Genomic DNA, 69,365 nt, shown 5'->3' on the forward strand with positions numbered 1-69,365 from the left:
GAAGGTTTGGGAAGGAAGGGAAGGTTTGGGAAGGTTTGGGAAGGGAAGGGAAGGGAAGGTTTGGGAAGGTTTGGGAAGGGAAGGGAAGGGAAGGGAAGGGAAGGTTTGGGAAGGGAAGGTTTGGGAAGGGAAGGGAAGGTTTGGGAAGGTTTGGGAAGGGAAGGTTTGGGAAGGTTTGGGAAGGTTTGGGAAGGTTTGGGAAGGTTTGGAAGGGAAGGTTTGGGAAGGTTTGGGAAGGGAAGGGAAGGGAAGGGAAGGGAAGGTTTGGGAAGGGAAGGGAAGGGAAGGGAAGGGAAGGGAAGGGAAGGGAAGGTTTGGGAAGGTTTGGGAAGGGAAGGGAAGGGAAGGGAAGGGAAGGGAAGGGAAGGGAAGGGAAGGGAAGGGAAGGGAAGGGAAGGGAAGGGAAGGGAAGGGAAGGGAAGGGAAGGGAAGGGAAGGGAAGGGAAGGGAAGGGAAGGGAAGGGAAGGGAAGGTTTGGGAAGGGAAGGGAAGGGAAGGGAAGGGAAGGTTTGGGAAGGGAAGGTTTGGGAAGGGAAGGTTTGGGAAGGGAAGGTTTGGGAAGGGAAGGGAAGGGAAGGTTTGGGAAGGAAGGTTTGGGAAGGGAAGGGAAGGTTTGGGAAGGGAAGGGAAGGGAAGGTTTGGAAGGTTTGGGAAGGGAAGGGAAGGGAAGGGAAGGGAAGGTTTGGGAAGGTTTGGGAAGGTTTGGGAAGGGAAGGGAAGGGAAGGTTTGGGAAGGGAAGGGAAGGTTTGGGAAGGGAAGGTTTGGGAAGGGAAGGTTTGGGAAGGGAAGGTTTGGGAAGGGAAGGTTTGGGAAGGGAAGGGAAGGGAAGGTTTGGGAAGGGAAGGGAAGGGAAGGGAAGGGAAGGGAAGGTTTGGGAAGGGAAGGGAAGGTTTGGGAAGGGAAGGGAAGGGAAGGGAAGGGAAGGGAAGGGAAGGGAAGGGAAGGGAAGGAAGGGAAGGGAAGGGAAGGAAGGGAAGGGAAGGGAAGGGAAGGGAAGGGAAGGGAAGGGAAGGGAAGGGAAGGAAGGGAAGGGAAGGGAAGGGAAGGGAAGGTTTGGGAAGGGAAGGTTTGGGAAGGGAAGGTTGGGAAGGGAAGGGAAGGGAAGGGAAGGGAAGGGAAGGGAAGGGAAGGGAAGGGAAGGGAAGGGAAGGGAAGGGAAGGGAAGGGAAGGGAAGGGAAGGGAAGGGAAGGGAAGGAAGGGAAGGGAAGGGAAGGGAAGGGAAGGAAGGGAAGGGAAGGGAAGGGAAGGTTTGGGAAGGGAAGGGAGGGGAAGGGAAGGTTTGGGAAGGGAAGGTTTGGGAAGGGAAGGTTTGGGAAGGGAAGGGAAGGTTTGGGAAGGGAAGGTTTGGGAAGGGAAGGTTTGGGAAGGGAAGGGAAGGTTTGGGAAGGGAAGGGAAGGTTTGGGAAGGTTTGGGAAGGTTTGGGAAGGGAAGGGAAGGTTTGGGAAGGTTTGGGAAGGTTTGGGAAGGGAAGGTTTGGGAAGGGAAGGTTTGGGAAGGGAAGGTTTGGGAAGGGAAGGTTTGGGAAGGGAAGGGAAGGGAAGGTTTGGGAAGGGAAGGTTTGGGAAGGGAAGGGAAGGTTTGGGAAGGTTTGGGAAGGGAAGGAAGGGAAGGTTTGGGAAGGTTTGGGAAGGGAAGGGAAGGGAAGGGAAGGGAAGGTTTGGGAAGGGAAGGGAAGGGAAGGGAAGGGAAGGGAAGGGAAGGGAAGGGAAGGGAAGGGAAGGGAAGGGAAGGGAAGGGAAGGGAAGGGAAGGGAAGGGAAGGGAAGGGAAGGGAAGGGAAGGTTTGGGAAGGGAAGGTTTGGGAAGGGAAGGGAAGGGAAGGGAAGGGAAGGGAAGGGAAGGGAAGGGAAGGAAGGGAAGGGAAGGGAAGGGAAGGGAAGGGAAGGGAAGGGAAGGGAAGGGAAGGGAAGGGAAGGGAAGGGAAGGAAGGGAAGGGAAGGTTTGGGAAGGGAAGGTTTGGGAAGGGAAGGTTTGGGAAGGGAAGGTTTGGGAAGGGAAGGGAAGGTTTGGGAAGGGAAGGTTTGGGAAGGGAAGGTTTGGGAAGGGAAGGGAAGGTTTGGGAAGGGAAGGGAAGGTTTGGGAAGGTTTGGGAAGGTTTGGGAAGGGAAGGGAAGGTTTGGGAAGGTTTGGGAAGGTTTGGGAAGGAAGGTTTGGGAAGGGAAGGTTTGGGAAGGGAAGGTTTGGGAAGGGAAGGTTTGGGAAGGGAAGGGAAGGGAAGGTTTGGGAAGGGAAGGTTTGGGAAGGGAAGGGAAGGTTTGGGAAGGTTTGGGAAGGGAAGGGAAGGGAAGGTTTGGGAAGGTTTGGGAAGGAAGGGAAGGGAAGGGAAGGGAAGGTTTGGGAAGGGAAGGTTTGGGAAGGGAAGGGAAGGTTTGGGAAGGTTTGGGAAGGGAAGGTTTGGGAAGGTTTGGGAAGGTTTGGGAAGGTTTGGGAAGGTTTGGGAAGGTTTGGGAAGGGAAGGTTTGGGAAGGTTTGGGAAGGTTTGGGAAGGTTTAGGAAGGTTTGGGAAGGGAAGGGAAGGGAAGGTTTGGGAAGGGAAGGTTTGGGAAGGTTTGGGAAGGTTTGGGAAGGTTTGGGAAGGGAAGGGAAGGTTTGGGAAGGGAAGGTTTGGGAAGGGAAGGGAAGGGAAGGGAAGGGAAGGAAGGAAGGGAAGGGAAGGGAAGGGAAGGGAAGGGAAGGGAAGGGAAGGGAAGGGAAGGGAAGGGAAGGGAAGGGAAGGGAAGGGAAGGAAGGGAAGGGAAGGGAAGGGAAGGTTTGGGAAGGGAAGGGAAGGGAAGGGAAGGTTTGGGAAGGGAAGGTTTGGGAAGGGAAGGTTTGGGAAGGTTTGGGAAGGGAAGGAAGGTTTGGGAAGGGAAGGGAAGGAAGGTTTGGAAGGTTTGGAAGGTTTGGGAAGGTTTGGAAGGTTTGGGAAGGGAAGGTTTGGGAAGGGAAGGGAAGGGAAGGGAAGGGAAGGGAAGGGAAGGGAAGGGAAGGGAAGGGAAGGGAAGGGAAGGAAGGGGAAGGGAAGGGAAGGGAAGGGAAGGGAAGGGAAGGTTTGGGAAGGGAAGGGAAGGGAAGGGAAGGGAAGGGAAGGGAAGGGAAGGGAAGGGAAGGGAAGGTTGGGAAGGGAAGGGAAGGGAAGGGAAGGGAAGGTCTTGGGAAGGAAGGTTTGGGAAGGGAAGGTTTGGGAAGGAAGGTTTGGAAGGGAAGGTTTGGGAAGGGAAGGTTTGGGAAGGGAAGGGAAGGGAAGGGAAGGGAAGGGAAGGAAGGGAAGGGAAGGGAAGGAAGGGAAGGGAAGGGAAGGGAAGGGAAGGGAAGGGAAGGGAAGGAAGGGAAGGGAAGGGAAGGGAAGGGAAGGTTTGGGAAGGGAAGGGAAGGGAAGGGAAGGGAAGGTTTGGGAAGGGAAGGAAGGGAAGGGAAGGGAAGGGAAGGGAAGGGAAGGGAAGGAAGGGAAGGTGGAAGGTTTGGAAGGTTTGGGAAGGGAAGGGAAGGGAAGGGAAGGGAAGGGAAGGGAAGGGAAGGGAAGGGAAGGGAAGGGAAGGGAAGGGAAGGGAAGGGAAGGAAGGGAAGGGAAGGGAAGGAATGGGAAGGAAGGTTTGGAAGGGAAGGTCTTGGAAGGGAAGTTTGGAAGGAGGTTTGGAAGGTCTTGGAAGGGAAGGTTTGGGAAGGGAAGGGAAGGTTTGGGAAGGGAAGGGAAGGTTTGGGAAGGGAAGGGAAGGAAGGGAAGGGAAGGGAAGGTTTGGAAGGGAAGGGAAGGGAAGGGAAGGTTTGGGAAGGTTCTGGGAAGTCTTGGGAAGGGAAGGGAAGGGAAGGAAGGAAGGGAAGGGAAGGGAAGGAAGGGAAGGAAGGGAAGGAAGGAAGGGAAGGGAAGGGAAGGGAAGGGAAGGAGGAAGGGAAGGGAAGGGAAGGGAAGGTTTGGGAAGGGAAGGGAAGGGAAGGGAAGGTTTGGGAAGGGAAGGTTTGGGAAGGGAAGGGAAGGGAAGGAAGGTTTGGGAAGGGAAGGTTTGGGAAGGGAAGGTTTGGAAGGGAAGGGAAGGGAAGGGAAGGGAAGGGAAGGGAAGGGAAGGGAAGGGAAGGGAAGGGAAGGGAAGGGAAGGGAAGGGAAGGGAAGGGAAGGGAAGGGAAGGGAAGGGAAGGGAAGGGAAGGGAAGGGAAGGGAAGGGAAGGGAAGGTTTGGGAAGGGAAGGTTTGGGAAGGGAAGGGAAGGTTTGGGAAGGTTTGGGAAGGGAAGGGAAGGGAAGGTTTGGGAAGGTTTGGGAAGGTTTGGGAAGGGAAGGTTTGGGAAGGGAAGGTTTGGGAAGGTTTGGGAAGGTTTGGGAAGGTTTGGGAAGGTTTGGGAAGGGAAGGGAAGGGAAGGAAGGGAAGGGAAGGGAAGGGAAGGGAAGGGAAGGGAAGGGAAGGGAAGGGAAGGGAAGGGAAGGGAAGGGAAGGGAAGGGAAGGGAAGGGAAGGGAAGGGAAGGGAAGGGAAGGGAAGGTTTGGGAAGGGAAGGGAAGGTTTGGGAAGGGAAGGGAAGGTTTGGGAAGGGAAGGGAAGGGAAGGGAAGGGAAGGGAAGGGAAGGGAAGGGAAGGGAAGGGAAGGGAAGGGAAGGGAAGGGAAGGAAGGGAAGGGAAGGGAAGGGAAGGGAAGGGAAGGTTTGGGAAGGTTTGGGAAGGGAAGGGAAGGAAGGGAAGGGAAGGGAAGGGAAGGGAAGGGAAGGAAGGTTTGGGAAGGAAGGGAAGGGAAGGGAAGGGAAGGGAAGGGAAGGGAAGGGAAGGGAAGGGAAGGGAAGGGAAGGGAAAGGAAGGGAAGGTTTGGGAAGGGAAGGGAAGGGAAGGGAAGGGAAGGTTTGGGAAGGGAAGGGAAGGTTTGGGAAGGTTTGGGAAGGTTTGGGAAGGGAAGGTAAGGGAAGGTTTGGGAAGGTTTGGGAAGGGAAGGTTTGGAAGGGAAGGTTTGGGAAGGGAAGGTTTGGGAAGGGAAGGTTTGGGAAGGTTTGGGAAGGTTTGGGAAGGTTTGGGAAGGTTTGGGAAGGGAAGGGAAGGGAAGGGAAGGGAAGGGAAGGGAAGGGAAGGGAAGGGAAGGGAAGGGAAGGAAGGGAAGGGAAGGGAAGGGAAGGGAAGGGAAGGGAAGGGAAGGGAAGGGAAGGTTTGGGAAGGGAAGGTTTGGGAAGGGAAGGTTTGGGAAGGGAAGGGAAGGGAAGGGAAGGGAAGGTTTGGGAAGGGAAGGGAAGGTTTGGGAAGGGAAGGGAAGGTTTGGGAAGGGAAGGTTTGGGAAGGGAAGGGAAGGGAAGGGAAGGGAAGGGAAGGAAGGGAAGGGAAGGGAAGGGAAGGGAAGGGAAGGTTTGGGAAGGTTTGGGAAGGTTTGGGAAGGGAAGGGAAGGGAAGGGAAGGGAAGGGAAGGAAGGGAAGGGAAGGGAAGGGAAGGGAAGGGAAGGGAAGGAAGGGAAGGGAAGGGGAAGGGAAGGGAAGGGAAGGGAAGGGAAGGTTTGGGAAGGTTTGGGAAGGGAAGGGAAGGGAAGGGAAGGGAAGGGAAGGGAAGGGAAGGAAGGGAAGGGAAGGGAAGGGAAGGGAAGGGAAGGGAAGGGAAGGGAAGGGAAGGGAAGGGAAGGGAAGGGAAGGGAAGGGAAGGGAAGGGAAGGTTTGGAAGGGAAGGGAAGGGAAGGTTTGGGAAGGGAAGGGAAGGGAAGGGAAGGGAAGGTTTGGGAAGGGAAGGGAAGGTTTGGGAAGGTTTGGGAAGGTTTGGGAAGGTTTGGGAAGGGAAGGGAAGGGAAGGGAAGGAAGGGAAGGGAAGGGAAGGGAAGGGAAGGGAAGGGAAGGGAAGGGAAGGGAAGGGAAGGGAAGGGAAGGGAAGGTTTGGGAAGGTTTGGAAGGGAAGGTTTGGGAAGGGAAGGTTTGGGAAGGGAAGGTTTGGGAAGGGAAGGTTTGGGAAGGGAAGGTTTGGGAAGGGAAGGTTTGGGAAGGTCTTGGGAAGGTTTGGGAAGGGAAGGGAAGGGAAGGGAAGGTTTGGGAAGGGAAGGGAAGGGAAGGGAAGGGAAGGGAAGGGAAGGGAAGGGAAGGGAAGGGAAGGGAAGGGAAGGGAAGGGAAGGGAAGGGAAGGGAAGGGAAGGGAAGGGAAGGGAAGGGAAGGGAAGGGAAGGGAAGGGAAGGGAAGGGAAGGGAAGGTTTGGGAAGGGAAGGGAAGGTTTGGGAAGGGAAGGTTTGGGAAGGGAAGGGAAGGTTTGGGACAGGGAAGGTTTGGGAAGGGAAGGGAAGGTTTGGGAAGGTTTGGGAAGGTTTGGGAAGGTTTGGGAAGGTTTGGGAAGGGAAGGGAAGGTTTGGGAAGGGAAGGGGAAGGTTTGGGAAGGGAAGGTAAGGGAAGGTTTGGGAAGGTTTGGGAAGGGAAGGTTTGGGAAGGGAAGGTTTGGGAAGGGAAGGTTTGGGAAGGGAAGGTTTGGGAAGGGAAGGTTTGGGAAGGGAAGGGAAGGGAAGGGAAGGTTTGGGAAGGAAGGGAAGGGAAGGGAAGGGAAGGTTTGGGAAGGGAAGGTTTGGGAAGGGAAGGGAAGGGAAGGGAAGGGAAGGGAAGGGAAGGGAAGGGAAGGGAAGGGAAGGGAAGGGAAGGGAAGGGAAGGGAAGGGAAGGGAAGGGAAGGGAAGGGAAGGGAAGGGAAGGGAAGGTTTGGGAAGGGAAGGGAAGGTTTGGGAAGGGAAGGGAAGGGAAGGGAAGGGAAGGGAAGGGAAGGGAAGGGAAGGGAAGGTTTGGGAAGGGAAGGGAAGGGAAGGGAAGGGAAGGGAAGGGAAGGGAAGGGAAGGGAAGGGAAGGGAAGGGAAGGGAAGGGAAGGGAAGGGAAGGGAAGGGAAGGGAAGGGAAGGGAAGGGAAGGGAAGGGAAGGTTTGGGAAGGGAAGGGAAGGGAAGGGAAGGGAAGGGAAGGGAAGGTTCTGGATCCCTTTCCCCACCCACGATGTGGGGGAGCCCATTTCTAGTTCCATCTCCATCTGAAGAACCGTTCCAACGTCTTGAGGGATGGGGAAAGGGAACTCCATCGTTAGGGGTCTCTCAGGCCCCGAGCCTGGAGGGGAGAGGTGCCCCCCTCCCCCCCCGCAGGTGGCCCCAGGGCTGGTACAGAGACAGCACACCGGGGGTGGAGAGGAGGCAAGAGAGTGTTTATTGTTGGGGATGTTACATTATAGGGTTAGGAGGATTCACAGAGTAACCAATTACAGGTTGCAGGAAGGGGTTAACAACCCAATAGGAAGGGGTTAAAAGGGGGCCAATGAGAACACCTCAGGATATATTCTTGCATGGGATAACACTTGTTGTTTGGAAGAAGAAACACGTGTTTGCAAAGAGACCACTAAAAGCCATTTTAAGACATGTTTAAACAACAGTTTTCCCATATAATGCAGGTTTAGTGCCACAGAAGAGAAGGTTTGGGAAGGTTTGGGAAGGTTTGGGAAGGTTTGGGAAGGTTTGGGAAGGTTTGGGAAGGGAAGGTTTGGGAAGGTTTGGGAAGGGAAGGTAAGGTTTGGGAAGGGAAGGTTTGGGAAGGTTTGGGAAGGGAAGGTTTGGGAAGGGAAGGTTTGGGAAGGGAAGGGAAGGGAAGGTTTGGGAAGGGAAGGTTTGGGAAGGGAAGGGAAGGGAAGGGAAGGGAAGGTTTGGGAAGGGAAGGGAATGGAAGGGAAGGGAAGGGAAGGGAAGGGAAGGGAAGGGAAGGGAAGGGAAGGGAAGGGAAGGGAAGGGAAGGGAAGGGAAGGGAAGGGAAGGGAAGGGAAGGGAAGGGAAGGGAAGGGAAGGGAAGGTTTGGGAAGGTTTGGGAAGGGAAGGGAAGGTTTGGGAAGGGAAGGGAAGGTTTGGGAAGGGAAGGGAAGGGAAGGGAAGGGAAGGGAAGGGAAGGGAAGGGAAGGGAAGGGAAGGGAAGGGAAGGGAAGGGAAGGGAAGGGAAGGGAAGGGAAGGGAAGGTTTGGGAAGGGAAGGGAAGGGAAGGGAAGGTTTGGGAAGGGAAGGGAAGGGAAGGGAAGGTTTGGGAAGGGAAGGTTTGGGAAGGGAAGGTTTGGGAAGGGAAGGTTTGGGAAGGGAAGGTTTGGGAAGGGAAGGGAAGGGAAGGTTTGGGAAGGTTTGGGAAGGGAAGGGAAGGGAAGGTTTGGGAAGGTTTGGGAAGGGAAGGGAAGGGAAGGGAAGGGAAGGGAAGGGAAGGGAAGGGAAGGGAAGGGAAGGGAAGGGAAGGGAAGGTTTGGGAAGGGAAGGTTTGGGAAGGGAAGGGAAGGGAAGGGAAGGGAAGGGAAGGGAAGGGAAGGGAAGGGAAGGGAAGGGAAGGGAAGGGAAGGGAAGGTTTGGGAAGGGAAGGGAAGGTTTGGGAAGGGAAGGGAAGGTTTGGGAAGGGAAGGTTTGGGAAGGAAGGTTTGGGAAGGGAAGGTTTGGGAAGGGAAGGTTTGGGAAGGGAAGGTTTGGGAAGGTTTGGGAAGGGAAGGGAAGGTTTGGGAAGGGAAGGTTTGGGAAGGGAAGGTTTGGGAAGGGAAGGTTTGGGAAGGGAAGGTTTGGGAAGGGAAGGGAAGGGAAGGGAAGGTTTGGGAAGGGAAGGTTTGGGAAGGGAAGGTTTGGGAAGGGAAGGTTTGGGAAGGTTTGGGAAGGTTTGGGAAGGGAAGGGAAGGGAAGGGAAGGGAAGGGAAGGGAAGGGAAGGGAAGGGAAGGTTTGGGAAGGGAAGGTTTGGGAAGGGAAGGTTTGGGAAGGGAAGGGAAGGGAAGGGAAGGTTTGGGAAGGGAAGGGAAGGTTTGGGAAGGGAAGGTTTGGGAAGGGAAGGTTTGGGAAGGGAAGGTTTGGGAAGGGAAGGTTTGGGAAGGGAAGGTTTGGGAAGGGAAGGTTTGGGAAGGGAAGGTTTGGGAAGGTTTTGGGAAGGGAAGGTTTGGGAAGGTTTGGGAAGGGAAGGGAAGGGAAGGTTTGGGAAGGGAAGGGAAGGGAAGGGAAGGTTTGGGAAGGGAAGGGAAGGGAAGGTTTGGGAAGGGAAGGGAAGGGAAGGGAAGGTTTGGGAAGGGAAGGTTTGGGAAGGGAAGGTTTGGGAAGGGAAGGTTTGGGAAGGTTTGGGAAGGTTTGGGAAGGTTTGGGAAGGTTTGGGAAGGTTTGGGAAGGGAAGGGAAGGGAAGGTTTGGGAAGGGAAGGGAAGGGAAGGTTTGGGAAGGGAAGGGAAGGAGGAAGGGAAGGGAAGGGAAGGGAAGGGAAGGGAAGGGAAGGGAAGGGAAGGGAAGGGAAGGGAAGGGAAGGGAAGGTTTGGGAAGGGAAGGGAAGGGAAGGTTTTGGAAGGGAAGGGAAGGGAAGGGAAGGGAAGGTTTGGGAAGGGAAGGGAAGGTTTGGGAAGGTTTGGGAAGGTTTGGGAAGGGAAGGGAAGGGAAGGGAAGGGAAGGTTTGGGAAGGGAAGGGAAGGGAAGGGAAGGGAAGGGAAGGGAAGGGAAGGGAAGGGAAGGGAAGGGAAGGGAAGGGAAGGGAAGGGAAGGGAAGGGAAGGGAAGGTTTGGGAAGGTTTGGGAAGGGAAGGTTTGGGAAGGGAAGGTTTGGGAAGGGAAGGTTTGGGAAGGGAAGGTTTGGGAAGGGAAGGTTTGGGAAGGGAAGGTTTGGGAAGGTTTGGGAAGGTTTGGGAAGGGAAGGGAAGGGAAGGGAAGGTTTGGGAAGGGAAGGGAAGGAAGGAAGGGAAGGGAAGGGAAGGGAAGGGAAGGGAAGGAAGGGAAGGGAAGGGAAGGGAAGGGAAGGGAAGGGAAGGGAAGGGAAGGGAAGGTTTGGGAAGGTTTGGGAAGGTTTGGGAAGGGAAGGGAAGGGAAGGTTTGGGAAGGGAAGGGAAGGTTTGGGAAGGGAAGGTTTGGGAAGGGAAGGGAAGGTTTGGGAAGGGAAGGTTTGGGAAGGGAAGGGAAGGTTTGGGAAGGTTTGGGAAGGTTTGGGAAGGTTTGGGAAGGTTTGGGAAGGGAAGGGAAGGTTTGGGAAGGGAAGGGAAGGTTTGGGAAGGGAAGGTAAGGGAAGGTTTGGGAAGGTTTGGGAAGGGAAGGTTTGGGAAGGGAAGGTTTGGGAAGGGAAGGTTTGGGAAGGGAAGGTTTGGGAAGGGAAGGTTTGGGAAGGGAAGGGAAGGGAAGGGAAGGTTTGGGAAGGGAAGGGAAGGGAAGGGAAGGGAAGGGAAGGGAAGGTTTGGGAAGGGAAGGGAAGGGAAGGGAAGGGAAGGGAAGGGAAGGGAAGGGAAGGGAAGGGAAGGGAAGGGAAGGGAAGGGAAGGGAAGGGAAGGGAAGGGAAGGGAAGGGAAGGGAAGGGAAGGGAAGGTTTGGGAAGGGAAGGGAAGGTTTGGGAAGGGAAGGGAAGGGAAGGGAAGGGAAGGGAAGGTTTGGGAAGGGAAGGGAAGGGAAGGGAAGGGAAGGGAAGGGAAGGGAAGGGAAGGGAAGGGAAGGGAAGGGAAGGGAAGGGAAGGGAAGGGAAGGGAAGGTTCTGGATCCCTTTCCCCACCCACGATGTGGGGGAGCCCATTTCTAGTTCCATCTCCATCTGAAGAACCGTTCCAACGTCTTGAGGGATGGGGAAAGGGAACTCCATCGTTAGGGGTCTCTCAGGCCCCGAGCCTGGAGGGGAGAGGTGCCCCCCTCCCCCCCCGCAGGTGGCCCCAGGGCTGGTACAGAGACAGCACACCGGGGGTGGAGAGGAGGCAAGAGAGTGTTTATTGTTGGGGATGTTACATTTATAGGGTTAGGAGGATTCACAGAGTAACCAATTACAGGTTGCAGGAAGGGGTTAACAACCAATAGGAAGGGGTTAAAAGGGGGCCAATGAGAACACCTCAGGATATATTCTTGCATGGGATAACACTTGTTGTTTGGAAGAAGAAACACGTGTTTGCAAAGAGACCACTAAAAGCCATTTTAAGACATGTTTAAACAACAGTTTTCCCATATAATGCAGGTTTAGTGCCACAGAAGAGAAGGTTTGGGAAGGTTTGGGAAGGTTTGGGAAGGTTTGGGAAGGTTTGGGAAGGTTTGGGAAGGGAAGGTTTGGGAAGGTTTGGGAAGGGAAGGTAAGGTTTGGGAAGGGAAGGTTTGGGAAGGTTTGGGAAGGGAAGGTTTGGGAAGGGAAGGTTTGGGAAGGGAAGGGAAGGGAAGGTTTGGGAAGGGAAGGTTTGGGAAGGGAAGGGAAGGGAAGGGAAGGGAAGGGAAGGGAAGGGAAGGGAAGGGAAGGGAAGGGAAGGGAAGGGAAGGGAAGGGAAGGGAAGGTTTGGGAAGGGAAGGGAAGGGAAGGGAAGGGAAGGGAAGGGAAGGGAAGGGAAGGGAAGGGAAGGGAAGGGAAGGGAAGGGAAGGGAAGGGAAGGGAAGGGAAGGGAAGGGAAGGGAAGGTTTGGGAAGGGAAGGGAAGGGAAGGGAAGGGAAGGGAAGGGAAGGGAAGGGAAGGGAAGGGAAGGTTCTGGATCCCTTTCCCCACCCACGATGTGGGGGAGCCCATTTCTAGTTCCATCTCCATCTGAAGAACCGTTCCAACGTCTTGAGGGATGGGGAAAGGGAACTCCATCGTTAGGGGTCTCTCAGGCCCCGAGCCTGGAGGGGAGAGGTGCCCCCCTCCCCCCCCGCAGGTGGCCCCAGGGCTGGTACAGAGACAGCACACCGGGGGTGGAGAGGAGGCAAGAGAGTGTTTATTGTTGGGGATGTTACATTTATAGGGTTAGGAGGATTCACAGAGTAACCAATTACAGGTTGCAGGAAGGGGTTAACAACCAATAGGAAGGGGTTAAAAGGGGGCCAATGAGAACACCTCAGGATATATTCTTGCATGGGATAACACTTGTTGTTTGGAAGAAGAAACACGTGTTTGCAAAGAGACCACTAAAAGCCATTTTAAGACATGTTTAAACAACAGTTTTCCCATATAATGCAGGTTTAGTGCCACAGAAGAGAAGGTTTGGGAAGGTTTGGGAAGGTTTGGGAAGGTTTGGGAAGGTTTGGGAAGGTTTGGGAAGGGAAGGTTTGGGAAGGTTTGGGAAGGGAAGGTAAGGTTTGGGAAGGGAAGGTTTGGGAAGGTTTGGGAAGGGAAGGTTTGGGAAGGGAAGGTTTGGGAAGGGAAGGGAAGGGAAGGTTTGGGAAGGGAAGGTTTGGGAAGGGAAGGGAAGGGAAGGGAAGGGAAGGGAAGGTTTGGGAAGGGAAGGGAAGGGAAGGGAAGGGAAGGGAAGGGAAGGGAAGGGAAGGGAAGGGAAGGGAAGGGAAGGGAAGGGAAGGGAAGGAAGGGAAGGGAAGGGAAGGGAAGGGAAGGGAAGGGAAGGGAAGGGAAGGGAAGGTTTGGGAAGGGAAGGGAAGGGAAGGTTTGGGAAGGGAAGGGAAGGTTTGGGAAGGTTTGGGAAGGGAAGGGAAGGGAAGGGAAGGGAAGGGAAGGGAAGGGAAGGGAAGGGAAGGGAAGGGAAGGGAAGGGAAGGGAAGGGAAGGGAAGGGAAGGGAAGGGAAGGGAAGGGAAGGGAAGGGAAGGGAAGGTTTGGGAAGGGAAGGGAAGGGAAGGGAAGGTTTGGGAAGGGAAGGGAAGGGAAGGGAAGGTTTGGGAAGGGAAGGTTTGGGAAGGGAAGGTTTGGGAAGGGAAGGTTTGGGAAGGGAAGGTTTGGGAAGGGAAGGGAAGGGAAGGTTTGGGAAGGTTTGGGAAGGGAAGGGAAGGGAAGGTTTGGGAAGGTTTGGGAAGGGAAGGGAAGGGAAGGGAAGGGAAGGGAAGGGAAGGGAAGGGAAGGGAAGGGAAGGGAAGGTTTGGGAAGGTTTGGGAAGGGAAGGTTTGGGAAGGGAAGGTTTGGGAAGGGAAGGTTTGGGAAGGGAAGGTTTGGGAAGGGAAGGTTTGGGAAGGGAAGGTTTGGGAAGGGAAGGGAAGGGAAGGTTTGGGAAGGTTTGGGAAGGGAAGGGAAGGGAAGGTTTGGGAAGGTTTGGGAAGGGAAGGGAAGGTTTGGGAAGGGAAGGGAAGGTTTGGGAAGGGAAGGTTTGGGAAGGGAAGGTTTGGGAAGGGAAGGTTTGGGAAGGGAAGGTTTGGGAAGGGAAGGTTTGGGAAGGGAAGGTTTGGGAAGGTTTGGGAAGGGAAGGTTTGGGAAGGGAAGGTTTGGGAAGGGAAGGTTTGGGAAGGGAAGGTTTGGGAAGGGAAGGTTTGGGAAGGGAAGGGAAGGGAAGGGAAGGTTTGGGAAGGGAAGGTTTGGGAAGGGAAGGTTTGGGAAGGGAAGGTTTGGGAAGGTTTGGGAAGGTTTGGGAAGGTTTGGGAAGGGAAGGGAAGGGAAGGGAAGGGAAGGGAAGGGAAGGTTTGGGAAGGGAAGGTTTGGGAAGGGAAGGTTTGGGAAGGGAAGGGAAGGGAAGGGAAGGTTTGGGAAGGGAAGGGAAGGTTTGGGAAGGGAAGGTTTGGGAAGGGAAGGTTTGGGAAGGGAAGGTTTGGGAAGGGAAGGTTTGGGAAGGGAAGGTTTGGGAAGGTTTGGGAAGGGAAGGTTTGGGAAGGTTTGGGAAGGGAAGGGAAGGGAAGGTTTGGGAAGGGAAGGTTTGGGAAGGGAAGGTTTGGGAAGGGAAGGGAAGGGAAGGGAAGGTTTGGGAAGGGAAGGGAAGGGAAGGTTTGGGAAGGGAAGGGAAGGGAAGGGAAGGTTTGGGAAGGGAAGGTTTGGGAAGGGAAGGTTTGGGAAGGGAAGGTTTGGGAATGTTTGGGAAGGTTTGGGAAGGTTTGGGAAGGTTTGGGAAGGTTTGGGAAGGTTTGGGAAGGGAAGGGAAGGGAAGGTTTGGGAAGGGAAGGGAAGGGAAGGTTTGGGAAGGGAAGGGAAGGGAAGGGAAGGGAAGGGAAGGTTTGGGAAGGGAAGGGAAGGGAAGGGAAGGGAAGGGAAGGGAAGGGAAGGTTTGGGAAGGGAAGGGAAGGGAAGGGAAGGGAAGGGAAGGGAAGGGAAGGAAGGGAAGGGAAGGGAAGGGAAGGGAAGGGAAGGGAAGGTTTGGGAAGGGAAGGGAAGGGAAGGTTTGGGAAGGGAAGGGAAGGGAAGGGAAGGGAAGGGAAGGGAAGGGAAGGAAGGGAAGGGAAGGAAGGGAAGGGAAGGGGGAAGGGAAGGGAAGGAAGGGAAGGGAAGGGAAGGAAGGGAAGGGAAGGGAAGGGAAGGGAAGGGAAGGGAAGGGAAGGGAAGGGAAGGAAGGTTTGGGAAGGGAAGGGAAGGGAAGGGAAGGTTTGGGAAGGGAAGGGAAGGTTTGGAAGGGAAGGGAAGGTTTGGGAAGGGAAGGTTTGGGAAGGGAAGGGAAGGTTTGGGAAGGGAAGGTTTGGGAAGGGAAGGGAAGGGAAGGGAAGGTTTGGGAAGGGAAGGTTTGGGAAGGGAAGGGATGGGAAGGGAAGGTTTGGGAAGGGAAGGTTTGGGAAGGGAAGGTTTGGGAAGGGAAGGTTGGGAGGGAAGGTTGGAAGGAGTTTGGGAAGGGAAGGTTTGGGAAGGGAAGGTTTGGGAGGGAAGGGAAGGGAAGGAAGGGAAGGTTTGGGAAGGGAAGGTTTGGGAAGGGAAGGAAGGTTTGGGAAGGGAAGGTTTGGGAAGGGAAGGTTTGGGAAGGGAAGGGAAGGTTTGGGAAGGGAAGGGAAGGGAAGGGAAGGGAAGGGAAGGGAAGGGAAGGGAAGGGAAGGGAAGGGAAGGGAAGGGAAGGGAAGGGAAGGGAAGGGAAGGAAGGGAAGGGAAGGGAAGGGAAGGGAAGGGAAGGGAAGGGAAGGGAAGGGAAGGGAAGGGAAGGGAAGGGAAGGGAAGGTTTGGGAAGGGAAGGGAGGTTTGGGAAGGGAAGGGAAGGTTTGGGAAGGGAAGGGAAGGTTTGGGAAGGGAAGGGAAGGGAAGGTTTGGGAAGGGAAGGGAAGGGAAGGGTAGGTTTGGGAAGGGAAGTTTGGGAAGGTTTGGGAAGGTTTGGGAAGGTTTGGAAAGGTTTGGGAAGGTTTGGAAGGGAAGGAAGGGAAGGAAGGGAAGGTTTGGGAAGGGAAGGGAAGGGAAGGTTTGGGAAGGGAAGGTTTGGGAAGGGAAGGTTTGGGAAGGTTTGGGAAGGGAAGGGAAGGTTTGGGAAGGGAAGGTTTGGGAAGGGAAGGTTTGGGAGGGAAGGAAGGGAAGGGAAGGGAAGGGAAGGGAAGGGAAGGGAAGGGAAGGGAAGGGAAGGGAAGGGAAGGGAAGGGAAGGGAAGGGAAGGGAAGGGAAGGGAAGGGAAGGGAAGGGAAGGGAAGGGAAGGGAGCTGCAGTCTCACCACCTTCCCACAGTTTTGCTGTCCCAATAACACTTTTTCTTGGACTAATGGTGTTTCATCATGTGGGGGAAAGACACATGGTTGTTAAACTCTTTAATAATACAAATCTCAACTGATGTTCTCTTTCTGACAGTTAAATATTTTTATTTCAGGAATAACAGGTTTGTTCTGTCTTTCATGATAAATAAAGGTTTTAGTTTTCTTATTTCATCTGCAAGTTTTAGCTTTAAACATGGAAAATATCAATGTGAAATTCAGGCTTTCTAGTAAAATAAATATTTTAAAACAACAGATTAAAATTTAAGGTATTTAATAATCTTGAGGCATTTAAATCTTCCTCGTGTGATTAGTAAATGGTGATCCATTTACTGATATAGGAAGAATTGATGATAAAAGAACTAAGAATTCCAAAGGATATTTAAATTAATAATCACAGCTCCTAAATTAAGAGCAGACTGTCTGAATCTGGAGCTATGAAAACCTACCAAATTTTCTATGCCAAACAATGAAAAAGTCTGAATATTTTACCACTCTGAATGGAAACAATGAGTGTTATTACCAGATGAATATTCAATTAAAAGCTGTGCATGTTCTTGACCATTCTAAATCCTTTGGAAAAGAGACATACTGCTGTCTCTGCTGTTAATATAATGTTCTTCATGTTGAAATTTGATTAGTTGCAGCAGAGTAAAAGATTCATCCCAACATATGGGAAAGAGAAATAAGTTACAGTACCTGCAGTGATTCAAATCATAGAATCATAGAATTGATTGGGTTGGAAAAGACCTCCGAGATCATCGAGTCCAACCCTTAGTCCAAATCCAGTCCATTTACTAGATCATGGCACTCAGTGCCACGTTCAATGTTCTATTGATAACATGGCACAGCAAAAACAACCTTTTTAATGGAAGGACAGTTTCTCTTCCAGCTTCATTGAGAAGAAGTTTTCATAATGAAGGTTATCTTGACCAACATTTTCCTCCTCCATCCAAGGCTCTGAAGGAGGAGAAGCTCTGAGGAATTAAATTATTGGAAGAACAGTTCTTTATTCTTGCCAGTTCTGCCAATAGCTCCTTTTGTAAAGAACAAATATGTCAGGAGAAACATTATTGACCCAGACAAAGTGATGCCCTGTGTTTAAGAGAACAGAGGCAAGGTCACTGTTTTGAACTGTTTTGAACTAAGTATAAAATAGATTATCTGTTTCCCCACCTCCTTCCTTTTTAATGCCTCTTTCCCCTCCCTGAGACCTTGTTTTGTGCCTGAGTCAGCGCCAGGCCCGGGTCAGCCCCAGCTGGGCAGGCTCTGTCATTCTCCTGAAGCAACACATTTCTATTTCTACTAATAGGGTGTTTTCCACCTAGGAAAAAAAATCCATGTGCTTGATTAATTCTGCTTCTGTGCCCCACGCTCTGTCTTGCCATTGAGTTGCTTTGTGATCACCAGTTAGGTGATGGAGAGATGTTCCCTGCAAAGCTGGAGCATGCAGGCAGTGCCATAGCCTGGCTTTCCCACTCACACCTGTGGGCTAAATATGTGCAAGTACCCCTGAACCCCAGCAGCAGCTTCTGACTCCAAGGGAGCCAAATCAGGGGTGACATGAGGCCTGAAGGAGGACGCCACGGAAGTCACCTGGAAGAAGGTGTTCTATGTTATGTGGAAATAGTAGAGAGGCAAGACAGGGAGTGTCTGTGAGATGAGACGGAATGAAAGCCTGATACCTCTGGTCAAGGCAGAGTTGAAGTCTGCTGCACCACCAGTAACCCAGTGCTGTTTGCTGGGGCAAAGCTTTGATATAAAGTAGAATGAGCCTTGTCCAGATGAGTGGATGAACTGGTGCAGGCTGTCTCCCTCAGAAAGAAGCTCTTTTCCAGCAGGGTGGTCTCCTTGGCTGCTTTCAGTGCAGTCTCTCGGGGCGTGTCAGCAGCATTGTAAAGCAAAGAAGGATTTGCAATGCGCAGTTTGCTGTAGGATCATGCAGAAGTAGCACTAGAAATCAGAGCTACGGAGTACAACAAAGCAGCGGTGACTGCTGAGAGAGAGAAATATGGAAAGCAAATAAAAAAGAAGTTTAAGGCTGTTATTATGGACTTTTGTGCCCTGCATCCTCTAATTAGGCTCAGTAATTGCTGACTGTCCTCTGCTCATGCAGTAATACACTCCTGACAGCCTCCACAGAGATCTTGGTTTGCCCCTATTTTGCATGTGCAACTCTTAGGTCTGGGCCATGCACCCTGATTATTTCTCTTTTAATCTTTGCAAGAAGTGGGATGTCTAAGGCACCTGCAAAGACAACATGATAGGATTCCAAATTGTCCACCTCTGCAAGTAATAAACTAACATAACTTCAGAACAGGCATTACTGGCTGTTGCAGAGCTCATGGGCAGATGTTTGTTCCCACTAGTGCAGAGGAACCACTGGACCCAACAGTTCCTTTCACCACAGCAGGTGTGCGTGTAAGCACTCAGTTCCAGTTTAGCTGAAAGGAATGGGTTGGCCCCTGATGAAAACAATCATGCACAAGACTGGGATGAGTACTCCCTAACTCTTAAACACAGTGGGGGGCCCTGTATGGCTAATGATTTCTGAAAGGGTTCTCTTTCACTAGTCCTTAAATGTCAGAAGTGGAATGAAAAACGTTTGACAGTAGAATCTTGTCAGAGAAAAAGCTCAGAGCGGGAAGGGAGGTTTCACCATTGCCTGTCCTGGTTGGCCAATATCAGAACACACAGTTAATAGTTATTATTATTGTTACATAGGTTGGTTGATATTGGCTTTGTTTTTATGAATTAAAACATTCATTGTATTCCTTGCTTCTTTCAGTGCTGTCAGTACTACTTACTCATAGAGACAAATAAGTGTTTTCCAGGGATATTTTGGAAATTTTGGTCATCTTCCATATTTAAGCCAAAAACTCCTAATGTATTTGCTTTGCAGTTCATTTGCAACTTAGAGCTTCTGGGCTAGAGACCTTAAAGACAATGTCATGAGTTATTTGGTGAAAGTGAAGTTTGAAGAGATGGTACTTTCCCTCTGGGTCAGCTGGGACCTGAGCATGCTCTGTTCAGGTTAAGCATCATATTGAAGGTCTCTCCATGCTTAGCACATTTTTTAAGAAATATGGGCATGTGAGGTGTGGTGCTCAGACAAATTCACAGCTTGAGTGAGTTTGTTTTATTACTTAAAAAAATGTCTCTGTCCTACCAGCTAGCTTTGTTACAAACTACAGAGATGAAAACCTAGTGAGGAATGAATTATAAGAAGTCATAATTATTCTTCATGTTTGGAAAACAAGCCCCTATTAGTGTTCATGCAGAGGTTTGGAATTGTTTGCATTGGTTCCAAAGCAGCATGGAACTCTTTTTGTCCTATGGGTAATGGAAAACAGTTTGCCTGATACATTACTGTGAAGTCAAGTGGGGAATTGGCCTTTCCCACGCCAGACCATATGTTCCTAACCTAAAAGCTGAAATTATTTCTGGATCTCTGTGTTCCAGGTGATTTGTAGTGCTAGGATTCATCTTTTTCATTTAGTGAAACATGCTGTTTGACTTCACCTTGGTCAGTTATTACAGGCTAGTTTGCAATGTGGCAGCTCTCTGGAGACCCGGCTTGTAGCTACTCATTGGCCTAGAAGAAAGGATTTAATGATTTTCTACTTCCTCTGTGTTTGGTTTTAGGGTGTAGATATTTTATAAATGTGAGTCAAACTATTTACTGGTGACATTTTACAAATTTTCACTCTGTTTAATCTCTGAGTAATGTTTTTACGTTTGTATATGTTGTGGCCTTTGGCATTCCAGACTAACATGTCTCAAGGATGTCTTAGAGCATTTTATCTTTAAAAGGATTCTATCGTTATTTTTTAATTTCTTTGTACAAAAATTGTGCCAGTCCCTAAAATAAGCCCTATCCTTCCCAGCTACCCACACCAGAGGTACAGAAGTACAGCAGGACGAGAAGAGGGCTCAGAGGTAGGGTGCTCCATGGGGCTCTGGATGGGTGCCAGCCAACGAGCAAAGTGAATTGTGCAGCTTCTGTTCGGGTGCCAACAGAACCCAATTATGTGAGCAGATAGATCTCAGTGCTTTATAAAGCTGATGAAGTGACTTTATCCCTGCTGTACAGCTCTGTAAGCCAACTCACAGAAGTAAAGTAAAATGTCCAGACTGAGAGGTTGGGTCTGTAACTGTGGTGGAAATGGTACAGATTTATAGACCTTTTGCTGTAATCACAATTGCCTGTGTTGAAAGAGGGAGTGTTCCCTTCCAACACCTGGCTGTGTCACATGGAGAAAGGCGGATGCAGGAAAACCAGAATCTTGAAGAGCAGCCTGGGATTCCTCTGAAACTTGTACAGTTCTGGTCACACGTGTATTGATCTCTGGAAATAGTGTCACAATGGGGAAAATCCCTGTAGTAAGCTCCAAAGCCTGTACCTTAAATTAACACTGCTCTAAATCTCAGTTCATATTTGGGTTTATTTCAACTTTTTCTTTAGAGTTGAGTTTTGGCATTAATTTTCTTTAACTTTCTTCACCTGGTAGTTTTGGTTATGGAAATTTTTGTTTGGAAGAATGACTTTTGTTCATATAGGAAATGTCAGTGATTCCAGCAGGGTTAGTAAAGGTTTCGTGAATTTTTCCTTCTCAGCATATCACACAGTATAAAAGCAGCATCCATGTTCATGTAAACATGTCTGAATTTTCTTTCAGATGATGTCAATCCTAATGAACACCATCATTTTTGAAGACTGCCAATGGTCTGTGTCAAGATCACTGCTTGGACTTATGCTTCTCAATGAGAAAGTAAGTGTTTAACAAATTCCACCAGATTTGCTCTTCATGTGCCAGAATAGTTAAAACATGGAAGAGAGTTGCCTGTTGCCCTTCAAATCACCCATCTCTTACCTTGGGACTCTTGCTCCATTATGCTCACATTAGGAGTGGAGAGTAGGTTTCAGCTCATGCACTGTGTAAGTATCTTATAGATTAGTTCACACAGGTTGAGTGGCTTAATTTTGATGAAAAATCCTCTCAAACTTTTACCCCAACTTTTACACCCAGTCTTGGGTCATGCACGTATACGATGAACCTTTTTCTAATGAATGTCTTCACGTTTCCAGAATCAAGCAGGCATAGAAGTTATGAAAGCTCATTGGGCTTTTAGATAGAAAGATGAAACAAGAATGCTGTGAAAATCACATGAGAAAAATTGTTTCCTAGAAAAATAGTTAACCAATTTCTTTCTCTGAAAGGTTTCCCAGGAACAACTAGCTTTGGGGGGTATTATCTGAGCACAAGCGCTTAAGTGCTGGCATTGATTGCAATTTGGATTGTGTGCATCTGTGGCAGATTCTGAAAACCAGGAAATACTCTGCAATTTGCCCTTTCAATACAATCTGAAGCTATGAATTTGGATATACCCATCATGTTTCCCTGGTGACTTAATAGAGACAATATTGTCTGAAAAGGAAGCCATCTGAGTAAATGCACGCGTGTTGATCTAAATGTGTGCATTTTGTGTGGCGAGCTGTCGTTTCTGAAGATATTGACCTGTTGTCTGTGCCTTTCTGCAGAGCTGGGTCTAACTTTATTCTGAATTGCTTTATTTCCTGGGCAGTCACAAGCCTCAGTGTATTACTGCTTTGGAGAATGAATTGTCTGTACAATAAGAGGGTGCTGGAAAAAATCAGACACTAAGATTAGCAGCAACCGCATACATTAAAATTCACACTGAAATCCCAGCCATGGGAGGAAACTAATAGAAGAAGAAAATACATCAAGAAAAGAAGCACTGTCTCATCATTCACCTGTGCTGAAGGATCCAATTTTAGCCATATCCAACAGCACTGTCATTCATCTTCTTGGTGTGTTATTGTGATTTAAATCCAAGCTCTATAAGAGAGAGCAGTTCTTTTAAAATGATTGAGAGGGAATAAGGGCAAATTCAGTGTTTAGGAAAACTTTATGGCATCACAATATTATACTTTACAGATGGAAGCAATATTTCCTACTTTGGAAGGAAAACTAATCATTTTCTATCTGCTCTGAGTCACTGCATCATTATAAAAGTGGGAAATAAGTAGTTTTGTGCATTCCCAATCTTGTTCAAGACGACACTTTTGTTTATATAATGCTTCTGATTTATAGCGTTTAAGGATTAGCCTGACTACATATTAATTATGTGGTTTTGATACTTCAATATAAGAAGAAATTAAATATTTCACTTGAAGATAAAACCATAGAGCTGTAAATCATAAGGAATAAATTTGTGACTGGTAGAATACTCTTTTTACTGAAATTAGACTAGTTCTAATGATTGTGGGGTTTGCTTAGCAGACATGGATATGTACAAGCACTTGTACTTACGAACAAGTCTTACATTTCTTTTGCAAGGGTGGAGAACAAGAAACAGGATTTACAATATTTGTATTACCCCTATTGCATCAAGGTTATTTATTTCATGTTCAGAAAAAGTAGGACACGTACTTACATATAGCTGTAAAAGTCATCTTTGCTTGGCTCATTTCAGTGCGCTGCTGATTTATTTATTGGGTTCCTTTATTTCAGGTAGGGTCTCTGTCTCTACAGTTCCTGAGATAGCAAGAACACAGTTACCATGTTTTACTGCTTGTTCTCTTCTCCTTTTGTTTTAATGAGATCTTCTTTGCCTATAATTCATTTCAAAGGGAATGTATTGCGTTTACTTAGTGACTCAGAAGAACTGGCATTGATACATGCTTGCACCAGTAGGGTTAGTCAGGCCAAAATGGGAATTGTACCCAGGGTCCCCCCTAACATAGCACTGAGTCAGTGAGACAGCAGCAGCTCAGCATCACTGGGGTGGTTGCACGTGGCTCCTGACATTGTTTCCTTACTGAAGTGCAACAGCAGATTTAATTTAAATGCTGGGGCAAGAGTTTGGCAGGAAAAGCTGTATCCTGATAATGCATTGTCTCCCTCTTGCTGTTGTCCTTCAACCAAAGCACACAGGCATTCGCCTGCATGGGCAGAGGTGTGTTGTTTAAGGCCTTGAGCAGCCTAGTGTAGCAGAAGGTGTCCCTGCCCAACCCCAGAGGGGTTGGAACTAGATGATCAATGGTTCTGTGATTGCAGAGAGGCCTCAGAATCTTTAATGCTTCTTAACTGAAGGATGGTCAACTTAGATTATATATAAGGAAAACATTTTTTACACTGAGGGTGGTAAAACACTGACACAGGTTGCCCAGAGATGTTCCATCTGTGAAAACATTCAAGGTCAGGCTGGACAAGGCTTTGGGTAACCTGATCTCGTTGAAAATGTCCCTGCTCACTGCAGGGGGTTGAACTCAGTGACTTTTAAAGGTCCCTTCCAACCCAAACTCTCTCATAATTCTAAACCCCAGGGCTCAGAACAGCTCCATGGTGTTGATACATGGATGTCATGGGATGTTGTGTTCAGGAATGGTAGGCAGAGATGTTATTCCTTGCTGTTGCCTGAGGATACTGTTGATGCTTTCTATTGTAGGGTTGACTGAAGTTCCTGGAACAGACACTGGACAAGGTCTCAGGGTTGTGGCCTTCAAGTAGCCTGAACTTTGCATTTGTCACTGTGAGACAGGGCTTTGGTGTTGGGCACAGGTCCTTTGCACCTGCTCCCAGAAGATGTTCCGTTTTGGTTTAGGACTCCTAAGTGGTTTAGGACCCAACTGTGTGATCAGCTCCTGCCTCTGCTTCCAGCACTGTTGCATTGGCAGCAAAGACAGTAACATGGAACAGGGTGCTTCTGGTTTGAGAGGAACTGTGCTGAGGGCACAGAATTTGCCAAGGAAACATTAAAGCAAACACTTCCCATAATCCTGTAGAATTGTCATGGCTTATCCTTAGTGTTACAGTTTTACTACATTTTCTTTTACTATCCCACATTTTTGCATGTGTACAGAAGAGCTGTAATTTTGATGGTAATGGTGTGTGTTTATTTTGAGATTTGTTTAAGGTTTAAATAGGTTTACACCTGTTAAAGGTTTTTAAAAAAATCTGGCAAACAAATCTCAGACTTTCGTGCTTTCTAACACTCTTCAAGTTACATTAACTTCAAAGGTCTACTAAATTTTGCATACTAACTGATTTTCAGCCTACCTTCAAAAAGCTCTCTTTTTATACACCTGGAATTTGTGGAATACGGGCAATATTCCTCTAGACTGCAATATCAGACTGCTCAGAAACCTTGCCAGGTATGTGGGCACAGGTTTATCAGAGTGGTTCCTTCTCCTCTGCATAATTGTAAGTGCTTATCCCAGGGATGTGCTTACGCCCAAGGCCATCAGGCTCCGACTGACACGGCCAATGTAATAAAGACTGAACAGGGTTATATGACTTGGCTTGGCTGTAGTAGCAAGGTAGTGGAGCACTAGAGGTCCCCTCCTGTTCCGTATTTCTAACATAAACCAACATTCTTCTAAGGTAATACAAAGTTCTGCTTTAAGTAGTCCATAGATCTGTCAGAATATAATGGGAATAGTACTACAGAAAGGATAGAGATGATGGAGCTTCTCGAGAGCACACAGCAAAGAGCCCAAATTTGCACCATTCTGAAAAGACCTGAAAAGTGCTCAAGGATATTCCTGCTGCCTCTCTCTCGAGGCTTTCTGAGTTGGAACTGGTTAGGGGCCAACGCCCACTGCTGATCCCACTCCACTGCAGTCCTGCTGTCCAGCCGGAGCGGGTCGGGGCTCGGCGCCTGGCCCCCGGCTGGGTCAGAGCCCTGCCTGCTGCTGGCCAGGCTCCTCACCCAGAGGGCAACAACAGACTCACTCACAGCTACACCAGGTGAGTAACTTCGGGGTCAAATTTCCAAACCTCATTTTTAATATTCTCTGCTTTGCTACTGCAGTACTCCAGTGACCTTAGGGCCACCTTGCTGAGCACTCTGACAGCAAACGTGGAGTCCTGGACCAGAGCTTCAGGAGCCTGGTGGAAGGAGTTGAGCAAAATCTTTCAGCAAAGAACAGAGAAGGGTAAGTTCATAACACATATTCAAGCTGAAAAAAATAAGACAAATGGAAACTTTGCCTGGAAAAAATGGTAACATAGGAAGTATTCCAGGTCACCTTAAACTGCAGTTCCTTTTGAAAGAAAAAATAATACCCTCTCGAAGAATTCATCCCCAAACTTAACAGAGCCCAGTCATTTGGTAATTATGTGTTTTCCTGGTCAGAAATGCATTTCTTAATTTAATCCCAAAGTCAAGCTTTGCCAGACTGCAGCTGCTGTGCTTGGAACAAACTGCCTCATTTCAGCAGGTGAACCCCAGAGCTTCCCTTTTCCCACTGAAACCCCTCTGATAAAACCCTTGTTTCAGCCTCCAACACTGCCATTGCTCTGACAGAGCCTTTTCTTGCTGGGGTTGGGATCAAACAACTGCTTGGGAAGTGGTAGAATGAGAAGGGATCCGGGGGCCCACTTACACATTGTAGATAAATGAGGCAAGGACTATCTTTTTTTCTTAATATAAATCACAAATTCAGCTGATCTTGACCTCATTTGAAAAACAGAATAGAAGCCTTCACAAAAGAAATGGCAAGTTTATCTGCACTTCATGATCACACTCACTTTTTTTTTTCCCTAGCTAGCTGTATTTTCTCTTCCATGTGCATTATTCAACCAAAGCAGACCTTGAGAAAGAATAGAAAGACAGCCTGAGTCCAGACTGGAACTTCCTGGAAAGCTTCAAACAAACTGGAAAGGGGCTTGGAGAGAAGTGATGGTTAAAACCATTTAGTGATTTTATTTCTCTGATTTCTTCTCTGTTTGTTAGTGGGAAGATTGTGTTGGAATTTTTTAAATATCAAATAGTTTTTCAGTAGTTATGGTCTCCATAATTTCTTTCCTATTAAATTCTGGTACTAAAGGTGTATGGTCTGGCTGTGGATGATAGCCAGAGAAGGGGGAATTTGGAAGGAAACTCAGAGAAGCACAGAGATCACATTGAGGGCACTAATGAATCAGACAGACTTTGTGTAACTTGTACCACAGATCGGCAAAAGACCTGGGGGAAAGGCAGAGGTCCACTGGGAAGAAGGAGAAACCTGCTAAAACAAAGGAGAACTGAGCTGACAGTGGTGAGCTGTGTTATTTAGTCTCACCTTAAAGCTGGAAATGACCAGGGGATTAATTTGACTGAATGGTCCTTCAGGATTTAAATTTTAAAAAACTATTAAAAACTGAGTAAAATTCATTGTTATAACTTGATAGTTTCTTAGTTCGGTATCTATATTTATTGAAGGCAAGAAGAGAATGAGAGGACATGGCCTCAAGTTACACCAAAGGAGATTCAGACATAAGGATATTAAGAGAAAATTCTTCACAGAAAGGCTTGTCAAGCATTGGAACAAGCAGTCCAGGATAGTGGTGGAGTCACCATCCCCCAAAGTGTTCAAAAGCTGTGTAGCTGTGGCACTTAAGGGCATGGTGTACTGATGAATATGATGCTGCTTTGTTGGATTTGGCGACCTTAAAGGGCTTTTCCAACCTTACCAATTCCATGATTCTACAAAGTCCTTAAGATAACATCGTTTTCTGAGGACGTACTTCGATGTGTGTTTTCTCTGAGCTGCCTTATTCTGAGCAGTGCAGGCCTGCAGGACAGGACAGGGATCATGGATGATCCAGCCAAGGCTGGGGGGAGCTGGGTGGGGAATCAGATCTGCTGCCTGTGCTCGCCCTGCTCAGGGCACAGACAGAGGCTGCCATGGCTCCAGCTGCCAGAAAATACTGGATTTGGCAAATGCTAGGCTCAAATACCCCTGCATTTAAATGGGAGAGCTCTCGGAGAGCCCTTCAGAGAGCTCTCGGATAGGCAGTGGGGTGGAAGCTGCCTGAGAGCTTCTGTGGAAGTGCAGGTAGGGAGGGATGGTGTGAGGGGCAGAGGGATAACTGGGCTGAAGAAGTAGCTCATCTGTCTCAGCTCCACCCACCTGGGTAACCTGGGGAGATCTCTGGGCCATCACTGCCCCCACAAGCAGTGAGGTGACACGATGGCTCTCTGGTCTCAGCTCTGGGTTTGTAACCCCTCTCAGAGTTATTATTATCAGACTCCTTTTAACTGCAATTGTTTGAAGCTGAGCAGAAATCAATTTCCATTAGTAAGGAAATAAGCACAAATGTAGAAAATTATGAATAGAATAAAGAATAAAGTGATAATTGCATCCTGTACCTCCACACACAGCAAGCCCCAGTTCACCACGCTGCTGCCAGACATCCCCATGCAGTGAAGGCAGGCAGGATTATTGCCCCTGATCCCACAAAGAGATCTTTGCTGAGATCCCATCAGTTTTGCAGGCACCTGTCCCCACAGTCCCGTGCAGGAAGGAGCCCTCAGGAGCCATTCTTGGGGAGACTTTATTAGCTTCGCTGTTGTGAACCAGCAGAGTCTGACACAATCACAGCAAAGAGCATGGAGGCAACAGACAAAGAACATTTGAGAAACTCTAAATGCAGAGTGCAGATTTGTCTGGTACTTTAAATCATTTTTGTGTGGTTTTGGTATTGTTTTGGTGGTTTTTTTTTTTAAAAGAATCACAGAATGGTTTGGGTTGGAAGGCACCTTAGAGATCACCTCATTCCAACCCCCTTGCCATGGGCAGGACCACCTTCCACTAGACCAAACACATAGATGGGATGTGATAAATGGCAATTAAACTGTTCATTTCAGGTGAGCAATAGACCAAGGGAGTAGTTGCTATTTGGGCTGCCATGCAGGCTGTGTGAGTTGTCCTTCAGCCTCAGATGTGATGCCACTGGACGGACTACCCCTGCAAGTGGTAAAGTGTTGTGGGGCACTTTTGTGTGCTTGTTCTGTGCCAGATGAGTGGTGGTGCCACATTTCACCAAGCCAGGCTGAAGTCTGACACCTCTCCTGGGGGAAGAAGGTGGGTCTGGCCAGGGAGAGCCTGGCCTTGATGACCATCTGGACACATCCCAAAGAGCCCTTTGCTGGAGGCTGGGGAGGAAGTTGTTGCAGTCGTTTCCCATCTGACTTCTAAAATGTGTCACAAGTCAGTAGGCTGAGTTTATAACACTGCCCATACTGATATTCTCCTTGTTATTTTATAGAACTGGTTTCTGAGGGCACCTAGTGATTCTGTTTGCGAGTCTTCCTCTAGTTTTCTTTCAATTTAATATACATTATAGTTATTATTTTTACCAGTTCTTGCAGTGTATCTCTGACTCTCAGGTCTCCTTTAACCAAATGTTTGGGGTTCTTTTTTTCCCAGGCTCACATGTTGGTTGTGGCCAAAGCTTTGCGCAGAGAAAGGGCCTCTGATCCTGGGGGTCTGAATATGAAGAGTTGACAAGGACTTTGGAAACAGAGCATGGGCTAATAAACCAACTCTGAAAGTTCTGAGACCCTGTTATGCTCTTGGAGCAATTTTTGACCCTTGTGAAAACTTTTTTTAAGATGTCTTCTGCCTTTTTGTGTCTCTGGCCTAAATGAAAGAATTTATAATAGTGACAACAGTGAAAAACCAGCCTTAGTTTGAAGAATGTTTTCAGCCTTTCTTATCAAAATTTATAATCTTGTTATTTTATCTTTATGAAACAGTGTAGAAACAATACTTAATCAAAGAACAAAATAAATATGCATTCTTTCTAAACTTGTATCAGTTAATGATTCTCAGTTCTGCATGTAATAGCAAGTAATACCTCATCAGGTAAAACCTCCAAGCTCACTCTTGAAGACATATTTGTTTGAAAATGAGATGAAAGCTTTATATGACATCTTTTTGAAACAATAAAATTACTATTTTTTACAAAATGTTATATATTTCTTTTCAGCACAGATGGTTAATGACAATGTGGACAACAAAGCAGAAGACTAAAAATGAGCAGGAAAATTAAGAATGTTACACAGAGTAAAATAAGAGTTGATGGAGTGAGTCTCAGTGAAGTACTGATGATATTTAAATTTCACAAGTACACATTTTCCAGGTCTTTGGAAACAGGGGGGTGGGGGGAAGCACAGAAGAAAATAAAGTTGTTAAAACACTTTAAAAAGAATGAATTCTATCCACCACTACAAAAAAAAGGAAAGCAGATAGTTACAGAGACCTGTGGTGGGGAGCGTGGGGTGTCCTGCCATGACAGGAGGGGCTGTGCCAGATGAGGAGATGCAAAATGAATTGAAGGAAGATCTAACAAAAATTAGAACTGCTTAAGCAGTAAGTCAATTAATTTTCAATGTGGAAAAGCTATTATGTGCAATTACAAACTTGGATTGGGATTGGGTTGGGTTTTTTCGTTATTTACCTAAGAAAAAAAATTTCACCTGTTTTTCATGCTGGCTGATATTTGTGAATTTATTAATATTTCACCACTGTTTAGATAAGAATGGAAATTATTAATTGTGACCAACAGGGAGGAAAAGTTCATACCTGTGTTCCTTACAGGGTTTTTTCCAGTTTTTTTCTTTGCAACTGTTACTTTTCTGCACATTTTAGTTTTAGGAACTACAGCTGCAAGGAGGGCGTTTTCTTCAGCACTTTGCTGTTTGCATTTAAACTCAGCTCAAGAAAGTATTTCATGTGCAACCAAAGCATCTGATTTCCAGGGGTGCTGAGCCCCTGAGAAGTAATGAATGGAGGTCACTGGAGAGGTGCAGGTTTGGGGTGTTGATGCTGTGTGCCAAGACATGTGATGTGTCACCATCTCAAACACCTGTGGGTTAGTACAGGTGACTTTCCATTTTGGTCCTGAAAGGAAACAGGCACCTGTGCTGCTCAGCTGGGTTTTAAAAGCTGCAGAACTGATCTCCCACAGCCTTGGGGAGGAGCCCTGGCAGTGCTGCCTCCTGTGACAGCTCTGAGGGGAAAGCCCTGCCGTGGCCTCGCAGCTCCCTGCGTTGGCAGTAAAGGCTCAGGTGAATGGCAGTGGGTTCTGTGCCTGCACTGTGTTTGGTACCTGGGGACACGCCACGGCCGTGTGCTCCCAAACCAGCCCCTTTTCTGGGTAAACTGGCCGCTTTGCCAAGAGCTGAAGCTTGGCAGACCGAAAGGGAGAGGACAGTGCCCCAGAACTCGTGGCCAAGCTTCAGGCTTTGCTCTAATACCAGCTGCAGACTCCCCAGAGCACTCAGACGTGTCTCTGAAACATCCCTTCTGACGCATTCCCTGTTTACAGGTGAGGCCCCAAACAGTGTCTTCTAAACTGGGCAAATTGGAGATGCATATTTAAAGAGCATTTTCACCTTGGTTAACAATTGACAACAAGAACATATTTAGAGTAGCTGGTTGTATAAGTACACTTGCTTTTAGGTTAGGAAAGGGAGAGCAGAGCAGATAGAGAGGTTTATGGCTCCAGGCTCTTTGTTAAGAGTTTACTCTCAGCTTTTTTAAGGGGCCCGGTCGCAGTGGGGGCAGCCCAGGTTTTCCCTCGTGTTTAAAAAGCATGTGCAATGCCTTACACAGTTTTTGAAAAGACATAATTACCTTAAGGGCTTTGGAATTTTTTTCTCCTTTAAAAAAAGTGGAAACAATGGAATGGGAAATGTCAAAGGGAGATACTGCTCAGAGCCAAAGCAATTTCCTTGCAAGGAACCAACGTGATAATGCAAATGGCTGGGGACTGTAAAATAGGGCTGATTCTCCAAGCCCAAGTGCATTTTATATCCTCAGAGTGAAAAGCACCAACTGCTGAGGCTGAGGTGAGTGTCTGTCCCTCTGTGAGCAAGAGCAAACCACCCCAGAGCTTCCTATGGGCCGGGCAAGCCAGGGCAGCACTGGGACAAGCACTGTTTGAATGCCATGGTCTGCTTGCAAAAGGAGGCTCTGAAGAACTCAGCTCCAGAATATGCACACCTTACAGAGTAATTTCTTAGCCTTGTTAATGTTTTATTGCACAGTGTGTTTGCAATGACAGCAAACCTTTCAAACTGCAGCGGGATAACACGCTTCCTCACCGTATTAAAAAATAATGTTAGTGTAGATTTTATGTACCAGGGTGTAGACTGCTGCTAAGAGGCTGCTTTGACAACATTCTTTTTTGAGGTTTACAGAAAGCATAATAAAATATGTAAGTTACATTTCTACAAACAAAAACTATAACATAAGTTATTTATAAGCATGAGATACAAATGGTATCATGATAAATAAACCCTAATGGATACCTGTGGCATCCATCCTAATGTAATTTGCCCAGCAAAAGTCATGTTTAGCAGAAAAACCTGGCAGCAGCTGTGTGTTGATATATAAAATAAGAATGAAAGAGGGAAGGAAGCGGTGCTGAAACCCCGGCTGCTTCCCCGGGCGTATCCACAACCTGCTGTACCTTCCTCCTTCACCTGGGGCTGGCACTGCTGCTCGGGGAGACCAGATGTCTCTGCGTCTTTCAGGACTTGTCCACAACACCAGGATGTTCCCTGTCGGCTTCACTACAGCCTGATTTTATCAGAGGTGGCAGAAAGAAATTGAGCCCCGTCTGCCCATCATCCTCTGTGCTCCCTTCCCTTGCAGTGGTGGCTCTTTCCCCAGCACCTCCCTTGTACCCTCCCCATCTCATGTAGCCTCAGCCATTTGTGGAATGATTCATGGATTCTGAACTAAAATAAAATTTTGGCTTTTTTGATATAACAGTTAAGGTTACCTACCCCACAAAGATGAGCTTTGGAACAGGAATTGGAACTACTGAGGCACGTTCATCTGTCAGAGACTACAGCCCTCATGAGCATTGGCTCTGAGAGTGGGGTTTAACTGCTTCCATCTGCTGGGACACCAAGGACAGAGAGTTTTATCAGTGTCCATGTATCCGGCCTGTCAGGCTGAGCTCATGGGCAGGTGTCCTATCTCCTTCAGGTCGGGGTATAGGGACTGTCCCTTGTTCTGCTGGGGAAAGGGCTGCTGAAGGCAAAGCTCTGCTACCCCATCCTCCCCTCTGCCTGTGTGGGGTGAGGCTCTTCCCAGCTAGAGGCAGGAGGGGCACAGCCCTCCAAGTCCAAAGGAAGGGGCAGAGGGGAATGACTTTTAGCTCCACAGCACCAGAGTTCTTCCCACCAAAAAAGTGCAGCTGACTTAACCCTTATGGGCTGATGAAACGGTGGACCTGCTCTGCTGAGCACCAGGAGCTGAGTGCCTGCCCATGGTGCTGCCCCGTGAGAGCTCGACCACAGGCTGGCAGCCAGGGTCCAGCTCCATCGCTGGGATGGAGCAGTCACGCCACTGCTCTCTCCTGGGGCCTGTTGGCCACAGTGGTCCCCACCCAGGGGGGCTCAGCTCTGATGAGGAGGACCAACAGGGTTTCCCAGAGCCCTACAGAAGGTATGACGGTCATGACTGCATCCCCTTCCAGTGCACACACCTCAGTCCTTGCCACTGTGTGTCCCTGGCTGGGCACAGCTGGGTATGGGTAGAGCTCAGGCAGCATCTCACTGCATGTTTTTGCTGTCACCCTCTTCCTTCCCCTTCCCATGCCAGGACACAGAGTATCCATGTCCCTCTCCAGCCTGAACACCAGCGTCACCTGCCAGCTCCACAACAATGCTTCTTCCAGGGCTACAGCTGAAAAGCAACTTGTGTCCTCTGTTGTGCTGACTTCCACACGAATTGTATGTAATCACTCAAAACCATGCTGTGTTCATGCAGGAATAAACATTCAGAAAGGGCTGTGGAGCACAGGATCAGCCTTGCCCACCCCGAGACCTGCTGCCAAAGACAGGAGCTACAGCAGGAACATCACAGTGTCTGCTGCTGCTTTCTTGTGCAGTAAGATATTGCTGTTCTCTGTCACACTGTAGTTAAAAACAAAACTGAAAGCAATGAGTGATGCCCTTGTGGGGTGGCACATTCCCAAAGCTGCTGGTGCCTCCTGCACAATCAAGGAGCCAGACCAGCTCACAACCCTGAATTCTTGCGTGTTTAGGGAGGGTCTGTGGACAACAGAGGAGTTTGGTACCTGAGAGTTGACACGGCCTTGAGGAGGCAGTGTGACAGCTAGTGGGGCAGCATGAAGATGCTTCCGAAGACCTGACCTGTAGGTTAGATGCTGGTCAAACCCCTCTTTCTCCAAGTAATTGCCTTCCAGCTGTTAGGCAGTACCTTATGTACCACTGCCGGTCCCAGGCCCAGATGGAAAGAGCCATTGCAGGAACTGGAGCTTCTAGACCTTGGACATGCAGGACAGTGTGCTGGGGATGTGGCCCAGCACATCATAGCCTGAGTGCTGAGGGAAGGACGATACAAGAGGAGCTGGAAATGCAGAAGTGCAGCTAATTGGATGTACTGGGACAGCTCTCTGGAGCACTGGGAGTCAGACTCGGCTGGACTAAAGCCCCAGTGCAGCAGTTCAGCAGCAGTGGAATGTGCTCAGCAATTTCAGGTGTGATCCAGCCTCTGCACTACCTGGGCTCACTGAAGCCCCTGAGCCTATATTTCCACAGCATTGTTGTAGGCACATTTGATGGGGCCAGGATGAGCCCAATGGGCATTGCAGGCCTGGGCACCACCACGACCACTCAGCTGTGCCAACTTGCACCTCTAACCCCTACAGCTGCATCACAAACACAGTGGTTGCAGGCTGTAGGGCTGTTCAAAGCATGTGCACTGGACAGGTTCCAGGCTTTGTGGTGTTGTCTCCTCTTGAGCCAAGCACAGCCTCACAGCCCATGCACAAGCAGCCATGGTGGGTGGGCACAGAAGGTGATTAGCAGTGTCTACCACGTGTTTTTATTATCTCATCCTACAGGAAGCACTTTAAAAGCCAAACGGTGGCATTGGGCACTGCCAGGCACATTGAAGAATTCTGCAAGGATATGGGTCCTTTGAGGACACGGTCCTACAAGGACGCCCTCCCTACAGAGTCCTCCATGTTTTGAGCCCAAAGACATTCCTGGGGCTGAGGAGTGTGTGTGTGCACCACAACCAAACACGGTGGCTGTGGCAGGCTGCAGCACATCCCCCTCCATATCCCCTCCATGGCAGTCAGGCCTGGGAGAAAATCTGGGTTTCAGGGATGAGTGAGACAGATGCTGCACCTCTGTCCCCAGTGACTCCCAGTGACAAACTGAAGGGGAAACTCTTCTGCCCACTGGTGCCAGGGAGGTGGTCAGTCCTCTTACACAGCACTAGTTACTTTTTTTCCCCTGCTTAACTATGTCCCCCCATGCCTTCACAGGTGGCTGGAGCAGTGCTCTCTGGCCTCGGTCAGCCCCAGTGACTCGGCCATGCTCCCTGACAGGCCAAAGGAGCCATGCCCCAGCCTGGCAGTGGGGCTGCATGGAGCTTCTCTCTGCCAGCACCATGGGCTCAGCACCACATCTCAGTTAATGTTTGTACAATATACAGAGTTTTAAAGGACTGACAATGCCCCCTCTCGCTCCACAGCAGCCTTCCCACACATTCCCAGCACCCTCCCTTCCCAGCCTCCTCCTGCCTGCATGGCTCACCCCCTCCCAACCAGACACCATCCCATGAGTGCTGCAGCTGCCCTGCCCCCTGTGCTGGGCCAGACGCTCCCGCAGCCGGTGCTCAGGTGGCACTCACAGGCTGGTTTCCTGGCGTGCTGTGCCACACTGTGCCACGCAAAGGCCATACTGTACTGTGCCATTCCGTGCCACTCCATACAAAGGTAATGCCATGTCATGCCGTGCCATGCCGAGGCCAGGCTATGCTATGCCACACTTTGCTATGCATGTCTGGGGCCTGGCCAGAGCCCAGCTGAGTATGGGGTTCCTTACACTCAGGTGCACCCCTGCGATGGGGAGCTGCACCTGCCCGGGCGTTCTGCTGCCTCCCCGGGCCCGGCCAGGCCAGCCCTTAATTGGGTCCGGCTCCCCGATGGCACAGAGTGGCCGAGGTTTGGGCGGGCACGCCCATCTCCACGCCACGGTCACCCCGCGGGCCCCTGGCCCTGCTGGGGGTCGCAACACCGCGCCGTGCCAGGAGGACCCGGGGACCCGGCTCCGGCCCAGGTCGCACCGTCGGGGCCGCAGATCCGCTCGCTCCGGGTGGGGGCCGGGAGGGAGGGAGCGGAGCCCGGCAAAGAGCCAGAGGCCGCGGCATTTGGCAAAGCGGAAGCGGATTTTGGGTAGAAAGCGGTGCCGTGCGAGGCTGTGCGGGGCTCTGTGCGGGGCTCTGTGCGGGGCTCTGCACGCCCCCAGCCCGCGGAGGGGCGAGGAAGACGAAGCGGCTGCGGGAGAGCTGCATTTAAGGATACCATACGTCCGGGGTTATTAATTATAAAACATAATTAAAGTAAAACTGCAGAACGTCAACATATTAAATTTAAAAGCTAATATTAAAATAGCGTTAATATTTAATAAGGTAGCTGAGCGTTACAGAGCTGTACGCTGATACTCTATATTTAACTGTGTAAAACCAGGAGAGTTTTCCCAAAGAAAAATGTATTGTTTAGCTGATTATCAAAGACTCTGTGATATATTATCCATTTCACAAAAATAATATAGATATCTTTTTAAATATAGTAATAAAAACATACTAGCGCCTTTTAAATATACTATTACTTACCACCCCTTTTCATATTGTACTATCACAGACACTTTGGAATTGGTTTAAAAGCACATCATTCATTATTCAAAGCTCATCTTTGCATATTATTCCAGCTCAAGTCTGCCAGGCTCCCTGTGAAATCGTTCACAAAATTGATAACAGCAGACACACACGCAATAAAAAGATCGCCTTGGGCAGCCCGAGCTCCCATTATGCAGATCGAGCTGCAATTTTCTCTAACAAAGCCTGCCCTGATCCAGGACTGGGTGGCACTTTATTTTTTTCTTTATTTATTTAGCCTCCACGGATTGCCTTTTTTTTTTTTTTTTTTTTTTTTTTTTACCTTTTCCCCTGCTCCTTTTCCCCTCTGCCCCCTCCCGCCACCTCCCGCTCGCCCCGCCGGGCCGTCCGGAGCGGGGCCCCGAGGGCCGGGCGCCCGCGGCAGCTCCGTTGGGGCTGTGCGGCCCCGCACCAGCTTGCGGGATCGCCTCAATCCGATTAGCTCCGCTCCGGGGAGCGGCGGCTCCGCTCGCACCGAGCGGGGACAATCCGATTAGGCTGCCCGGGGCCGGGGGTGGCAGCGGGCGGTTCCCCCGGGGGGCTGGGCGTTTAATAGCCGTGTTAATGACCGCCGGGCGGGGTGGGGCTCGTGTCCCTCGATGTCGGGAGCCGGGGAAGGCTCCTCGACGGCCTCGGGCAGGGACGAGCCTCCGCCACTCCCCGGGAAACTGCCGCGGCAGTTTCGCTGCGGCCGCCGGGCCCCGTCGGGGGCGGCGCCGGGCCGGACCCCGAGCCCTGTGCGGGGCAGGGGAGGCAGGGGGCGCACGGAAAAGGCACCCCCGACCCGCTTCTGCCGCGGGGGAAGAGCCGCGGGGAGCGCGGCCCGCAAGTGCCACCGGCCGCGGGCGGGCTCCAAGCAGTGCCCGGCAGGTCGGTCCCGCTCGCTGCCGCTGAAACGATTCGGAGCGTTGCGGTAATTGAATCCTAAGGTTTAAAAACTAATCAAGTCCTTCCTGTCACCGCTCCGGCATCCCGGGCTCGCTCTGCCAGGTGCTGATCAAATGCCATTACATTCTATTAACAGGGAAATTCTATTCCCTGTTTTCATTTCCCTTTATAAGAGGGAACTAAGTAAATGCACTGAGCGTTATTTAATTGTTAACGCCTTGAGTCCCGTTCGGCCGTCAGGGACCGGCTGCAAACGCGCTCGGCGGCCGCGCCGGGCTCCACAAATTAAGCCTAAACGGAATCTACCCCTGCAAGGCTCCGGGCGACACCCGGCCCGGCCCCAGGCACCGCCTCGTCCCGCCGCTCCGCGATGCCGTTGGGGCGGGCGCCTGGCGTGGCCTGGCGGGCCTGGGCAGCCTCAGGGGGCCGGGACCGAGTCCTGCCGCGCAGGGTCGCCTCGGGCGGGCAGCGCGGAGCGGACCGTCGGAGGGTCGCGGCTCCGTCAGGCCGGGGCTGAGTCGGGCCCGTCGGGCGGTGCGGAGCCGTCGGGCGGGGCGGGGCCGTGGTCAGTGCTGTGCGGGGCGCCGCGCACTGCAGGGCCGTGGTAGGTGCGGAGCCGTGGTCAGTGCGGGGCGGTGCGCGGTTCAGGGCCGGACCGGGGCCATGGGCGGTGCGGTGCGGGGCCGTGGGCGGTGCGTGCCCACCGGGCGGTGCGGGGCGGTCGCGGTGCACCCCCGACGTGCGGCCCGTCCCGTCCCCCCCCGCGCGGGGCCATTGTCCGCGCGCGCTGTGATGTCACGGCGCCCCCGCGCCCGCGCGCGCGGCCGGTGCGGGGCGGCGGCAGCCAATGGGCGGGCGGGGGGCGGGCGGGGCGGCCAATGGCGGCGGCGGGGGCGCACGCGGCGCGGGGCGCGCGGCGGGCGCGGGCGGGGACGGGGCTGCGCGCGCGCCCGCGCGCTCCGCAAAGTTTGGTGTCGCGGCGGGTCCGGGGCCGCGAGCGCAGCGCGAGCGGCGGCGCCTCCAGAGCGGCCACGGCCGAGGATGGACCCGCCGAGGATGGACCCGCCGGGGCCCGCGCAGGGCCAGCACCAGCACGAGCCCATCAGCTTCGGCATCGACCAGATCCTCAACAGCCCCGAGCAGGACAGCGCTCCCCCGCCGCCGCCGCCGCCGCCCCCGCGGGGCCCCGACGGCGCGACCTTCCTGGGCGGCCCCGGCGGCCGCGGCGGCGCGCCCTACCCGGCCCTGCCGGCCCCCTTCCCGGCCATCGCCGCGCCCTTCGAGGACTCGGGATCGTACAGTGTGAACCTCAGCCTGGCGCCGGCCGGCGTGATCCGGGTGCCGGCGCACAGGCCCATCCCCGGGGCCGTGCCGCCGCCCATCTCCAGCGCCATCCCGACCATGCCCGCCGTGCCCAGTCTGGGCAGCCTCAACTTCCCCTGGATGGAGAGCAGCAGGCGCTTCGTCAAGGACAGATTCACAGGTAAGGCGCCGGGGCGGAGCGGGTGAGCCGGCTCCCGACAAGCAACGAAAGGGCCAATAAAAAATGTAAAACGAAATAATTATAGTAATGCGAATAAGAATAAAAGTAAAGGCGGCCGCTGGATGCTTCCCTCCCCCGCGCTCGGAGCGAGCCGAAAAATCGCTCTCCTCACGGCGTGGATAGCGCGGGGCGCCCCGGGGGGCGGCCGGGCCCCACTCGCCTCCGCAGCCTTCGACGAGAGGTGGAAGCGGGACCCCGGGGAGCCGCGGGCCCTTCGGGGGCCGGCGGGGCGCGGGCGGCCGGCGGGCAGAACGGCGGCCCCGGGGGGGCGGCCGGCACCGTGCGGGCGCGGGGCTGATCCCTGTGCTTCCCACCCGGGCAGCGGCGGCGGCGCTGACGCCCTTCACGGTGACCCGGCGGATCGGGCATCCCTACCAGAACCGGACTCCGCCGAAGCGCAAGAAGCCGCGGACATCCTTCTCCCGGGTGCAGATCTGCGAGCTGGAGAAGCGCTTCCATCGGCAGAAGTACCTGGCCTCGGCCGAGCGCGCTGCCCTCGCCAAGTCCCTCAAGATGACGGACGCCCAGGTGAAGACCTGGTTCCAGAACCGGCGCACCAAGTGGCGGTGAGTCCCGCGCCCCCGGAGCCGCCCCGTCCCCCGCCCGCCGCCCCGCGAGCCTGGCCGGGATCGCCCCCGGAGCCGGCTCCCGGCAGCCGAACGGTTGGGGGTAAATTTTTATTATTTTAATACCGTAATTATTATTGTTACTATCTTTATATTTTTCTTTTTTATAGTCCCCCATTCGGAAAACGGGGGATTATTCGTAAAAACGAGGGGTTATTCGAAAAAACGGGGAATTCTTCGAAGAAACGGGGAAATAATTCAAAAAAAATCGGGGGAATATTGGGAGAAAACGGGGGAATATTTGGAAACGGTATTGCTGTGAAACACCGGGTTTAAAGGCGCTTCCCGCCTCCCGGAGTCGCTCCGTTGGCGGTCGAGCGGCGGCCGCCCGCCCGGTGTTCCCGGCCCCGGTAGGACGCGGCCCCGCTGCCCGCGGGGGATGCGCCGGCCGCCCTGCCTGGGTCCCGCGGCCCCGGGCCCGTCGCTCTCCGCGGGGTCCCGGGCGCGGGCTGAGCGTGTCCCCCGGCAGGCGGCAGACGGCAGAGGAGAGGGAGGCCGAGCGGCAGCAGGCGAGCCGGCTGATGCTGCAGCTGCAGCACGACGCCTTCCAGAAGTCGCTGAACGAGTCGATCCAGCCCGACCCGCTGTGCCTGCACAACTCGTCGCTGTTCGCGCTGCAGAACCTGCAGCCCTGGGAGGAGGAGAGTGCCAAGATCCCCCCGGTCACCTCCCTCGTTTGAGCCCGGCAGCCCGGGCACGCAGCGAACTGGCCCGCGGAGCGCGGCCGGCAGCTCCCCCTGCCCCGGGGCCGCGGTTCCCCCCCGACGGGGCAGGGGGCGGGGGCCGCGAGCGGCGCTCACGGGGCTGGGACTGGGACCGACCGGAGCCGCTTCCCCGAGGCCGGCGCGGAGCGGAGCCGCTTGTATATTTGTGTCGATGTTCCACTAGGAAGGGAAATATGTCACTTTTTGTAAGAAGTGTTAATACTTTAATTTATTTATGCATCGAGATTTTGGGCACTACTAATATGGAATTATATAAAACCTCGATTATTTATATCGAAATCTGAACATAGGTATTTTGTGTTGGCTTTGGAACAAAAGGCTATTTTTTTTCCTGTTCTGAGGATAGTGTAAAGAAAAAATACCTCCCTGTCACTTGGCGGAGGGGACTCGGTTGAGCCGGTGATGACTCATTAGCTTAGGAAACCCTATTAAACTGAAAAACAGTAGCTCCCATCTGTCCCAGGTGAAGTTAATGTCAGCTGTAATTTATTCACCGTGGTAATAAGGGCTCCTTCCAGGCACCACACGCCGTTCTGTCCTCACCTTCCCAGCCGATGAGCTTTAGCGCCCCGAAACAGCAGTTGCTCCCTGCGCCACCGGCTCTCGAGAAAGCGCCTTATGTTTCATAATAAAGAAGATTTGGGGTTGACACAGACCATGTATAATACTTTATACTTGCCGAGACGTGTAAATAAACGTTTTCTTTAGAAACGCCTCTCCGCTCTCTGACTGCCGCCGCGACGGGGGGAGCCGAGCAGAGCCCGCCGGGCCGGGCACTGCGGGGTGGGCGGCGGAGACGGAGGTGAGGGGCCGGAACGGGGGCGGCGAGAGGACCGGGCAGTGGGCCCGGGGCGGCCGGCGGGCTCGGAGCGGGACCAGGCCGCTGGTACGCGATGCTGCCGGTCCCTCCCCGCGCCGCCGGTGCTGGGGGGAAGCGTCCAAGAGCGGCCCCGGGTTTGGGACACGGTCGGCAACGCCGCGTGGGAGCGAGGGGAGGGAGGGGCGCGGGGCCGCGGCTCCGCCGGTGGAGGCCCCGCCGGGCCCCGGTAATTCTGCCCCGCCGGGTCCCGGTAATTCTGCCCCGCGGTTCCGCCGCTCCTGCCGGCGGGGCCCGGCGGTTTTCGTTTCGCTGCCTTCACTGCGCGCACCGCGCCGGCAGCGGGACGGCGGCGGCCGCAGCTCCCGGTGCCCGTCCCCAGCACCGGAGTGCGGGGGGATTTTTTGAGAAAACCTCCCGTAGTTCTCGGGCCCGGGTGTCCCGGCCTCCAGCAACGGGGGAAGCTGCAAAACTGACATTTTTAGGAAGCAGCCATGGCCCGTGCGGGTTTCCACCGGCCCTGGGCAGGACCCGGCACGGCCGCGGCCGCGTTTCCGGGTGGAGGACTGGGGGGGCTCTGCCGCTCCCACGGTCACCGGGAGGCTGCAGGAATGTAACACCGTTCCTGGGCTCGGCGGTCCCGGTCCCGGCTGCGGCACAGGGCGGTTTAGGGCCGGGCAGCCGCACAGGGCGAGGGATGGAGCAAATATTTCCTTGACCAATTCTTTCCTCAGCAGGACCAGAGCACTGGCTCCGGTCGTAGCCGGGGTTTGGTTTGTCGGGGGGAGGCTGTGGAGGTCCCACAGCAGGGCCAAATCCAGTCACAGCGGGGTGATGGTGCTGGGGCCGTGCAGCTGCTCGACTAGTGCCGTTCACCAGCCGGAATGTGCGGCCTGAGCTGGAACACCGATCGAGGGAAAGTCTCTGGCAGGGAAGGAAAAAAAAAACAACGGGGAAATCTATACTGGGCGACAAGATGCGGGGGATCTCCGCCCTCCGCTCCATCGTCCCCACCAGAGCCCCACGACTGCCTTGCCCCAGCCCCAGCCTAGTCCCATTTGGTCCTTTCGTTATCTCGCCGCGCGGCGATGCCAGGGCTGCCGGCCCTCGGCGTTCCTCTCGGCATCAGCAGTGTATGCGGGGCAGAGAGGGAGAAACCTCCCCGCTATCATAGGCAGAACAGCCCGGAGAAACTCGCGTGTTAGCGAAAACGTGGAAGAATCAAGCTCTGAATGGGGATGGAATACACGGCCACCCATATTCACGTGTGTATTGGTGTTATGTTCTACCTGTACCCCCGAACATCTATAGTTGTATTGTGTTCAACACATCGTTGTTCTTTAACTGTTCGAGCACCCCGTAACCATTAACTTATGTGTTCCTGATTTCCCTGCAGTTTTTCCCAAACTGCTGTAAGCCAGGAGCAGCGTGTTTGCAGAGAGCAAAATGATGCTGCGTTCTGCAGTAACGAGCTTCGTGGCAGGAGAGGATCTTGCGCAAAGCACCGTCTGCTTAGAGCCCTGTTTACGAACGGCAGTGCCATGGGGGTCTGAACTCGGCGGGGACAGCCCAGGCAGGGCTCGGGGTCCCCTCGCCACTGCTGCCTGTGGGCAGCAGCGGGCAGCGGGATTGAGCCTCGGGGCACCACAATTTGTCAAAGGACTTCAGAAACCAGAAACAAATTTCCCTTTCAGCTGTCTGACGAGTCATCAAATAGTGGGATTTGCGTCGTGGGGGCTGCCTTGGGCTTGCTGGTGTCTTTGTTTCCGAGGAGGTGTTCTCGAGGATTTGAGCTGTGCTGAGGATGAGTGAGACAGACTGTCTCTTGCATCCACATCTTGTAAGACAAGAATGTGTGGGCAGTACAGGGCAACTGGTCTGTGCGGTGGTGCTGAGGGGAGAGAAGTGGGGGCTACCTCCAATTACTCTGTCCAGCTAATCCAGTGTTTACAGGAGCCTCGGGAAAACACCAGTTGAAATACACACAGTATTTCTCTCTGTGGATGAGAGCAGTGTTCCCTGCCAGCCTGGTTCAGGTGTGACAAGGTTGTCTGATGGTCCCTGCTCTGTATCTCTGAAGGTCTGTCAATGGAGAGAGATCCCCATGAGGGCTTGCACGGACTTTAGACCCCACCAGCTTGAGCCTCTTTGTACCAAAGAATGTAATCCTTGGTATAAAGGAGGATGTGAGTGCCTTGTAGAGGAGAGGACACCTTTTGGGGGTGGGCTGGTTGTTGTCCTGATCCTGTTGATTGACCTGTCCACATATTGCACGTGGGCTATGGGGTGGACAACTCTAGTTGAGCAGCTGATTGACTTCCCAGCTTCTGAAACAGCCTTCTTGCAGCATGGGCCCTGGCTAGTTGTGGGGGAACATGGTTTTTCTTTCACCCTCCCCCTCATTACAAAATGCTCCTTTACCTCCACGGGAGACTCCTTAAAAGACTCCAGTCAGCAGAGGATGAGACCGGTGGAGTGCAGGCAGTGTGAGGGCAGCAGCAGCTCCTGTGGCTGTATTGCAGCGTGGCTATTTCACAGGGAGTCATTTAAGTGTAGGCAGTGAAAGTCTTGTGATGGAGATGTGGTCTGAGAGTGCTGAAGATGCTGCACATCCCATCAAGCTGAGTTTTAATCTGTTGATTCTTGATGCTGCTATGAAATGGATGATTCTTAGCTTTTGGATGATCTTTCCGAAGCAATCTGAAATCTGCAAGTGAAACAGCTCTGTGCATTTGTGCCCTGTAAAGCCCATGCTATGTACTCACTCTCCCCCCCATTTGGAAGTTTTAAGCCCAGAAAAACTTGTGTTTGTTGCCCAAGGATGGAAAAGTGCAATGAGAGTTAAGGACTATTGAATCGGCAATGGAACTTAACTTTGGGCAGCTTGCTTTCCAAACTTTGCTGAACCATGTGTGTAAGTAATTTCCCATCTAGGGCCGAGTGGAGGGCCCAGCTGAGTGGGGGGATAAATGAGGCAGAGCTCGGCATAACTGGAGGAACATGGACCATTTCTTTAGAACTCCTCCTGACTTTGCTTTAAGTCCCAGCCCAAAGCAGCTCTTGTACCACACCCGCATGCACAACCCCTCTCAGGACAAAAATGGCTCCACAATTTGCCTCTCTCAGCATTACTTTGTGCCCAGGGTATTAGATGTTACGAAGTAATGCATGGTGATCAGATCTGTATAGGCAATTCTTTTCTAAATGGGCCTTAAAATCAATGGGTTATTAGCTCTCCTCCACTCCCTGATGAAAGCCTGGTCCTGTTAAACATGCAAACTACACAATATTCAAAGCCTTGGTTTACAAAAGTGTTTTACTCAGCCAGGTCATAATTTAGTTTGTTTATAGCTGACATAAATAATACTGAGGTTGACATCTTGCTCACACCTATGAATTTTCCTTTCTGCACTAAAATCATCCCCACTGCTGATGAGTAATCTCCTTATGCCTTGCCTGAGCAAGTTGGACCAGGTAGATGATGTATTTGCTTCTGTGCAGGTGGGCATTTTTTGGAGAAGAGGTATATAACCCCCCCTTTGGTTTAGGTATTTGGGGCATTTCCTTTCAATACTGTGTGTTTCCCTTGCCCAACCTCTTGAGTCCAGTAAGCTCCTAACTTTTTCCTGACTCAGCAGCAGAATAAATATTTCTACTTGGTGCCCACTTGTTTTTAAGGATCTGAATTTGCCTCCTGGAGGCACTCAGGTAGCTTTGATGTGCAGGGCTATAGTGCAGTTTGTGGCATTTTGGCACCTATGTGCTTTTCCTCCTTTTTGAGGGGGTCTCTCTGCATTTCTAGGCATTTCAGATGTCTTAAAAATCTGCTGTTAAGTTAGCAGTAGTGATATTTAGATATATACTCCCAAGGATAAGAAATAAAATATTCTCCCCAGGTCATTGTGGCGATATGAGACATCTGCCTAAAGGCATCTCTGCATTGTGCATTCAAAAATGTCCACGTGCCCTTTGTAGGATGTGCTCAGAGCTGGAAACACTGGGAGCATGGAGCCTGAGCCCCGTGAACTGCCGTGATCACGGAACTACAGAATGGTTTGGGTTGGAAGGGACGTTAAAGCTCATCTGGTTCCAACCCCCTGCCCTAGGCAGACACACCTTCCACTAGACCAGGTCGAACCTAGTCCTGGACACTTTGGTGTTGGTGATGTTGGGTGTCCACCCTCTGTGCTGCACCGAGCGGGGCCTGAGCTTGCTGGGGTGCTGAGTGGGGCAGGATCCAACACCCTCACAGGCCCAGACCTTAGGCCATTCTTCAAAAGAAGAAACTAAAATAGTGAACTCTGCCTCTGAGTAGTGGACTCACACAGATCTCCCAGTAACATCTGGAGTATCTGTAGGGTGCTGTGTGGGCCCTTGGTGAATGTTCTGACCTGAGCCTGCAAGTATTTAGTTCCCGGAGTCCACTGGAGAGTGTTTCTGCTCCGCTGTGGAGCATCTCACACTTTCACATGAAGATGCAGTGACCTATTGCCAGCATGTGGGATTTGCTGGATCCTTCACTGCTGCTCTACCCAGTGGCAAGACCACAGGGATCACACTCAGCTGCTTCTGTCCCAGTGCCAGCTAGTCCCACAAAACCAGCCCTGTGCCTGTACCTGTGCTTCCTCCCAGCTTGGGCCAGTTTGCTGGAGTTTGGGAGCAGTGTGCTGGGAGGAAATGGGCATGTGAGAGAAAACTGCTCCATCTCCAGCTCTGTCACACCTCTGAGCTGCTTGAACAAATCTCTGCACCATCGGGCAGTTCTGGATGTTACATGGTGGCAGTGAGATGTATTTTGCTCCGTGTGTGATCAGCTTCCTTTGGAGACTAATCCAGATAGGAAGCAGTGCCATGATAAATTGGTGTGAGCCCTGTGGCCTGGTGAAGGTCCTCAAGCTTAGCAGAAGGTTGGACTGTCTGGTCCATTGTCTGTATGCCCAAACCTCCAGCTCCCTGTTCAGGTGAATGTCCATTTTCATATACTTCTTATTAGGGACACCAGGCACGATCTCATTTTCTTGGTTTTATTGTCTTTCATCTTTGGACTAAATAGCAGCTGGATGGAGGGGATAAAATTCATTACCGTGGTTTGCCTACAGTGTTACTAGGCTGCTTCAGTCTTTTGAAAATGGAAGGTCATCAACCCCTGCCAGGCTCCTTAAATGACTTAAATTCGATGCCACAAGTGTTCCAGAATGCCCAAATGATCCCATTAATTTGGCATCCAGTATATGCTGCATTATACATACCGACTTCCATTGGCACATGCCACATCCAATCCATTAGTTGTGTGCAAATGCACTTAAGTTTTTTATTGCTCTTAGTTTTGTGTCATCAGCAAAGAAAGGTAAAGTTGATCTTCATCTAAATCACTGACATGGATTATTGCAATTGATTACAACGAAGAAAGAGCTTTTCAAGTTTCAAAGTTATGTTGTCTTTTATTTCCCCAAGTAGTAATCTGTACTGTTTAAGTTATTGCACAAGAACCGTCTCGGTAAGAGCTGTCCATATTACATTCCTCGTTGAGAACCTTTGTGTGGTGGGCTGTCATGATTCCCCAGTTCTTTACACAACAATGCTTTTATTCCTTCTGGTGGCAGAAAGGCACTTGATGTGCTTCACTCAATCCAGACAAAGAAGGAAGAAAAGGAGCAAACTGTGTACCTGCTGAAGCTAATGTTTGGGAGGTTGTGTTTTAATCTACGATTAGAAAATTACTATTTTATTTACAGTTCAATCCACCATTCTTCGCAAGCTTAGCCCCTTAATTAGGCTAGTGTGTTGTCTGTCTCTGGATATACTTGACACCTGGGTGTCAAGTATATCCAGAGAGCAGCGCACAAGGGAAGGATGTGGCCCAGCTTCACATCATTTTTTTGACCAGTACAACTGCAAAAAAAGAAAAGAGTGAAACTACTAGTCTGTCCTTCCAAATCACCCTGCTTGCCCTGTGCCAGAACTGCTCTGTGCATGCAGGTACTGCTTTACAGCTTCACGATCCCCAGCATTTACGCTGTGCCCTTCTCAGGCAGATACGTGCACCCAGGCCCATCTTTGCACAGCTCGTGAGCCTTGTTAAAAGTTGTGTAGTTAAAATCAACTCTGTGTTTGCAAGAGTGATGCCTCAGCTTGAATTTAAGGTGCTGAACTCCCAGGTACTTTCATGAGGCAGTAGGTGCCAACCTGGTTGTGAAAAGACCCTCTGCATTTTCAGGGCAGCCTGGCAGTGCCTTGCTTCGGCTTCTCTCTCACACCTTCAGATCTCTTCAAAACTACACACCTGCCCTAAGGGCAGCAGTTCTTAAAACATGACCCTGAAACTTAACTGAAGGACTAATTATTAGTTAATAAAGCTTGTGGTTTATGGACTGGAGTGATAGAAAAGCCTGGCTAGAGTACAATGCTCTTAAACACTAGGACTGCTGGTATGATTTGGCTGTTTTAATACAAGCGAGAGGGCCAGGTCTTCAGCTGGTGTAAATCAGCAAAGATCCATTAAGTTCAGTGGATCTCATCTACTTTACATCAGCTGAGGACATGACCCTGAGAACTTAATTGGTGGTATAATACAAAGACATTACAGTCTCTCGTTCGTCTGCACGCGTCGTTCCCATTAATGGTAATGGGAGCAGCCTGTAAGGAATACGCAGCCGCGGGTGGGTACGGCTGGTGCCAGTCCCATGGCTGGTCCCACCAGGGCTAGTGCTCTGTTAAGCTGCTCTCGGCCTCCAAAGAGCCCATGCTCTCAAGTGAAGTGGGAAAACAAAGCAAAGCAGTTAATAATTAAAGAATCCTTCAACTCCCTTGGAGTAGTGGGACGGAGCAAGGGCTCCAAGGCTGCCTGTGTAGGGCTTAGCATGTGCCGTGGTCCTCGCCACGTTGGCACCCTGCCAGGGGGATGTGAGGCCAGAGTGGGTGGGGGAGCAGCATCTCTCCATTGCTGTGGGTAGGTATGTCATGAGCCATGGTGTGAGCTGTGCTTCCCTTGGAAAAATGGAAAATAGGGAATTTTGTCACAGCAGAAAATGTTTCTAGCTCTGGACAAAAGGTATCCCAGGAGCAGCTTGGGATGAAGCTCCCTGCCTACAGCCCACAGGCAAAGGCACCAGGCTGTGCTGTTCTTCTATACCAGCTCTTTCCTGTCCCCTCCAAATGTGCACCCAACTCTGGCTCTGGGGGCAGAGGAGAAGCAGAGAGGATGAGGATGCTTTAACTGTCACAGAGCAGAAGATTGGGAGCAGGCAACAGTGCTCCTTTAAGACTTTTTGTCAAGTCCCTTTTCTTACGTCTTTTGTACCCTTGAGGCTGGCATATGGGCAGGTAGGTGGGTGCATCTGCAGGGTGATGTGCAGGAGATGGTTCCTTCACAGACAGCAGAGACCTATTGGTAATTCATCTTGTTTTCATTCTGGCATCTAAAAATCTGTCAGAGGAGCTGCAGTCCCGCATCCTGCTTTATGGGTTATCCTGATCTGTGCTCCTGAACAGAATTTCAAAGTACTTGGTCATGCTTTTTCTGGAGTTTCTTAAAATATTCTTTCTCTTCCTCGTGACATGTCTTCTGTGGGCATCCTGTCTCCATGTTGCCTCTCCGTTCCTGGCTGCAGCACACATTGCCATCTCTCGGGTTACAGCCTGGTCTTGTGGTCTTTCTGGTCTTGTGCAGCTCCTCCTTTATTTTTGGTCAGTTTTGGCAGCTGCTTAGCCCTCTGCTCCCAGATTTCCTTTGCTTCCAGCCTTCCTCTCTGCACAGGTGCACGTTTGCTCTCCACCGGGAGCCAAGAGACCCCCTCAGCATTTTACTGCTCAAATGGCATCCTAATGTTGCTCTGTCTTCTTTTCGAAGAGTTGCAGAGGAAAAAAAGTGGGATGTTGCATCTTGCCCAGAGAAGCTGAGATGGGTAATTGATTCTGAAAGCAGTTTGCACAGTCGGGGACTCGCTTGCTGAGGCTGCCGCATTGCACTGGGGAGCTTTGCTGTTTCGGTGCTCCGGCAGAGCAGCTGTTGTACCCGGCATTGCTTCCAGATTGTCATGGGCTGTGAAGGTTCTCCTGTCCTCAGACTGTTCATCAGGAATGCTTTCAACTTGAATTTGGCCCCTTTATTCAGCAGGAGGCCAACGGCGAGCATGGGGCTGGTGGGGAAGGAGACTTTTCAGTTCTGAACTGGCACGTCAGGGTTAGTGGTTTCACTTTGAAACTCCATTTTACAGCCATCAAGCCCAGAGCACACATGCATCATGCTACTGTTCCATGTGGCAAAAGAAGACTATCTCTGAGAGTCCAAGCAGGGGAAAAGCCTTTTCCACCCCTCCTAGGCTGAAATAGTTCAGAGTACTTGGAATAAGCGAAGTGTTCAGGATAAAAACATTTGCAGGACCTTTTTGCAGATCTGAAACACGATCCTCCTCTAAACCATCAAGGATAGAAACTGTAGGATTTTAGGGGCTTTTTTCTGCCTTGTCATGCTCGTGGCTTTCCTACATTGATCTTTATGAAGTTGACCTTCTCTGTCTCCATCTCTGCCGAGTGATCGTTGGGGAAAAGATGTAGTTCTGCTGCATGGAGAGGCTGGAGTAAAATCACTGCCCTCTTTTTACTGCCACAGCGAATAAGGCAGGGAAAATAAAGCAGCCTGTGTCCCTTCCTTATGTCAGGACTCTTTTTGAAACCCCAGGCACTTTCTCAAAAACATTTTTAGATGGAGCTTGTGACTGTCTGTGTGACTGACTCTCAAACTGCTCTGAGGGAGATCCTTCTGGAACAAATCTCCTGTTCCCCCATTCAAGCTTTTATCTTCCTGTACAGTTCAAGATTCACATGGACAACTAATTTCCCCTGTTCACCCTGCCAGACCCAGAGAGGTCTGCAAGGGCAGTTGTCTTCTGCTACCACACAGAGCAGAGTCTCTCAGCCCTTTGTCAGACCCAGGCTCGTGGTCCTACAGCTCAGATGGGACTTCTGTGAGTGGGAACTAAACCAGAGGAAACCATGTTGAAGTGCACAACACAAATCACTGTTCACTAGTTCAGATGAAACAAAGAGACCCTGCCTCAGTCTTGTCCATCTCTGTTTACTTCTGCCACCTTGCTTTCTTTACATGCCAGACTGCAGCTGGACCACCTCCCCCAGCACTGGCTCCTCTTCTCAGTAGTGTTTGTTGCTTTGCTCTTCTTCTCTGGCCAAGACTCTTCCTTCTTCTCACTTAAAATTAACTATGGGTTAAGGGGCAGAGGTAGAAATGCACATGAAGCGTGAGGTATGCTCTGGCCCTGTTGGTTGCGGCAGTGAGTGAGGTGGGAAACCTCTGATGGATTCAGGGTGAATGGAGCACAAGCTGGTGGGGCTGGAGAGCAGGAACTGATGGAAGTGCAGTAAGTGGGAAAGCTGCAGGTGAAGGTCAGTGAAAGGAGATATCCTAGACCTCTGTCCATGCATAGAAAGCTGAGAAGGAGGGAGAGAACCAGGAGTAAAAAAGAAGAGCAAAGCTGGAGGTGGAAGTGATGGGAACATCTGGGAGAGAGCTGGGGAATGGCTGTGCAGAGCTGCAGTGGGAGGGAAGGGACATCAGGATGCTTGGAGCAGTGGGAAGGAAGCTCTGCCATGAGGCTCTGCTGGACTTTTAGGTGGAAATCTTTTTTGTGTATAAAACCACAGTGTAGTGGGGCTGTATGTGAGCAAGCAGCCAGATATTGCCGTAGAAATGGAAATGGTTTGGCATAAGTTCATGCTGAGGGGCAGAAATGGAGTGCACAGTGCACTGTGCAGTGTTTTGGGGTTGCACTGGACAGTAAGCACTGGGGCAGCTCCGTGGTGAAATCACCTGCCCACTGGGCAAGACAGGAAACAGCAAACATGCTAAAACACGGCAAGAAGGACTCAAAAATCCTGCAGAATGGAGTAAGAAGTGGTTATGGAACAGCTGAAGAAGGTGGGTGAAAGGAAGAGAAATGGGCCCTGAGGAAACCCAGGCGAATCCCCTCTGAACGACAGGATGATCTTAGGAGCGGCTCCACCAGCGACTCGCAGCGAGCGGCTGGAGTACCCCCGGGCAAACGGGACGCGGGCGGTGCTGCTCAGCGACATCTGTGCTCGGTGACAATAGCACGGCCTGACAAGTTCATTGTAGCTCGGCACGGGGCAGCAGGTGGGAGAGGCAGTGAGTGCAGCCACCTGCTCGGCCGCCTGTGTGTCCGTCCCCCGGGGCTGCCGCGGGGGCTCCGCCGCATCCCAGTCCCTGGGAGGGATGCCCGCTGTGCCGCCCCCAGGTAGGGCGAGAGGCTGACACCCGCTGATGGGGTACATGCTGGAGGGGGTCTCTTAAAGTAGCTGTGGAAGTGTCAAGCTTTTACCTTTTATAGATTACACTTGGTCAGAGAGTAGCATTTTTTTTTTCTTTCTTCATTCCGAAAAAATAAATCTCCTTTAAGATAATTTTTGTGTCTAGAGTTTAGTGACGTGTCGTGGAAGGCTCAAACATGTATGAAAACAGATGAGGCAAAAACAAAGCAGCCAAGCCAAATCCTACACCTGTAACTCTTCCGGAACCCACCAGGCAGTGGGAGAGCTCAGCTGCTCCCAGTGCTTGGCTTGTGCTGCCTGAATTAGTGTACAATAGGGTTTGATCGGAGTTGGCATCGCTCTTGCCAGGGAGTGAATGGGCTGAGAGCGACTGAAGCAGCCGAGGATCCAGCCTCCTGCACCGTGCTCAGTAAGTACCCGTGCAACAGTCAGGTCTGGTTTAGAGGCGAAAGTCAATTTTGAATAACACCAATAAACTCGGGCTGTTCACTCCTGATCAGCCCTGCTGTAGCTCAGGGAGAGCCAGGAGGGAATTTTTTGCCCTCTCTCTGTGTAAGTGCCAGGAACAGTAGGGTCTGTCAGATTTGGGGCAGCATGAGGAACTCGCTGCGCCGTGATGTTTGCTGTGTAAGTCTTTGCTGAGCTGTTCGACGAATCCTCGTGCGCTGGGACAGAGAGTTCATAGAGCTGTTCTGATTTACTGAAAATCTGGCTCACGGGCCCCATTTAACAATCTTGTTGGCTGCCAAATGCTTCAGTGCACGTTTCAGTTTGAGTTTTCATCTTCATAACTGGTGTGTTTAGCTGTCCTAGTTGCGTGTACAAATGCTTGTCTGGACCGACAGCTCCGTGCGGGAGCTGGAGGCGACGGGGGCGCGGCTCCCGCCGGGCGGTTGGACAGTGCAGTGTATTTTTGGCTGGCTGGGCTTGCAATGACCCCCCCCCCCCGTGGGCTTTGTGTGCCGCTCAAGGGCAGTGCTGGAGAGGATCCCCTCGGGCTGTGCTGCACACAGCTGCAGGGAGCAAACCCAGACCCGAACGCACAGATCCCAGTTCTTTGGTGGCATCAAAATAGCAGGCTTGCTTCTGGTGCGACAAGCAAAATACCCGCTAATGGGGAGGGAAAAGAGTAGGTGGAAATGGTGCTGTCGTCATGCAAAAGCCAAGCGCCACGTTGCTCGTTTTGATGCCAGATATAATATGGCAGAGCTGTTTTCACAGGAGCAGCTGCTGGGAACTCAAGGGGATGCAGCACCTTCCGGGGGGACACAGCCTGTCTATCCATCCTGCTGTCCCCCCCAAGTCTCCGGTTTTAAACTGGTCTTAAAAAGGATCGCAAGGCTTGCTTCAGCTGTGCTTCCCTAGCTCAACGAGCACAGCACTCGAGTTCTCTAATTAAAAATATATTGCCAGATTTCAAGGAATCCCAGGGTCAGAAGTTTTTTGGTACCAACCTCTGGCGTTTTAAGATGTCCGTTTAGAACAACAGGATTAAACGGGTGTTTAAAAAAATCAGCCTCAGGTATTTGGAGATTTGCTTTTAATTATGAAGAATAAATTAAAATGTAGTTGTTCCATGGCAAGGTCATCTTAATTCAGCGTCTAATTATACAGGTATTCAATTTCTTCTGAATATAGCCTTATTTGAGCTAAGATAATTCATTTAAAAAGTAATCCAGTCTTGAATGAAATATCCCTAATGATGAAGAATCGATTCAAAATTTAAGTGCTTAATCACAGCCACAGTAAAAATTAATATATTGCTCTTTTTTTCTCTCTCTCTTTTTAGCCTGGATTTGTATAATTTTAGCTTCTAGCCCTTAGAACCAGTTTGCTTAATGTTGCTCAGTCCTATGCAGGAGATTCAGGATTACTTCACCTCCTGGTTTCTCTTTGTTCACACTTAACGAAAAAACTGCTCCCATCCTCTCTCTTTACTTTCAGGGGGATCTCTCCCGCTAGAAATGTGCTTTGCTGGAGGCCAAGGCAAAGTCCTGGAGCAGAGGATGCTCTCAGGAATCAGTGTGATGCTTCCCTGTTTCTTACATGTTCTGTTGTACAGCTTCAGGTTTTGTGCTGTGGCTCTTCTAGTGGTAGAATTTATCTTCCCAACATCAACACAAAATCAGTAACAGTCTGTTACCAGGTTGCCTTGAATTTGTTTACCCTGGAAATTGTGCAAGTGACCTTATTTTATCTTGGAATGGTATGTAACCACATCTCATTCCAGAAACTATTGGGGGACAAGCTGGAGAGCTGAGACTCCTCACAGCAGCTCTGAGAGCATGAAGGAGTCACTTTGGCAACGTGGGATAACGACTGTAGTTAGATCTTGATTATGCTAAAGAGACCGGGGTTGAAATAATTAAAATATAGATATTTGCTTTCTCCTGAGTTTCAGCTTTAACAGCCCATTCTGCCAAGCAGGGCTTCTTCATGTCTCGAGGATCTTGGATGTTTCAGACATGGAAAGTCTCAAGAATATTAATCTCTTTTATTCTCGAGATATAGGATTAGTCTGAAACCAATTAAATTAGATTTTAATTCTTGAGCTGAGTTTGTTTGCCCATTCCATGAACACATACGCTGTCGGGGTAAAGCCTTGTTTGCCCCTATCCTGCCTGGTGCCCTCCGGCACGGCCGGTGGGGGGTCAGACCCCACCGAGATACCTGGGGGGCGCGTCGCTGCTGCCCAGGGCCAGGCGGGGATGCGGCACCGCGGCGGGACCCCCCAAATAACGCCTGCGCTGCCGCTCCGTCAAAGGGCCTCTTGTCCTGCCTGGCCAAAATTTATTGGTGGGAGGTCTGATAACTGATGGCTCTGAAAGCTGCATTGTAGAGGGCTCTTGTCGCCGGGAAAGGGGCATGTTAATGGGGTATTGTACGGGCCGCCCTGAGCCTTGGATGCGCTGCCGGCCGTGAAAAGTTAGAAGGAGAAGCCTTTTTCCGCCGGCGCTGCCTCCGCTGATTTACGGCCGCTCCCCTGCGCTCGGAAGTGCTGCGACATTCCCCAGTAAATAGGGATGTATGAACGATTTTCTCTCCCTCCTTTCCCTCCTCTTATCTGCTCTTCCCAAATATGTAAACTCTGAGCGGGCTTTATTCTTCAATGATCATTCAATTGTCTCCAGACTGTATCTTTTAGTAAATTTATTGCTGGCTATTTAAAAAAAACCCACCCTCAAATGCATTTTGCATATTAACACGTAACTCTTGTTCCTGTGTGCTCAGTTTGGAAATGGTGGGATTGCTTTTATAAAGAAAAAAATGGCTAATAAAATTGGCCTCAGCACCGTTGCTTTGCAATTCTTATGAACAGTAAAGTGCCTCTTACAGTCATTGATGTTAAAAGCTATTTCTAAATTATGGTGCCATTTATTATCTCTAGTGTCCAAAGTAAGTTTAAATGATGGTTATAATTCATGTTTTACCAAATTTCCTTTTCCCCCTGAGGATACCTCTGATTAACTTATGCACATTTAAGCGCTTTTTAAATTCTTCTTTTATTGCCATTATGCTCTGAAAATCTCAGCGATTCTCAAAAATGGGTAATAAACTTGAGATAAAATGCTGCAGTTTTAGATCAATGCTGACATATCACTGTGGTGATTTCTTCAGAGCTAAAGTGATAATGCTTCATATTTACAGAATATATACTAGGTTATTACTACAGTATTACCATTTCGTTCTAAGATGAAATGAGTAATTTACCAATTTATTAAACAGTTACATTTAAGTATTGCTTAGGACATTACTACACCAATCTGTTTACTTAGCTTGAAGAGTTACCATTAAGAAACCCTGTTTATTTAGGTAAAATTTGTAATGATCGTCCCCTTCATTAAGAAACTTATTTTTCTGCAAGCCTAATTGCCTGGAAATGAGTTTCTCCTTATTTACTGAATTTTGCTAAGCCAGCTAAAAACGTCACCTTCACAAGAAGTGCTGGAGAAATTAATAATACATACATGGAACAGTTTTAATTAGTATAATACCAAATGTTAATAAAAGATTTATGATTCAGTTAAAGGTTCTAACGATCACAACAGAAAAAGGGCTGAAATGTGGCGGTGGCGATCTGTTAAAAATAAACAAATGCTGCCAAACTCTCCAAACTGAGCATAGAGGAGATTTTTTTCTCCCTTCTCCTGTCCTTATGTGAGTCCTGGCTTACTGATTTGCCAGGTCAGGTTCTGACCCCACAGAAACCAGAGTAAATCCAGAATGGCAAGGGAATAGGCTGAGGGGTTATCCTGGTGTGATGGGAGGGGAGGAGAAGCCCAGTGGAGTGGAAGAGGCTGCATTTAACTCAGCTGGTGCTGTCAGGTGGGAGCAGGCAGTTCCTGCCTGGAAGACCCAAACCCCAGCCAGCCCCAAACAGGTTTAGCAGAGCTTCAGCATGGCTGGCACAACCTTATAGCCCAGTTCTAGGGGAATAGTCCAAGTTTTAAGTAGCTCAGAAGGCCAGCGGTGGAGGATGGCAATAAAACCAGCTTGGCTCCAGCCCAATGTAAAAGTAATATGCAGTGACTGAATTTCCAGGGGTTATGTCCTCTAGAACAGCTCATCAATAGCATGTCAAGTCCCAGATATCTCAGGTGCACTTTGCAGCTTGGCCTCGTGTAGCACAGAGACCCCCTGCTGAAGGCTGAGCTTGCGGCCGACCAGAAGTAAAGAGAAAGTCTCTGCCGAGCTGGGCTGGTGAGGGTTGGTGAGAGTTGGTGAGGGAAGGCACCACATTCTCCATCTCAGGTCTTTGAATGTTGGAATGAGGTTTTAAAGTGAGAGACTCTCTGTAGCTGCACGGGTGGTGTGGCAGGGGAAGGCAGTGTGTGGGGGTGCATAGAGGGACATTGGCCACTACAGAGACCTGCTTTGAGGGTCTTTAATCAGATGAGGTAAATTAAGATTCTGCCTTAAACTCCCTGGAATGTACCTGGCTGGGCATCTCACTGGTGTCTTCAAGGTGAAACCCTGAAATATGGTGTTGGAAACACGAACTGTAAGATTCAGAGCAGAAATGGATAGTGCTTGCTTGGGGGATTTTGGGGTAAGCACAAATGCTGTGATCTTTATTATGTTCTCAGATCCTGTCTGGATTTGACTCCCAGCAGCACTCACAGGAGTGGACTTCTTTCTTCTGGCATAGTTCGGGGATACTCAAAGGAAGTATCAGAAGCCAGTCTTATCCTGTATCCCATCCAGGAGCTCAAGCTCAGATTGCATGTGCTGGATCTCACTCCCTGCATGGATCCATCGGGAGTGAGGTGACGTGGCACTGCACTGTGCAAAGATAACAGGTTATCCAGGGGTGAACCAGGATAAACCAGGAGTGTGACTGACTTGAGGGGCAGCAAGTGCAGAGATGAGCTGGGGATGAGCTTTCCCAGCAGGTTTGCTCCAGCTGAAGGCCTGCCACTGGAGGATGAATATGTAGGATGTGTAGGATGAATGCCTTGCTGTAGGGGCTGGGTTTCGTTGCTGCATTGGGTGAGGACAGCACTGCAGAACAAATAACTGATGGGAAAGTTTGTGTCCATAATAAAAATGGATGCCTCATGCCTGCCACAACCTACAGCTTTTGCAGCAGTGAATGGTTTGTAGTAAACCAGGAGCACTTTGCCATTTCCTTTCACCAGCGTGCGGGGCTGGGCACAGCTCAGGGAGGTGCTGGTGACCTCCTCTTGTTCTTCAGTGGTAAAACCTTCCCTTGCTCAGGGGGCGAAGCCCTTCATCTTGAGATTCAGGATGCTGGAGTGGATGCACACTGTGTGCTGGGGCCTGTTTCCTTTTTTAAAATTCTTCTTAAGAAGCTCTCTCTAAAAAAACTGAACAGGAGTCCCAAGTCGAGTCTCCAGTGCCAACTGCCCCATGCCCTGCCCAGGGAGGTACTTACTTTGCTCTGGAGAACAAAGGAATGTAAGATATTTACTGAATTGTCTGGGCAATGCAGAGAGTTTATTCATTCCTAAACTTCAGAATGTGACTTTCCTTATTTGTTCTTTCCCAGAGTAGAAAAGGAAACACGATATTTATTCTTGCTAATGTAGCAATATTGATTAAGTCATAAAGCACATATAAATACATATTGACTCATATTACATTAAAGTATCTATCACTTACTACTTGTTCCTCAATAACACTATAGTTATGTAAAAAAAATTGCACAAAAATTGGCATTACCTCAAGGAAAGTAGGATCTGCCATCACTATTAATATGAGTTTTTGGCAAAAAAAGCTTTAAAGAGGATGCAAGTATTAAAAATGGAAAACCACTTCCCTTTTTTTCCAACAGTGATGAGATATTTCTGGCTGTACCAATCATTCAGACACAGGTCCTGACCTCTGCTTATCGGGTCAGTACTTCAGTTGTGTTGGAGAACTTTGTTGAGAGTGAGGTCCTGAGTGGTGGGATGAGAAGATGGGTATCTCTTCAGCATCAGCACATCCCCTGCAGAGCTGGGAGCTGTTGCTGTCCCTTGCTGGAAGGGACGGGCAGGTCTGTGCTTGGCTGGGTGTTGGAGCACAGTGGACAGCTGTCTGCCCACAGCTGTGTTTGCATCTCATCTGTTCCCACTAAACTGATGTTTAAACCCTAAAGTCAAAATTCAGACCCTCACAATCCCCACTTAATTCTAGAGGTTCCTCCCACTGCTAGGCACCCCGCTTTCTGCCTCCCAAGTCTCTCAAGTGCCAAGATTTTGCCAGGTTTCAAACGTTATCACAGGTAGTTATGTGCACTCTGTGTGCAGCAGGCATTCAGCTGCATCCATGGGTGGTGAGGTGGCCCCTCACTGGTGCTCAGTACCTGTGTTCCAAAAAAGCTGATTGGATCTTGCATGTCTGCAGATGTGGTGGGCACAGAAAAAGGACTTCTCGTGTTCAGCAGATGAAGGCACTGGCTGTATAAGGCAGGGAGGGTTGGTTTGGAGCATCCTTCAGAAAATAGGGTCAATTTTCTGCTGTAATTTTAGTAGAAGAGGGACTTCAATCTGGGTCTTTGTCATCCTAAGGACAGGATCACTTCACTGTGTTTTGAGTGAGAAAAGACTCATGTGGTTCACAAACCTGGGAGCAGGAAGAGCAACCACAGCCATCCCTCTTGCGGGAACAGGTTTCTCTCTCCAGTGAGGACCCTAGAACTTTGGTGCTTTCATCTTCTGTCTTGATATATTGGATTTTGTCTCCTGGTCTTAGAAGTTGGGCTTTTTGCCCAGATATAACCTGGGAGTGAAATGCACAAGGTGTTGAACAGCCAGCCCATTAACCTTGCCTTAGTGAGGATGGCATGAATGCTGCAGAAACGATGTTCACCATGCACTGAAAGCCACTGGGTGCGGTGGGGAAGGGGGATATGCAGGTAGAGACCATCCAAGTAGTGGATGGCAGTGAGAAGTGTTGTGGTTTAGAAATGGTACTCCCCAATTCAGTGCCCCCACTGAGACTCTCCCAAACTACACACTGCTCACTAGCTCCCCTCTTGCCCTTCCCCTTCCTGCTCCAGTGGGATGGAGTTGAGAATTGAAGGCACAAAAGGTGAAGATCATGGGTCGAGATAAGACCAATTTACTGGAAACAGCATTGAGATAAGAAAATGATCAGTAACAACAACATTAATATACAAAAGAGAGGGTGCTGACATGCAAAAATGCTCACTGCGACCCAGTGACAATGAACAAGGGTGGACAAGGAACAAGGGTGGACAAGGAACAAGGGTGGACAGCGCCACACATTCTTCTCAGAAGCCTGAGAGTCTGTTCCCCCACCCCTGGCAATGACGTGCAGTGGTATAGAATAACCTCCAGGTCCAAGCCAAAACTAGGACAGGAGGATAAACCTCATTTCTGGGAGGGTGAATAGGGCAGAAATTGCAGGAAGGGCACTCAGTTTCTTGCTGATGAAAATCAAGCACCTTTGGACTTCGGGGCCGGCAAGGCGGCTCTGTGAACACACCAGAATCACAAGACACTGAGTGTACCCGGTCTCCAGGAACGCTCAGGAGCTTCTGTGGCTGCTCCAGAGGAGGAACATGGCCATGGCAAGGGTGTGTGCAGGGGGGGTGTGGAATGGGCTGTTCTGCCTTGCTTCCTCTGCTCTGCAAAGACTCCAGGACCTGGAACTGTGCTGCAGGTTGATTGTGCAGAGATGTAAGGATTTCTGTTAGGTTTAAGCTTAGTCTGTATCAGGAGTTGGCTGCTGCTTCACGCAACCCGTGAGGCTGCCTGAACGTGTGCTGCCTTCTCACGTACAGCCCTAAATGAATGAAAACAGAAGAGAATTGTTTTTAATACTCATATTTCTCTTTTGTGGAATGTGTTTAGCCTTTTCTGTGCAAAGAAAAAAATCCAGCAAAATACTATCCACATGGCTATTTTATGCTTCTGCTTGTCTTTTCTTCTCTTTATAATTAGCCTAATATGATATCTGATCCCTGCTCTTTTTAGTGTTTGTGTGCCAGTCTGACAGCACTAGTGCTGTTATTTCTTAGATAAGTTAATCACTTCTTAATGACTGGACAAGGTATCTTTATTTAACTGCATAAAGAGATTTAACTTTTCCCGTTAAGATGTGACCACTGGTTTATGTTTTGTTAATGACAAGTAATGTTGGTGAAAGGCTCAGGTGGTACACATGTGTCAAAGCAGGCTTGGGCATCTGGTTTTAGAGGCTGTGAAAGAGGCAGGGAGAGGAGGAACTTGTTCTCTATTAATCTGAATTTATTTGGAAAGCCCAAGTGTAAGCCTGGCTAGCTGCTGGTTCACAGCCCAGCATGTGGTCACAAGCAAGTGCTTCAAAATCAGAGGTGGTTGAAGTCACATCACCTCCCTCATGCTTATGGTTGAATACCATACAGAAGTACTTATTTGTATGATTATTTCAAGTGCTTGCTGAAAGATTATTATCTTCTTATAAAGAAGATAAACACATTCCTAAAATGTGCAAGCAGCAGGAGCATGTGCACATTTCCTTGTCAACCTGTCACCCACTCTGGCACGGTGCTCACAGGAGCAGGGTTGTCTGTGCCAGGCTGGTGGAAGCTATAGGATCACTGCTGGTAGCAGGCTTTGGGGCAAGAGAACTGAATTTAAAAGCTTGATCCTCTGTGCCCTGAGATAATGGACTCAGACACAGAACGTTCACCCTGTCATGCAAAAATGTGCTTTCTGGGCAAGGTTTACTCTGTGTAAAAATGAAAGAGGAGGATGAGGCCAGTGAGACCAAATCACAGCATCTGAGCTCTGAGAAGTTACTAGAGATCTGGCCAGGAACAAAGCTCCCAGCACCTCTGAGCTCAGAATTGGTGAATCCTCCTGTTCCAGTTCCACGAGCCTGCAGACGTCAAGGGGGACTGGTGTTTGAATTGGTTTTATCTATCAACCCCCCATGCACATTTGTTATTGAATTCTGGATGCAACCCCAAGCTCAATGAGCTGCTCTGAGGCTGGTTTTGTCTACCATAATTTAGAGTAATGCTTTTGGAAGGCAAGAGAAAAATGAGATGTTCCAGCCCCAAGCCGATGGGTGCCAGTGCCTTCCTGGGGCTGGTTCTGAGGCAGAAGGACAAGTCCTCAGGTGGAAGTCAGGCCCTTTAAAGCATCTGAAACTGTTCTGCCAAAACTGAAGGCAGCAGAATCCTTTCCCTTCTTTATTTGAAGGTTTTGCCCCTAATATTTATGAGTATCTGAGAGTGTTTGGCAGGGAATTTGTCTTCCTGCCTGACAGGGAAAAGGCCAGTCCAGTGTCTGGAGTTTTAATTTTACTGGCTGACTCCAGTGTCAGTCTTATCAATGATATCTTTTCTTCCCCAGTAGCATATTCTAATAAGAAACTAAATCACAAAGACAAAAAGCTTTTGGCATCTCCATTTTGTTGGCTCCTACCTTCATCTACAGCATGTTTACCAGAAAACATTTATCACTGGAGCGCAATGCAATACGGAAAGAGGTGATCAGAACATCTTGAAAGCAGGGTCCTGCTGGCTGGGGTACTCTCTGCTCTGCTCCACAGCCTGGTACTCAGGATCAAATATGGACCAGCACTCAAACCATCCCCTGGAGCCTCCAGGCCAGGTATCGGGCAAAGAGGACCAGCTGGAGAGTCACTTCAGAGGAGCGAGGGAATCATCTGACTGTGTGCAAGTGGGCTGTGTAAGTATGGAGCAGATACGGGGTTTCTTGTTGGAGTTTAAGGGTTTTGCACCTGGAGCAGTGTGGGTGCTGGAGTGGTCTGAGTGTGAGCAATGGGAAATCCAGTGCATTTCAGAAATACAAAACTAGATGATGGCTGAACCCTGCTGAAGGCACAGGACTGCGGTGACAAAGGGGAAAAAATATCTAGTGGTGTTGTGTACTGTAAAGAGCTCTACAAACCCAACAAAATGGGGTATCTTATGATGTTTTTAGGCTGCACTGTTGCAAAGCTGTGAGCACGGCTGGGGCAGCCCTGCCAGTCCTTGTCAAACCCACCCCTGTCCCCCTGACTGCCTGGATGTCAGGAGCATTAATGCCTTCTTTGGAGATCGGAGAATGGGGGTAGCAAGAGGTCAAGTGGCTTCATTAGGTCCCGGAGGATTTCGCTGTGGGAGCCGAATGCCGCGCAGCGGGAGGGCTTTGTCCGGCGCTCGGGGCTTCAAAGGGCCGGCCCTGTAAATCCGCACACGCTTTGATCTCCCACTTGAACTTGCAGTTAACTCTGCCCCTCACAATTTCGGCTGCTGGTGCGGCCGATGCGGAGGGTTTCTGACAGGGCTCTGCAGGCTCTGGGGCAAGGCTTCAACACCCTTGCCATGGGAGGGGCTCTGCCAAGGGAACAACCACTGGTCACGGAGGGATTCAGCGCCCTCCCAAATCCCACAGGGATGCAAGGAGCAAGAGGTATCTCTGGGCAATTCTGGCATCAACTGCAATAGTAATAACAATTAGCAATTATGCAGAGTTATACGCCTTTGGTGCCTACTACAGGCATCAACAAGGAGTTCTGTTTCTGTTTCGTACTTGTAGCTGGCCTGATCTTGCATTTTAATGGCAGATGCTCTGAGATAATTAGAGCCACTGCAGATAATCCTGGGGGTGGTTTGCTGCCGCGTGCAGCGTGGCCAGTCAACCTTCCCAGCCCCTCAGTAAGTGCCATGTCTTTGATGGTTGAAATCCATGTACCATACAGTGTGCATTTTGGAGAAGGAGGGGAAAAAAAGGAAAATGGTTCCTGCTGCCCACAGCAGAGTTGCCCTGGGATCCATCTCTGGGTGATGGAATGGAGTGGTGGGTACCCCATGAGCTGTGGGGTCTGCGGGAGTCAGAGCTACTGTCTCCTTACCTGGTGTGCTCTCTGGAGTCGGAGCTACCAGCAATAAACTTGGAAATGATGGCTGGGAGGCTGTGAAGGCTCCCGCCAGGCTCTGCGGGCCCGCAGCGCTCCCTCCCCGCCGGCGCCGTGCAGCAAACACGCCTTCGCCGCAGAGACGAAATGCAGAGCTGTGCTTCAGCTTCCTCTCCCTGCCTCCAGTTCCCCGAGAAAAAAAATGGTTAATGTAATATTACATCAGATTGGACTCTGAGGAGCAGAAAGCCAATTTTGGGGGAATGTGAGCCAACCTACATTTAACTGGGATGCTGATATTTACTGTTACAGTGATCCGGGCCTGTAGCATGGGTGAAGTCACTGGCTGGGGATTCAAAGTCCAATTAGGCAGTGTTAATAGAGGAGGCAGTGATGCTTCATTGAGAGAAATTACTAAAATTGTACTTTCAGGACAGTCAATTAGCTGTGTTTTGACAAAGCAACAAAAAGATGAAACTGAAGCCCTTGGAAAAAAGAATGAGAGAATTCAGAGGGAACATGTCTGTTTGGGGAATCCTAATATTTTTTGTTGAAATCATTACGTGAAATTAAATACTATTTTAAACCAAAGGGATAGAATATCTAATTAAGATAGAAAAAAGGTTTGGGGAAGGGTATTGTTGAGGGGATTAGAGAAATGGTTTACAATTCATGTTGACTGAGGTGGGGCCCCCTGGATGTATTAGGTATATTAGTAACGGGGGTAGGAAAAATCTCAACAAGCAGATCTGAAGTTTAGGAAGGGTTTCTTTAGGGTGACTCCAAGGCTCCCAGACTCCAGAGTGAAGTGTGGGAATGAAGCCAGGGAAATCGTGGAGATCGAGGACGAGGTGTGTTTCTGGAGCTGCGCTGGGGCTCCCACGTGCTCCTGGTGCTGATGTGGGAGTTTCTCCAGCAGCAAAGGGGCTGCAGGGCTTGCACAGCCCTGGGATGGCCAAGAAGCAAAGGGGAGGAGGATTTGGGGAGTCCAGCATGCCCCAGATGGTGGGAGCAGGGGAAATCCTGCCACGGGGCAGTGCAGACAGTGGGCCCCACGGGCACAGCCTGTGTCCTGGGTAGCTGTGGGATGCTGCAGGAGCCCATCCCTCAGCCCTCGCTGAGCGGGACAACATGTGGCAGGAGCTTCGGTGGCTTCATATGCTCACTCTGGATCTGGCTGGGTTTCTTCTAAGACCTACATCTCTGCTTTGCCATTTTGTTTCCAGAGGCTGATCTTTGACCGTTTGTTCCTCCAGATCATAGGACAGGGTGATGGGCTGGGGGCCCCTCCCAGCCGTTTCCATGATGGTTTGTGAGACTTTGCCACCATCAATCCCAGCACACAGAGAGGGCTTGCCCTGCCCTCAGGTGGGCACAAGCTGGCCGGAAAGGGCAGGAGGTTTGTCCTCTGTAACGTGGGATGATTTTCCTGTGTTTTGCAGTCAGTGCTCCAGAGGATCCCACTTGTAACACACAGCTCCAGTAAAGCTCTTCTGCCTACAGGCCTCTCCTAAAGAACTCCATTTTTGACCGATATCATCATATTGCTTAATTCATTTGATATACAGAGACAGTTAGTGAAATATGCATGCTATATTATATTAAAGAGAAATGTAACCTTCAATTGGTATCTGATGTGCACTTTGCAATAACTGCTATTAGTTGTCTATAAAACTCCTAGACATCATTTGATTTTATTACCATTATATTATTTTACTTGAGAACATATAGGAGGAGTAGTGATTGCAGGTCTTCAAGTGCTTACTGGGAAATATTTAACAAAAATGTTTTATTTATTAGCATAAAGAGACACAATGGATTGTTGGTGATTAAAGTGATGATACTGCTGCCATACTTGTCAAAAATATAGACCTAATTCAATAGAAAGGCGACAGTCAGTCTCCATGTTGATCTATGCTGCAGCAAACTGCCTCTGAAAGCAGTACAAAGCCTGAATTGGCCTCTTAATTTTATGCTCTAGGGCATAGTATAAAAAAAGGGAATTCTTTCTAAGTGCCTGTAATTGCATGTTGCTAGAACCTAAAATATAAGCCAAATTTTTAAAATTATAAGTGTTAAGTTTTCCATTTCAATTCCTTTCCCTCCTCCTCCAAAAAAACCCATCTAAACAAAAGAGCTTTAAAATGCCTCACTGTCCCACATCATTAATAAAATATACAGCATAGTCAGCCTGTAATTGCAAATGTACATTTTGAAAGAAAATACTTTTAAAACAAACTAACTCATTTTCTCTCTCTCCCGGGCATTGAGCGCCGGAACTGGGACCCGCTCGCCCGCCACACATTCCACCCTCTGCTCTGCAGTGATGTGTTCCAAACAACAGCAACCTCCTACCTGGCTTAGGACTGCTTGGATGGGCTGGAATGCTGTTTCCCTCCCCTAGCTGGGGAAGGCTGTGAATGAGGTAAGTCGTGCAGGTCAGCTGGGCCTTGCTAAGCCCAGTGTACCAAGAGGAGGGCGGCAGCCCCACAGCCCCACAGCCCCTGGGTGGGTCTGCGCTCGCCCTCCCCAGGCTGGGGCTCCTGCCACCTTCCAGAGGTTGAGTCAGTGCGGTGACACCAGAGAGGTGGGTCAACAAGTTCAAACCGCTCAGGTGGAGCAGCTTTCCAGTGGGAGCCTGGAGTGGAAAGGGCTTGTGTTCTTCCTTTGCCTTGTGATAAAATGAGATCAGATTTGCACAGACACGAACCAGCATTTGCCTTGAAAAAAGTCAGTGTATCCCCCCTGCCACCCTCCTTGCATGGATTTGTGTATACAACTTCACTCCTCTGAACAGGCAGCAGAAAAAAAAAAAGATTAACCATTTTGTACACTTGATGGCTTCATTGGACAGGCAATAAATCAATACAATTGAATTGGAGCAGATAGTGTTCAAATGCTATTATCCATGTCTCTGTTATTGAGTTGGGATCCTTGGAATGACTTACAAAGATCCCTCCAGCTTCAGGATTCCCTTCTCTAGGAAACCTGAAGGATTCAACCCACTCCAGGGCTCACCCAAATGCACTGTGCAGCCCTGCACTTTGCTGTAGATTTGATCCTTTCTGCATTTGTTACCCAAACCTCATCCTTTCTGGGTTTGCTGTTATATGGTTATGTTGTTGGAGTGCAAGCAGAAAATCATCTTAAATGCTAACACTGGTGACATTATGAGACACTGTGCTCATAATGACGGAAGAGCAATCTGCTGGCAGAGCCAAGGGTAGCAATGCAGTGTGCTCAGGAAGTGTTTCCAGGGCTGGAAGCAGAGGCTTTGGAGAGCTCATCTGGTCCTGCGTGTATTTGCTTTTGCTTTCTTACAGGAAGATCACCAGTGAAGGTCCAGCTGCCACAGTCCCTGCAGTCGTGGCCATTTATTTGTTTGAGGCTGCTTGGAGAGCACAGGGATTTCACCCAAAGGAATTTCCTGGTGCTCCCTGCCTGATTTAGGTATCTGTATTTCCATAGCTTCCCAAGATGGCACTGTGAAGTTTGTGTTTTTGCAGAAAAGAAAAATCATCTGTAACAGCTTAAGATACCCAAAAGGCCAGATTAAATGCTGATTCAATAGTCCTGACTTCAGCATGGTTGCTGCTAAATTACACCTTCATAAAAACAAGGTAAATTAAACCAAAACCTAAACACTTCAAGGGCTTAACCTGAGTTCAAGATTTCAACAATGTTTTGTTAGCAAAATATTCTGTTTCTCTAATACAGGGTTCAGTATTTTGTAAACACCCTTACGTGGGGGTATACAGCTTGAGTTCTCAGTTTACAGTGCAATCCCCACTCCTGCCATCCTCGAGCGCATCCCGGCCCCAATTTTGGATGTTTTCCCTTCGACATCTGTAATTCCAGAGCTCCCTCTGGTGCCCAGACAGCTCCAACGCACCGCTCACGCCTCTTCCCTGACCAGGCCTCTTGGTCCCAACGCGGCGGTTTTTTCTCTCTGTTTCTTCATGTTCCCCAAAAGGGGCCGTCAGACCCCAGGAAGGGTCATCAGACCCAAATGCGAGTCCCAGCCTGCAAACACATGGACATGACCTTGGCTCGAGCCCCTGAGAACTCCCACACTTTGCATTAGTTAACAAAGTGTCCTGCTGATCTGGATGGTGAGATCAGAGCCCAAAACTGTGATGAAAATGGTTTCGTGTTGCCACTGGTGGGAAAAAAGGTTGGAGCCTGGGGCCTTAGTGATGTGAGAGCAGCAGGCTGTCCCAACTGTGACACTGCTCTCTCTCAGTGCTGCCACTGGAGGCAGGAGCTGAACGTGGCTGCAGAACTGATCCCTGTATTTCAATGTATTAACAAGACTAAAGTGGGCCAAAATCATCCTTGCTCTACCTCCAGTGGGTTTAACATACCTGGAGGATGATGTTCTCACACTGACTAATGACACTATATCAGCTGAGAATCTGATCTGTTTTTCATTACATGAAGTGACTTTTTTTTTAAAGGTCTATTAGTTTTGGAAACATAACTCTACAATAATGTTATATCCTGTAAAACAAGACTAGAGAAGCCTCTGTGGAGCAGAGGCTACGCACCCTTCAGCACATGAGGAGGAGCAGGCATGCTCTGGGATGGTACTGGGAGCACAAGTGGAGGTACCATGGCTCTGCAGGGACCTTGGATGCTGGCAGCAGACAGCAATAAGATATGCCAAGTCTAGCAAGTGGGTGTCTGAAACCCCTTCAGTCGACTCTTGCTCCCCTATGGCCATCATATACATGGTGGGTTTGCAGCTGCCTGTTTAGATTATGTCTGATACAACGTGTTGGTGGACACCACGATGACCATGATAGTGCATGGAGGGACCTCATGGACCTTGAGGAGCTGATACACCTGGTTTCCTGCTCAGCCCCAGCACAGACACGTGCCACTTGTTCTCCTGCCACTTGTTCATAGGACGTGTCCCTGCCATGTGCCAGGTGTATTTACTAGACAAGAATTTACAAGAGTGATGAACCATTCTGCAGGTGAGTGTGACACAGTCACAGCACGTGGAAGCAGTATAAGAGAGAGGAACTCTTAAGGTTGCTGTCAGCTCTCAGCCTCCAAATTTTAGATGAAATTTAAAGAATTTCTTCTTGAGGAATCTGGAAATCCTCTGTCTTGAAAGGAAGTTGTATGTCATTTTGAGAGCTAACATCAATCACTGGTAAACTTACCACTTGCTTTTTAAAAGCCTGCATCACACAGATATGCACCATTCGTGACCAGGGTTCACAGGGTTCACAACTGGTATGGCAAATGCAGAGAATTAAACACGGGGGGTCCGTGTGTTTTCCCTTTTTGTCATCCGTGTGCAGTGGGTAACCTTGCCATTGGATGTAAGTGCTCCAGGGATTAGTTTTCCCCGCTATAGGATATAGCCATGAGGCAAGCCTCGATATGATAGTGTGAATATTTTGTCATCTTTTTGTCTTGACATGCTGCAAATTACCACCAGCAGTGCAACAGAGACTTCATCTGAAGTAGGTTTCCAATGCAGGTGATAGTACAAGCATGTAGGAGCCCCTGTCATCACTGAACAGCCTTCCACTGTGGGATTGTCAGACCTGGCTGCACCTGGATCGAAATGGCTGGCCCAAATCTCATAAATCTCTGCTGTGTGTGACCAGCCTCAAAAGTGAACTCTCTTCTGGATCTGGGTCTTGTACCCAGCACTGTGGTCCACACTGGGGAAGGTCAAAGGGCTCTTGAGCTGCAGGTCTGCTCGGAACATCTGGTGCTGACTCTGGGTAGAGGAGTCCTCACCTCCTCCCTGTTCAGATCCTCCTCAGCCAGCCCAGGGTCTGACAACTGTGCCTGGGAGAAATGTATGAGAGCAGATTACAATTACAGTGATATTTTCCCCAGAATACCTTCCCAACCAGTTCAAGGATTTATTGAGTCATAGAACAGTGTCTTTTGCCTACTCTCCCTTGACCACCTTTTCTTTTCCCATGAGCGTGTCTGATGCACATGAAGTTCTGATGTCCCCAGCATCCTGCGACAGTGAGTTTCACAGCTGTGCTACATGTTGGGTGAGGATCTGCCTTTTTTTATATATATATATTTAATCTGCTGCCTACAAGTTTCATTTTATCTCCTTTATTTCTTGTATGAGGGGAGACAGCAGATAGTTGTTTCCTGTTCTCCGTGCTTCTTGTTATTGAATAGCCCTTTGTCTTTTTTTTTTCACAACACGATGATTGCTACCTATAGTAGTCAAGATGTGGTTGTACCCTCCACTCATACACTGACCTAATGATATTTTCTCCCAATGATTCCTGATTTTTTTCCCATTCAATCTGATTTTTAACCTTTGCAGCGCTTCATACAGATCACAGAGCTGGTGTATTACATCTCTGAAGTCACACTTATGATCAGAGGTCCTACTAGAGCTCATTGTTTCATCTGTAAAATTTTCACAACTGTAGTTTGAAAATGTGATATTCATTTGTTCAGTGAATATCTTTGTCTAAAAGCCTGCTGGAGCCTATGAGCATATATTTATAAATACATATATGTTTATATATAAGCATATAAGGTGATCCGTGGGTGTTTTTGTGCCGGAGTCAGTTACCCACCCTGGGATGCTGCTGCGCTGATAAAGCCCCATCCTGCTGCCTCAGCTAGACACATGTAACCCAGCCTGCAGAACAGTTTAATACTGTTGCTTACATCAGACAAGCTCAGGAAAGTCCAGGAAATAAATTTGTTTACAGGTATGGCTTTAAACATTACATCATGTTCTTTTTCATTATTTGGAAGTGGATTTGAAAGACCTTTCCTAGGCTTGTACCTGCAAACTTGAGAGCTCTGACACAGATCCGTGTGCAACCACATGGCTCCAGATTCCTGGTTTGCAGGAGTGCCCTCTAGCACAAGCTGGGAACAGGGAGCTGTTTTAGTCTAATGAACAAATAGGAATGTAAGAGCTTGCCACATGTATCCCACACAGTATGGTTTTCCTGGCCATGACCTTGATGACGAAAAAGCTGCTTGATGCATCAGAACTCCTTATCACAGGTCATCACAAACATGAGGTCCTTTTGTTCCCTTCCCTGCAGCATTCTCAGCCTGCAAGATGCCCTAATGAAGAGTCAAGGGACTGAGACAATGCAGTAGTGAATTTGCACATTGTCCTGGGTGGGAAAAGAAGAGGCACAAAATGATACTGCCATCAACATAATGTCCTTCTGTCTTTATATCTGGCATGGAGGCCCTGGAGGCTTTTGTGGAGAGGGTGAAATGCAGCAGTGCAGGAACTTGGATGATAACAACACATCAACCTCTCCAGGTTTGTGTGCAGATCCTGCAGATTTTTATTTTTGGGGGTTGTTTTGCAGTGGGTGGGTGATGGGGAGAAGAACAGAAGGGCACATTGGAGATGTGGAGCTGCCTGTCTGCCTGTGCTAAATGCTGAGAGATCAGAAATGTTGGCCATACTTTTGACTCTCCTAACATCTGTATTATCAGGCTCCACCATGCAAGACCTTCTAGTAAACAACCCTCTAGCAGGAAAGGTGTAGTAGATAGGCACAGACAGACAAATTTCATCTGGGAGACCTGGGGGATGGATGAAAAGAGAGATAAGGCAGAGAGATACGCAGGAGGATTCACTAGATGGTGCTGTTGATCTTGAAATGGGAACCGGCAGTGCTGAACCTCTCTCCTGAACTTGCACCCAGAGCATCTGCCCAAAATTATGGTTGACTAACAGCATCTTTCATGTTACCCAAACATCAAATGGACCTGCCTCGCTCTGACAGCGAAGCTGTTGAAATGGAGTGTAACAAACACAGGAAAATCAGAAACTGGACAAAACTGTGCTGTGCCCCACTCCATGGCCTTAGGTCTGCCCTTCCAGAGCCTGCCGGAACCATGGGGCACAGGGAGAATATTTCAAAGTCTGTGCTGCACAAGGAGTAGATGTGAAATATGACCACCAGAACAGGCTACTTTGCATTGGAGTACCAGGTGTTCTCTCCCATCTCCATGGCCTTGGCTGCCTGTGGGTGGTCAGCAGAGCTCATACACCTTGGCAGCAATGCAGAGCAACATTTTGGAATTGAGTTCATGGGGTTTAACAAGCAGAAAAGTGCTTTAGGCTGGCAGCAGGTATAGTAGCAGTACACAGCAGCAAATGATACTCCAGTGGGAGGCACTGTAGTTCATGGGACAGGGGCATCTGGCATCACTGGAGCGTGGTATGTCAGGTGTAGTCTGCCTTGCCAGGTTTACAGACACATGGCTCGTGGAGCTCTTCACTGCCAGCCTCCTTCCTCAGACACTTCAGACCCACCAACTCCAAACTTTTAGTGCTCCTTGTACCAGGAGGCGGCCTCACTTTTGGGACAGAAGCAAGGCACAGAAAGTTTAAAAGTATCTTACCATTTCTCCTCGTTCTGGTCAGGACAGGGTTAATTTTTGCAGTAGCTGGGAAAGGGCATGGCCAGGACCCTGAGAGTATTCTATACCACCTCACA

The 69,365-nt window shown here is 49.9% G+C and overlaps 2 protein-coding genes across 2 annotated transcripts; both read left to right on the forward strand.

Moving 5' to 3' along the window:
• Positions 1-655: 655 nt before the first annotated feature.
• LOC127473990 (spidroin-2-like) lies at positions 656-34,187 on the forward strand (the record flags this gene model as incomplete). The annotated part of the gene is made up of 9 exons (XM_051794276.1): positions 656-805; positions 1,275-1,474; positions 1,942-2,056; positions 2,350-2,559; positions 5,118-5,187; positions 6,689-6,868; positions 23,826-23,938; positions 33,272-33,362; positions 33,840-34,187. Coding segments are annotated over 9 exons (1,477 nt in total), but the record flags the coding sequence as incomplete, so codon positions are not given.
• A 2,324-nt stretch (positions 34,188-36,511) lies between these two features.
• On the forward strand, positions 36,512-39,145 carry TLX3 (T cell leukemia homeobox 3). The gene is made up of 3 exons (XM_051793817.1): positions 36,512-37,036; positions 37,419-37,662; positions 38,192-39,145. Exons 1-3 carry the CDS (start codon positions 36,595-36,597, stop codon positions 38,400-38,402), a joined length of 897 nt encoding a protein of 298 aa, XP_051649777.1. The 5' UTR covers positions 36,512-36,594; the 3' UTR covers positions 38,403-39,145.
• Positions 39,146-69,365: the final 30,220 nt, after the last annotated feature.

Source organism: Manacus candei, unplaced genomic scaffold (assembly GCF_025592945.1).
Source record: "Manacus candei isolate 608988 ecotype Guabito, Panama unplaced genomic scaffold, ASM2559294v1 h1tg000037l, whole genome shotgun sequence".
In the NCBI taxonomy this organism is placed as follows: domain Eukaryota; kingdom Metazoa; phylum Chordata; class Aves; order Passeriformes; family Pipridae; genus Manacus; species Manacus candei.

Bases quoted from the DNA above. Each gene is read 5' to 3' on its own strand.
- TLX3 (XM_051793817.1), top strand. From the start codon at position 36,595: ATGGACCCGCCGAGGATGGACCCGCCGGGGCCCGCGCAGGGCCAGCAC. The intron at 37,037-37,418 runs GTAAGGCGCCGG...CCACCCGGGCAG, and splicing joins CGTCAAGGACAGATTCACAG to CGGCGGCGGCGCTGACGCCC. The intron at 37,663-38,191 runs GTGAGTCCCGCG...GTCCCCCGGCAG, and splicing joins AACCGGCGCACCAAGTGGCG to GCGGCAGACGGCAGAGGAGA.